This window comes from Acomys russatus, chromosome 15 (genome assembly GCF_903995435.1).
Source record: "Acomys russatus chromosome 15, mAcoRus1.1, whole genome shotgun sequence".
Lineage (NCBI taxonomy): Eukaryota > Metazoa > Chordata > Mammalia > Rodentia > Muridae > Acomys > Acomys russatus.
The window spans coordinates 28,630,462-28,701,859 of NC_067151.1; the positions used below are offsets into that span (position 1 = coordinate 28,630,462).

Below are 71,398 nucleotides of genomic sequence, written 5' to 3' on the forward strand. Positions count from 1 at the left end.
GTTTTTTTAATTTGCGGACATACAAGGAAGGGTCTAGACCACAGGTAAGCATCACCAACTCTCTTCATGAAGAGCAATTGACACGGGAGTTTTCTTAAGGATCCCTGTAAGGAGAGTCTGCAGAGTAGCTGTTTAGGTGGCTAGGAAGAGGCTAAAGTTGTTTCCATATTGGGTTGTCCTGTCAGTGAAAACAATTAGCTGTGGCTGGCATAGTCAAGGAGTTTTTAATATTTGGTCTCTTTAGTTCAATGTATCTGGTTATCATGGGGCACACACCGCACCTTATCATCATCTTTCTGTGGGAGCTTTTTGGGGCTCAGAGGTGCTGCTGGTGGGCAAAGGGTGTGGTTTCAGGATAGATGGGTAGAGGAGGTGACAATGAGCCGGTAGAATGGGACGCCATGTGTTTCAAGGTGAACAGACAGCAGCACATAGTAGAGACCCCCACTGGCAGTCAGAGAACTTTTTCCAGTGTTTGAAAGAGGATAACAAGAAACAGACGGGGTTGGGGATTTAGCTCAGAGGTAGAGTGCTTGCCTAGGCAAGCGCAAGGCCCTGGGTTCGGTCCTCAGCTCTGGAAAAAAACAAAACAAAACAAGAGAAACAGACAAACATGCATATTGGTGGCTGTTCATCACAAATGGACTGGATTTGAAGTCGCCTAGGAGAAGCACCTCTGAGTGTGTCTTTGAGGCTGTTTCCTGAGAGGGTCAACTGAGGAGGAAAGACCAATCCTGGATGTGGGTGGCACCACCCCATGGGGTGTGGCCAAGACTAAATTAAGGGTATAAAAGGAAGAAGCCAGCTAGGCAAGCTAAGCATCAGCAGCATCTCTCTCTCTCTCTCTCTGTAGAGGTGGTGGGAACACTTGCTCCCGTCCTGTCACCAGGCCTTCCCTGCTGGAGTGGACTGTCCCTCAGTGTGCTAGACAGAACAACTCCTTCCTTCGCTCACGTGCTGTTGTCAAGCATCTTGTCATGGGAGAGAAGTAAATGTACTGCGTCTCAGAGGGACCAAAGCTTGAGGCACAGTTTGCAAAGGGGGACAAGAGGTCGGCTGAGTCCAGGAGTGACTCCTGCTTATAATAGCACAAGGGACCTATTTCATGGGAGGATACAGATGAAGTAATACTGAGGACCCTGCCTTAGTACTCCAGGCTTTCCATGAGCATATGTGGCACTACAGTCGGTTCTTGCCAGTTGGTCTCTATCTAGCCCCTGTTTACCCTGCATCTAAGCACTAACAATTTCATCTTATCAATTACTTCTGGGAGACTGGGCATTCCTAGGGATACAGTCCCAGCTTCAAGCAGCTGAATGGTTGGCCTCACTGCCCATGGGATTCTCCTTGGGTTCTGGAGCATTGTTCATACCTAGGTGTTCTGGCTAGTTTTATGTCAGCTTGACACAAGCTAGAGTTATCTGGAGGGAGGGAGAAAATGCCTCCACAAGATCCAGCTATAGGGCGTTTTCTTAATTAGTGATTGGTGGGTGAGGGCTCAGGCCATTACAGCTGTCTCTGGGCTGTAGTCCCGAGTTGTATAAGAAAGCAGGCTGAACAAGCCACGGGGAGCAATCCAGTAAGCAGCATCCTTCCATGGCCTCTGCATCAGCTCCTGCCTCCAGGTTCCTGCCCTGTTTAAGTGCCTGTCCTGACTTCCTTCAGTAATGAACTATAATAAGCTGAATAAATCCTTTCCTCCCCAACTTGTTTTTTTTTTTTTTGTTTTTTGTTTTTTTTGTTTTTTTTGTTTTTGTCATGTTGTTTCATCACAGCACTAAGAGTGTGAGATCAAATCCTCAAATCCTGGGGCTTCTTTGGGAGCTTCAGTGGTGGGAGGTGAGGTTCAGGGTCTTCTCTCCAACAGAGCCTTTTTGCCTGAGGCTGGTACTGTCTAGTCTGGAGTCTGTAAGCCTTTGACGAAGGTGATCCATCCATGCTAGGCTGTTCTCCGTGGAGCAGCTCTCCAGCTTGAGGTGCAGGGAGAGACCCACACCAGCCCCTCCATTCTTATCCCTCTTCTTCCAAGAGGCTTTCTTCCTCTTTCAGGCAGGGGCACAAAAGCACATCAGTGTGTCAGCCTCTGTGGACAGACCCCCAAAGAGACCACAGGCTCCCAGAGTCTTCCTTGTAGCGAAACTGGGTGTGGCTAGGAGGCTCTGTGAAGTACCCCTTTGTTCCTCAAACGCAACACCAAGGTCTTTAATTCACTGCAAAGAAAGTCCTTCAAATATGCTTCTGAGGTGTTTAAAATGTCACAGCTAACTTTGAATAAGAAGATGTGGAGTAATTAAGGGTGTATCATGAAACCCAATGACGAATGGGACAGTTAGGTGACATTTCCAAAAGGGGCCAGGAAATTGCCCTGACTGTGGAAAGAGTTACAGCCATCCCGCGCTGTTCTTTTCTCCTGATCTCTGAAAGGGTCCCATGGGAAGGGGCTTGCTGAGAAGTGGGTTTTTAGTTTTAGCTAACCGTCGTAATTCTTCCTAACAAAAATGTATAAAGTGTCTTTTCAGTTAACCTATCACAGCTACTCACAAACTTACAAAACCACCAGAAGCAAAAACATGCCAGGGATGTAAAAAACAAAACAAATGCCGGGAGTGGTGGTACACATCTTAAATCCCAGCACTTGGGAGGCAGAGGCAGGTGGATCGCTGTGAGCTCGAGAGGCCAGCCTGATCAACAAAGCAAGTCCAAGACAGCCAAGGCTACACAGAGAGACCCTGTCTCGAAAAATGAAAAACAAAACAAAAACCATCTTGGTCACTTCTCTGAGTATTAGAGAGCAGTGTTTCTGCTTTGGCTCTGGAGGAGAGCTTCCTTGGGCTACTCAGGGCCCTAAGAGAGCAAAAGATCCTCACTGTTTTGGTGGTGAGGGTAGGACTTTTCATGTGTCGTCCAGGATTCAGCACCAGCCATGGGCTTTATGTGAGGATGGGGTTTGTCAGTTGTTCAGTTTTTCACTTCTATTGAGGAGTAGGAATTGAATTTAGAGCCTTGCACATGCTAGGAAAACATTTCAGCACTAAAATATGCCAGCTCTTAAAAAGATGATTTATTATTATTATTGTTGTTGTTGTTATTATAATAATATTTTTATTTTTGCATATGTGTGTGTCTGTGTGCGTGTGCACATGTGTGTGAGTACCAGCAGAGGCCAGAAGAGGGCACTGAGTGCCTGGATCTGGAGTGACAAGCCACTTATGGGTGCTGGGGACTGAACGCAGGTTCTCTACAAGCGCTGAACGGTCTTCTTCAGCCCCACCCCACCCCCACTTTTGTAGTTTTTGTTTTGAGGTAAGGTCTCACTAGGTAGCTCAGGCTGGTCTTGAACTCACTATAGTCTAGGTAGGGTGTGAATGTACAAATCTCCTGCCTCAGCCTCCCAAATAGCTGAGGTGGCAGGCATGGGTCACCAGGCTCAGAAATGACACATTATTCTTACTTGGCTTCAAGTGATATTCAGATGACCACTGAGAATGATGTCTTCTATGGTTGAGCTGTCTGCCAATAAGACAGAGCTAAGCAGATGACTATTGCATCTCCCCTTTCCCAGTGGCTCCCAGAGAACTATTCCCTTGTGCTTAAAATAGTATCAAAAATTTCCATCTGACTTTCCCGCAAATAGAGACAATGGGATGCTACTTCTACTAACGCTAAGTTTTACTTCCAGTCTATGATTGTTTTGCCTATATGTATAGCTGTCCAGTGCTTGTGTGCCTGGTGCCCACAGAGACCAGAAGAGGGTCTTGGACTTCCTGGAACTAGAGTTTCAGACAGTTGCCACATGAGTGCTTGGAATTGAACTCAGGTCCTCTGCAAGAGCTGTCAGTGCCCTTAAAAGCACATCAGTCAACTGGCTCTTGGGTCTTAACCTTCCCATTGCATAGGATAGGAATTAAATGTGTTCATTTTTTTACTTCAGAAGCTTTTGGGGGAATTATTTAAAGCCTCAAGTGGAAAGCTATGGGTTTGGGGAACTTTTAATAAGAAATCTTTTTGATGTGAATTGAGTAGCCTCTCGGGTTACTCAGAAGCACAGAATGATATTTAGGCTCCAGAGGCCCGACTCTTAGAAATGAGCCACGATGCGCTTCACCAGTGACGATTTGTGTGTAAGAGACTGATTCTTAGCCCAGTTCTGCTGCTTGAGCAACGTCTGACTCTCACCTTGAAAGACTCATTTTAAGTGGAAAGGTCCTTTAAATTCCTTACGTAAGTTCTTGTATTACTCTTCTTTGAATAGATTGAATGCTCACCTGCAGATGGAAAATCAATACATTAGTGCATGTTTCTTCATGAATTAAGGTTTATGTTTATTTTTTTTCTCTTGCAGCCAAAATTCCTTGGAGCTTTATTCCATATTCATCGTAATTCTGTGGATGGCTGGATGGTATTTCAATCAAGGTAATTATGAGAACATGTCAACTCATTTCAAAGATGACTGCGGTGTTTAAACACAATTAAGGGGCAGACAGGTGACCATATGGCTACTGACGCTGGGAATTACTTTAAATATAAGAAGCAGTGCCTGTGCACATCCAAGTTATAGGTGTGCTAACATGGCTTCAGTGTGAATTAAAAAACAAACCCAAACACCAGCAATTGGATGAATACTCAGGGATAAAAAAAAAAAATGACATGAACCTTATCTTCAAATCTAATATTTTAACTGGATGCTCAGAACACAGAAAGCAATTCCCTCTTGCAACAGCCATGTTTATGGAGCACCCACTCACTGTGTGCCAGGTTGTTTTCTGAAGCTCATAGATTTGTAGGATTTAAAACTTTCATATGATACAGAGTCAATAATTGGCTCCTCCTTTACATAGGAGGAAATTGAGGCACACAGATGTTAAGTAAGTTGTCTAACCTGATATTCGCCAATTTGGAGAAAATCTTCCATTTGAGGACATAGCAGGTCTGTTGATATTTGTCCCAACAGCCTACATCCCAAGGGTCCAGAAGGACATGGTGCTATACCTTGGATGCCACAAGTTTGCAGGTGTGCCCTTTCTATTTGGCTGAGGTGTCCTTGGTGAGCTGAGGGCTTTGTGTATCTATGTTTGGGGGCTGAGCCATCATGGATACCCTAGCTAGAGAAATAGGGTCCCCTTTGATTCCTGGTAACTGGATGTGTATATGGCTGCTAAGACTTAAATAAGCTAAAATCCAGGTGGTCCCAAGGCACCCTCATCAATCTCTTTCTTGCACTTTTGACTGTCAGCCAAGGAGCTCAGATGCAATGACCTTTATAGGATGACTTTTTAGCTCTACTCAGCCCGCACTTTTGTTCCTTAATGGCGCGAGGGAAAGTGGCTGCTCCTTTTCATCTTAGGACACATTAACAGCTAATAAGGGTAGTGCCTTTAGATAATGGGGCTCTGCCTCTGTCTCTTGACCCTCCAGATTTCCCCATGATGGGCTGAGTGAGGCTGACTGCCTAGCAGGAAGGGGTCCTTGGGTATCTTGTATCTCTTCTCTCCCAAAGTAAGTTGCCTCCTAAGGAGCCACTGCCTGCCCTCTGGCTTTGGGTGGAGCATTCAGGAGGCTGGATAGTAATTCTCAGCAGAGGGAGAGCCCAGACTCTTCACCATCCTCAGATGCCAGGCAGCTCTGCCACTACTCTGGGTCCCCTTGTTCTCATCATCTGGCGCCTTCTCCCTCGAACAGTATCATCAGAGCCCTTTCTAAGAAAACAGAACTCCCCCAGTTCCCCTCAGCCCCATGTTGCCCTTCAGCTTTCCCACAACACTTTCCATCCCACAGTTTTTTCCCCTCTCCATCTCTTGTCTTTCTTATTGATAGAATTAAGGTGCTGGGGAGATGGCTCAGTCCTTAGAGTGCCGGCCATAAAGACTTGGGTTCTGATCCCAGCATCCACACAGAAAGCCGGCACAGAGGCACATGTATCTGTAACCCAGCAATGAGAAGGGAGGAGGGAGACAGGTTCTGGCCAGTGAGCTACAAGTTCAATGAGAGACCTTGGCTAAAAATAAATAAATAAATAAATAAATAAATAAATAAATAAATAAATAAAGTGTGTGTGTGTGTGTGTGTGTGTGTGTGTGTGTGTGTGTGTGTGTGTGTGTATGATAGTGACTAAGAAACCTGACATTAATTTCTGGCTCCCATATGTACACACGTGCAAGCACACACACATGTACACGTACCCACATGGACATGTACATCATGCGATACACACACACACACACACACACACACACACACACACAACTCTATCATACAAAGGATCAGCTGTGGGTACACAAGAAGTTTTTTTTTTTTTCTTCATTTTACCTTCGTGGTGTGCTGAAGATCAAACCCAAAGAACTGGGCATGCTGGCCAAGCACTCTGCTGAGCTACAGCCCCACCTAGAATAATACATTCATAAAGTCACGTAACTGCTAACCAAATCCCTAGACAAACACCTGGCGTATACTGGGGGGAAAAATCTTAGTGACCAAGTAAAACAGTGAATTTACTTTTATCCAGTACATCACAGTCTCAGACAGAGGCTCTGTAACCGTGGCTCTCAACCTTCCTATTGCTGCGACCCTTTAACACAATTCCTCATGTTTTGGTGACCTCCAACTATAAGATTATTTTTGTTGCTTCTTCATAACTGTAATTTTGCTATTGTTATGGACTGCCATGTAAATAGTTGTGATTTCCGATGGTCTTTGGTGACCCCCATGAAACAGTCATTCAGCCCCAAAGGGGTCTCGACCCATAGGTTGAGAACCACTCGCTGCTCTAGACATTCAGCTTGCGTCTGTGAGGTGCCGAAGAAGAGGCCTCATTTAGAGAAGACATCAGTATTTGACTGGTCAGGATGCCGGCACATCACACTGTGCTTTGCGTACTTGCGGGGCTAAAACTGAAATGTGGGGAGATGTATATTGATCTTAGGTGTTCAGGGAAGTTTCACAGAAGAACATACTTGTGGGAATCAGTTCCCTATCAAGCTGTGCAGCGTGGCCAGCACTCAGGAAGTCAACTCTTGCCCCTGCGCCCGTCAGTCTCACTCCTTCCTCTCCACTCTGGGTGTTCCATAGTTTGGTTTTTCCCATTCTAGAGCTTCATGTGGTTGGAATAATACAACTCATTCTGGGGTGTAGTGCTTCATCCCACAGGAAAGTGCTACTGAGGTGCACCGTGTTGCTGGGAATACATTTCTTTTCATTCCCTGTGGAGTGGCAGTGCACTGAGCGATTATACCATCCATCAAGTCTCCTGATGGTGAACTTCCGGACTATTCCGCCTTTTGGTTACTATGAAAACATAATTCATAGTCATGATGACCAATCATAGTTCTCATAATGTTCTCCGATAGGTCTCTTTGCGGACATGCGCCTTTCTGTTTCTAGAGTAAATACGCAGGAATAGAATAATTGGGTTAAATGATACTTTAATTTTACAAGAAACATCCAAAACTTTCCCTAAAGGGGCTATGTGAACTTGCATCCTACCAGTGATGGGCATGGATTCCAGCCATTCTATACTTTTACCATTTTATATTGTTGGTCTTTAAAACTCTAGCCATGTTGGGTGGAGTGGCATATGCCTTTAATGCCAATACTCAGGAGGCAGAGGCAGATGGATTTCTGGGTTAAAGGCTGGCCTTGTCTACACAGTTCCAGGAAAGCCAGGACTGCACAGAGAAACTTTATCTCAAAACAACCAACGAACCAAACCAAAACAAACCAAAACAAAACCAACAATAAACAAATAGAAATAAAATCTAACTATTCTGCTGAGTGCTTGAAGACCACATCTCACTGTGGTTTAAACACATTTAAAAATGAGCCAGGCATGATGGCGCATGCCTTTAATCCCAGCACTTGTGAGGCAGAGGCAAGCAGATTGCTGTGAGTTCCAGGCTAGCCTGGTCTACAAAGCTCCAGGACAGCCAAAGTTAACACAGAGAGACCTGTCTTGAAAAAAAAAACAACAAAACAAACAAACAAACAAAACCCATTTAAAATTAGTTACTTTTTTCTTATTACTATTACTTGTGTGTGCCCCTGCTATGTGCATGTTGAAGTGTGTGTCACAGAGCCCACATGGAGATCATAGGACAATGTTGTGGACTGTGGTCTCTCCTTCCCCTTTTACTGGCTTCTGGAGATTGAACTCAGTAGCCATGCTTTTTGCTGGAAGCTGGCCTCTACCCACTGAGCCATCGCACTGGCTCTCAGTGCAGTTTTAACTAGAAGTTTGCTGACCTTGAACTGTGTTGAAACATTTTCCATGCGATTTCTGGCACACTTATTTATCGTCTAGTGTAATTGTGTACTGATGTAAGTAAGTAAACATATTTCTCTTATTTAGAGAGGTTGTTTTTCTTTTATTATCATAAGAATTCTATATATTTTCTGGGCACATATATTTTGTCAGGAAAAATGTTTTGATGATACTTTCTCAGTATCCACACTTTATTTTGAGAAACACTCATTCAATTCTATAAATTTTCTTTGTTTTATTTCTCTCGTAGTCTTTGCAACCTGTCTGGGTCTCATGTATCTGTATGCCCGTCACAAGTATTTCTGGGGCTATGCAGAAGCTGCTGACAAAAGGTAAGGAAAGCCTAACAGTGGCAGATGTGTGCAAGGTGTGGTAGGGTTAGTTTTCTGTTCCTGAGAGACACTAAGAACACATGAGTATTGGTGATCAAAATGACAGATTTTTGCCTGAGGCCAGTTTTGCCAAACCACACAAAGGCATGAGATGAGAAAATAAAAGTGTGAACCTCTTTATTGCCCATGGGCTCTTGTTTGTTTGTTTTTTTCCTAGACAGGGTTTCTCTATGCAACCCTGGCTTTACTTTGGAACTCGCTTTGTAGACTAGGCTGGCCTTGAACTCACAGAGATTGCTTGTCTCTGCCTCCTGGCAGCACATGGACTCTTAATCTGGCAAGAATTCTGCATTGTTTCTAGAGAGTGTTTAGGCAGGTAACTACCGTGTGCAGGGGCCAGCTGACCTTTGTGGCTTGGCAGCCCTTTTACTTTTCATGATGAGCTACATCTATCTTTCAAGCAGCCTAACATAGAAGTTCTGAGCGGTTCCGACAATGAACAGTCTTTGCGAGGACCACGCGGTCCTCATCATAGCCCAGTTTGCTACCTTTCTCCTTCATGTTCACTCTGCAGGATCGCTGGCTTCAAGCTGAGCCTGGGGATTTTGGCATTGATGACTGTCCTAGCTATCCTGGGGGTAGCAAGCGGATTCCTAGATGAATACCTGGACCTCCATGTTGCGAAGAAACTGAGGCAACCCTTCTAAAATGTTCTCTTCCCTTCTCGTGCTTGGAGAGGCTGCCACCAACCCTGAAAACAGTGTGACGTCATGTGTTAAATAAAACGTGGAAAACGTTTCTTCTGTTTTGCTGTGGCTTTGTGGAATCACTCCCTTTGCAGACTGAGGCCTTGCTTGAGATGAGTTCCCCTGTGTGGGCCTACCCCTACAATGGGTGAATCATTGCTGGGCCTTCACTTTAGAAATGTGTGTTGAGGGTGTGACTGTTTCAGTGAGGGCAATGCTGGACCCATGTGCTGGCATGTATGTGGGTCATCACTACAGCCTCTGACATGGCTTTGTCCTAATGAAGAGTCCCAGGCAGAAGTAGCTCAGGCAGTTGGACCCTCAGCGCTGGCTACAGCAGAGCAACGAAATAGCCAGAGAAGAGAGTCATCAACTAACAGCATGGGACAAACCCAGCAGTGAAGGTTTGCTACATAAAGAGTGGAGGAAAAAGCAAAACATCACATCGTTTTAAGGATTCCCCTAAGGGACCTGAGAATTCACGTCTCTCGGCAGAGGAAGCCGGGTCCTGCTGACTGGTAGACTCTGACCTGGTTTCTAAGGCACATGTGTGTCTTGTGGGGTTAGTGGCTGTCTTGTCTTGGTGTGCAGTCACCACCTGGCACTATTCATTTGATAGTTCGGTTTCTCTTCTGGCTTACAGCCTCAGAGACCTTAGGAAAAAGAATCTAGGCTCATCCGCGAGGCAAAGCCTTCTGTCAGCAGGCTCTGTGTAGGCGCCTTCCACATGCTCTTTAATGTTACTAGGCTATGAATAATAGAAAAGGATGTGAGAAATAACAGTGCCTCCCGAATAGCAAGAGGAGTTGACAGCCTCCTGGACAGCCTGGACACCACAAAGCTTATTGGTAAGGGGACATTTGGGCTGACGTCTAGTTCCACAATTGCTAGGTTCATGACTTTGGACAAGGTCCCCGCAAGGTATATGGCAGGAACTGAGCACTCCAGAGCCATAAGACTATTGTCTGTCCTGTCACGTGCTGAGTACAGCACAGGACCTCAGCATCTGCAGCTCTGACCTTCATTTTCTCTTAGTTAAAATAGCGCTAATCCTTACAAATGCCACACTGAGCATAGTTTTTTGTTTTTGTTTTTTTTATTTTTAAAAAGCCCCCCAGCTTATTTACTGCATCCACATGTGATTTGGAAGAAAAAAAACTTTTCAAAATTTTAAGACCTTAAAATAACTTCTATTTTGACTTAATTATGTGTATTCTCATACACACATGTATGCTCATGTACACATTCGCACACTCATACACACACATGTACACTCGTGCACATGCACAAAGGTGGTTAAATGCATGTGGAAACAGGCGGAGGGTGTGCCAGGCTTTCAAAACTTTGAATCTGTGGCTATGACGATGGAATTAGTTTTGTTCTAACCCATCGCCACCAGGGAACCTCTTTAGTATTTTAATTACTACCAAGTTGGCCCATAAGACCCTTGGTAGAGCTCATCCCCTCCACAACGGATTTCATTCTCTCTGGTCAAAGAGATGTTGTTTTTGAGACAGGTCTCAGGATGTCCTTGATTTCATGAACCTTCCCCCTCAACTTTCCCAGTGCCTGGCGAGCAGCCCCTGCTTAGTCTGACAGTTGTACAGTTATTTCTTTGTTAGTAAATTTGACAAACTTTATACCCAGAGGTCAGATTTATTATCTGGAAACAACGTCATGAGAGGACCGATGGACGGAGATCTTCCTTTAGTCTACTGGTGAGGCCTTAGAAGGCGTGCAGACCCAAGGGCAGCGATCCTCGATAAATCCCGAGTAGGGAGACGGCACAGCAATGGAAGTCCTTGGTGAGACTTGGCTGTGGAGTAAGAACTAGAAACTACGAGGGAAGGCATGCTGGGTGTGGTAGGTGTTTTAATGACACCGTGCTTAGGGCAGAGAATGCTCTGTGCTGTTCCATGCTGAAGTGCTGAGAGGGGAGTGGTCACAGGGGCCATGACTGGCTTTGAAATGAGACCCAAATTATGTATAACAAGTACTTATGGCAAAGTAGTGCCCCCGGCTAAACTGAGTTGATGGTTGGAGACACTCTTTCTGTTTCCCTGATGGCTTGGAAGTGATTGAAGTTTTAAATCTTTTTATTTTTATTTTATTTTTTATTTTTCAAGACAAGGTTTCTCTGTGTAGCCTTGGCTGTCCTGGACTCACTTTTGTAGACCAGGCTGGCCTCGAACTCACAGCGATCCTCCTGCCTCTGCTTCCCAAGTGCTGCAATTAAAGGCATGCACCACCACACCTGGCCAAAATTTTAAATCTTGAAGAGAGGCTGAAACCAACCAACCAACCAACCAACCGACTGACCAGGGTTTCCACAGCTCTAAAGTTTCTTTTGTTCTGTGTAAGAGATGTGATGGGGACGTAATGGCTTTGCCGGACACATTAGTGTTGGCCTATGCACGGGCTTGGAAGCTGCAGTAATTACTGCTTCTCATGGAGGTGAGATGGAGACCTGAGGCAGGTGGGCCGTAGAATCACAGAAGGCATCTCCTGCCCTCTGAACTGAATGAGAGAGGGGAGGATGGAAAGAAGCCAATCTAACAAAAAGAAACCGAGAAGACATGGGTCACATAGAGTCTGTTCCTTCCCAAAAGACTTTGTCCTGTTTTGTTTCCATGGTTGGACATCAAAATATGTCCAAAACATCACTAATAAAATAATCACATAATTTCTCCCCCCCCCCCCCCCATTCCCCTTTCTCAGGCACAGTGTTTGAGTCTGGGGATTTTCCTTAATCCATGAAGAAGTCACGCATGTCTCGTATGTCCAGTGACTTCCTAGGAATCTACAAGTTGTTGTCTCTTCCTCCCCCATCCCCACTGCACATTGGGACTGCTCAAGATGTCATAGCAACCAGAAGGTTGCACATCAGAAACGTTTTCGTTTTTTGAGACAGGATTTAAAAAAAAAGCAATCAATTAATTTATTATGTATGCAGTGTTCTGCTTGCATGTGCACCTCCCAGCCAGGAGAGGGCACCAGATCTCATTATAGATGGTTGTGGGCCACCATGTGGTTGCTGGGAATTGAACTCAGGGCCTCTGGAAGAGCAGACAGTTCTCTTAGCCTTTGAGCCATCTCTCCAGCCCCTTGTCACAGGGTTTTACTATGTTGACCAGGGTAGCCTCACACTCAGAGAAATCCACTCGCTTCTGCTGGGATTAAAGGTGTGTGCCACAGCGCTCAGCGAAAGAACAAAGAACTGGATCAGCGGGACAGTTTTGCCATGACTTGCATATGAGCCACACACAGGAAGGAGGAGGGTAGACTCTAAGTGCCAGTGCTGCAGTTGCCATGCCTGCGGAGCAGGTGCAGGTGGCAGAGGGGAGGGCATTTGTTATGCCCAGTGTTTTAGCAAGGGGTTGGATGGTAACCATGGCTTGGGTCCAATTATTTCAAAAATCCTGCACTCAGGAGATGACTAATGTTCATACTGGCTCTTGAAACCACATTTTTTCTTTTCTTCCTGAGACAGGGTTTCTCTGTGTAATAGCCCTGGCTGACCTGGACTCCATGGACCAGGCTGGCCTCACAGAGATCCTCCTGCCTCTGCCTCTAGAATGCTGGGAATAAAGGCGTGCACCACCACTGGCTGGTGAAACACAAAATCTTAAGAATTAGATGGTGCCCCAGGCCCACCCCAATACTGTCTTGACTCACAGGATTAATCAGTTCTTCGCATTTTCTAGACTGGCATCTACAATCGTCTTGTAGAATCCTCCTAGGCACATGGCAGATGCCTGGGAAATGTTTACACATGAGCTTCATACCACACGTTCAGTTTTATCTTAATAAAATTATAGATTTATTTGTTTTTAAGAAGAATTGTATTCCACTCCTCCAGTGCCCAACATATTTTAATATAAATTTAAAGTGAGGAGTCATCATTTTTCTTAGAGCTTCGCGTTTTCACCCTGTTGTCTGCTCCCTCTCTCAGTCTCCCTCCAGCCAAAACAGATTGAAATTTACCATCATGCTCTCTGCTAAGAGTCTGAGCTAGTACAGCTAAGTGTCAGGCTGCTTTCTCCACAGCACTGCCAGCCAGTCAGGAAGCATGGCCTTCTGTGGGTAGAGCTAGCCTCTTCTTCCACAGCCAATTTCCTTCTTTCTCTTGGCTTATGTATATTAAAACTCATCTATATTTCAGAACCGATTCTACTGATAGCTTTTCTGTGGTCTATATCCTTGCCTAGCCTGAGAGTTTTGAAACGTGTTATTTTTTACTGTGTTTTAAGTTTAATGGGTGTGTCTTAGGGCAGGTCTTCTCAAAGTGGAGAAAAGGATTCCCATGTATGGGTGTATTAAAGACGGGCTCGAAGGAGGGGGGGGGGGAAGGGCGGGGCAGCGGATGAAGAAGAGGAAGAAACCAAGCAAGGGGGCAAGTGTTAGGCAAGCGCTTGCCTCTTCTGCTCCTACAATGAGCTTGCAGCAGCATTCAACCTCAGAGTTTGCCCAGACAAGTTAACTGGCCTTTTATTATCCTGCAGCAGTGAGTTATTGGCTAGAATTGGCAGAGGAGTATAAACTTGTAGCATTTCAAGTTCGGGGTGGGCACGGGAAAAGCTGGGCCGGGCCCCCGCTTTGATGCGATGTGGGCTGGCAGAAAGAAGGGACACTGGGAAGGGGGTGGTGGTGCCAAAAATGCAACTGTAGGGCACAAGATTACTGAGTTGCTTCTCCCCAGTGTGGTCCTAAAATTTTTTTCCATCAAATTTTCACTATCCATTTTGTCTTCATTTTTTTTTTAACGTGTGTGTGTGTGTGTGTGTGTGTGTGTGTGTGCGCGCGCGCGCGCGCGCGTGTGCACGTGCACCTGTGTGCATATGAGCCATGGGGCTCACACAGAGGTCAAAGGACAACTTGTGGGGTAAGTCCCCTCCTTCTACCATGTTGGTTCAGCAGGCTTGGTGGCAAGTGCCTTTGCCCAGTGAGCCATCTTGCTGGCCCTGCCATTTTCCGACTGCTCAGGCTGAGCCAGTTTTCCAATTGTTCTGGTCCTGAATCTATAAACAGACATCTTCGTGTCCAACCTTTCCCCTTCCCATTTGCCATGTCCCCTCAGGGTGTTCTAGTAAGTTCAGAAAGTCTCTGTTGTGTGGTTGATTTTAAAAGGCTGAGAATGGTTGATTTCTACTGTCAAATAATTGTTTAAATCGCTGTACCACAATTCTGAGAAAAAGGAGCCAGCCATTCATCCACTAAAAAACCCAGGAAGGATTTCCACATCTGCCTAAGTTTCACTAGGACACAGAGAGGACCCTAAAGAGAGCCATGCTACGGGACTGGTTTGGATAGTGACATTTTATTTCCCTTGGTTTTTTTTTTTTTTTTTTAAAGCGTGTGTCAACATTGCTTCACTTCTACATATCAGAGCTGTGTACATTCCTTAAAGGAAATAAGCAATGCCTGATGCACAAAGTAAAAACAGAAAACTAGAAAAATCTGAATAAAATGGAGAAAGTTGCCTTAAGTCATACAGTATAAGTCAGTAATTAGATGCCATCTGAAGTGTAATATCACTTCCTCATTGATGAGTTAGGGAGGAAATAAAAATACTCTATTTTAAACAAACATTATATATATATATATATTTTATATGTATACTTTTTACATATAGTAGACCCAGTGATATCTGTAGCATTGTAAAAACTTATGTACAAATAACTTTTTTAGACATTACATATACATCAGCACCGTAGTAAAAACAAAACAAAACAACCTCATTAAAATCTACCACTCTATTAGTTGGTCCTCAGACGAGAACTTGCAGGAGGCTTTTTAAAAGACAATGAGCCCTGCCCCCATCTCCACCTCCAGTTTCTCACCATTGCTTATGCATTTCTTTCCTGTACCTGGCAGGAAAAGGTGATAAATTTGTATTCTATGTTTTCTCACGTTACAATTTTTTTTTTATTTTTTTATTTTTTGGTTTTTCACTTGTTTCCACTCAAGTTTCCCTAGTGGCAGTCTCTCCTCATTCTGGGAGTTCAGAGTCACCCTGCTACCCCATTTTTGGAGAGGCATAGGGCTCCTCGCCCTAGTGCCTCCGGCTTTACTTCCGGTCTGAGCAGGTCTGGAACTCCCGGGATACAGGATACGGGGAGCAAACCAAGGGCTACTCTCTCCCTGGCGCTCGAGCTCAGCTTTCTTCTGCAGTGAAGCCTCTCTGGACTTTCTTGGGTGTGGCCACTGAAGTCCCGGGACAGGTCTTCTGTAGTAACATGTATGTGAAGACATAGAAGGAAGCCAGTTTGTAGGGTGTGTGTGTGTGTGTATGGCATGGTTAGGAGAAGTAAACACCACGGACAAATGCCACACGACCTCCAAGATGGAGCTGTAGGAGGGGAGGCAACGACCAAGAGACGAGGCTGGCGACCATAATTCCTTCTTCGTTTTTCACTTCCGACAGGCATGTGTGAGTTACACAGAGAATGGCTGCACAGGTTCTGAACTGGATTGCCCTTAGGATAGGGACCAAACTTCCCTCTCTTTAGCATCCAATTTGGTAAGATGGAGTTATGGTCTTTTTCATCTTTTCCATCTGCAGCATTTGATATTTGTCTTTCTGATGATGTGATTGATAAGCTAGACAGATCCTGGGGTGTCGTCGTCGCTGGCACCATCTGAAAGAACTGGGGATCTTCAGGTCGTTCTTCCTGGGGTGGGGGGCGCGGGGATAGCAGATGTGTGTGGGTGTGGCTTTTATAAACCTGCAGCTTTCGTCAGTCAGTGCAGCCCACTCTGCTCCTGCGGAGACATTTGGCTTTCCACACGGTGGAAGAAGATTCCAGTATTGCCTCTGCATGCCGGGCGCTGTCCGTATTCTTCTTGTGTTTACTCTGACTCTGCCCCAGCGCTCCACTTCCTGGAGTCTGTAGGAGTAGCAAAGGCAGGCTGGCACAGAGGAGGAGGGGCGATGGTGAGGGTGGCAGGGGCCTGGCGGGCAGACACTGACTTCAGCAGGGGTCTCTCCATCCTATGGCCATAAGCAGATGAGAACCGGGTAGATGTGTCAAAGCGGACGAGGGCTCCAGGAGGCTCGGCTCAGCCTAGGGTGATGGCCACCACAGCCACTGGCAGAAGCTGACCGTCAGGGCCACAAACCGGGCCCTTCTCACGCATAGTTGGCTATCTTGGTGAGGCAGCTGGCAGCAACGCCTTACCATTCCTGAGGGTCATTGCTGGACAGGAGACGCACAGGCCTGAAGGATCCTTGCTTGCCTCCCTAGGGCCAGCTCAGGCGAGCTCACCGTTCCTGCCTCCAAATCCAGGCAAGGGTCTGGAAGTATACATCTCTTTCCAACCGGCATTCAGAGCACTCTGACCTCTGCACACGGCCTGTGTACATCCTCTGCTGGACTTTTTCTGGCCGAGGCTCTGTTTCCTGTTTCCAAAGCTGAGGTCTTGGGACCTGAGGCAGGAAGGCCTAAGGGAACCTCATCTTGGGCTCTAGTCCCTCTGGGCCTGGAACAGCTCTTTCTGGACCAGAAGATCCCAGGGGTGCTTAGCAGAGGAGCTTCTGTTGCCTCGACTTCCCCACCTGCTCTCCATATCCGTTCTGTGTGAGCAGAGGTCTGCACGGACCCTCCTCTTGATTGTTCTGCAGAAGTCAGATGTAAAGATGTCCCACGGAGCTGGGGATCGTCACCTGTACCTTCTGCTGTCAGCCGAGTGTTGTTGTCTTAGTTTACATGGGTCAAAAAAACCAAACAAACAAGAAAAAAAAAACAAGGATGGGTCACCATCCTGTTTCTTTTTCACTTGTGAGGCTTCCAGCAGTACAGCTCTTGGGCCCCTCCTGACTAGGGGCTACTGAACAGTTCATCCAGCTCTTGCATCCACTCATCCCCTGGACCACTTTTGATGATGGAGTCCACGAGGTCTGTACTGTCTGGGAGGCCAGGGAACGACGTCCCGGCACCCTCACCGCTATAATTGTACGACATATCCTGAGCTGGGTTCCGCTCATAGGCCTGGCCCTGGTTGCTCGCAGCAAAGTTGCCACCTGCTATCTGCTGCTGTGCTGGGGGCTGGCTGAATGGCGGCATGCCAGGGACACCCTGGCTCAGGCCAGACATGACCAATGGCCTCACCTGGCTGGTACCTTGCTGTCCTGCCAGCGGGGGCATCATCTGCCGTCCCATAGCCGCTGGATTGAGGGTTCTCACGGCGCCAGCATTAGCGTCCATGACTGACTGACTCAATCCCTGTGGGAAGTGTTGTTTGGTCAGTCTTGGCTGACCAGCTTGAAGTGGGTAGCTGGCGCCATTGTTGAACGGTCCCAGCTCTCCACTAGTCCTCCCAGGCACGCCCTGCAAGCTCCTCTGTTGCCAGCTTTGCGTACCTTGCTGGACAGTTCCCATGACACTTTGGAGCCTTGGTGGGCCTTGAGGCCTAGGCAAGGCCTGGCCCAGGGGTCCTTTCAGCTGCTGGTGCTGCTGGGAAAGAGCCGAGTTCACCAGCATGCTTTGACCGAAGCCACTCACCATGCCTACCCCTTGGCTAGAGGTTGGCTGCCTGGGTCCCTGGGCTTGGTTGTGGAGGATGCCCATGGCGCTTTGGTTGGGGTGCTGCAACATTTGGGTCATCCCTGTGTTCATGTTGTACATTCCGGGCTGGCTGGTCGGAGGGGCACTGTAAGGGGCCAGTCCTATCTCTGACTGGGATGCTGCCGTGCCCATTGTCCCTGGGTTCTGGGAAGGTCCCATTCCCAGCATGCCTGCATTCTGTGCCATCAGCCTTGACGTCCGCATGCTCTGGAGGGCTGCCTGGTTTCTCACGGCTGCTATGTCCTGGGGTGGACCTACAGAGAGAGAAAGGACAGCCATCATCCACTGGTCTCCATGTCGATGTGTGAGATGTTGCCAGAATCTTCCTCGGGAACAATGGTCCTGCATATGAAAGGGCCTACTACAATAATAAATCTTCAATTAAAAGGTCCCTTTAATGATTATAACACATGAGTTGTGAAGATTTTGCAAAGCACTGAAAAAGTATAAAGTGAAAAAATTAAAGTCACCCGGATCCCAGCATCCAGAGACGATCCCTGCCAACTCTTATTTATATTTAAATAGACACAGAAAATTGAGGTCATACCCTGGTGTTCTATTTCTTCACATTTGAGATGCAAGTTATTTCCTTCTCTGGGTATTATGCCATCAAGTCAGTGGGATAGCATCTCTTTGGGCTAAGCTGAGTGTGGTGGCACATGCCTGTAAGCCTATCAACTTGGGGACAAGGAGGCACAAAGACTGAAAGCTCAGGCTACACAGCGAGCTCCAGGCTGGCCTGACATATGTAGTGGGATTCTGTCTCAGAAAGGAGGAGGAGGGTGAAGAAGAAAAGAGAAGAAAGGAGGAAGAGGAAAAAGAGGAGGAGGAGGAATAAATCTATTGTCTTTGTTGAGTTCAGTTCAGTAGAGAATCCATTCAACAAATCCACATTCGACTGTTATTTTTCCTCTTAAGACTTGGGGAGGACTTGAGGTAAAAAGGTCATTTACCACTGTCTTCAAGCTATGGGACAGACGAGGCATATTTTATATTTACTCTGTAGCCTCTCCATGAGCCTCTGGAGTCTCTGTCAGTGTCTGCAGCTGGAAAAAGAAGCCACCGCGTCTCTCAGTGCTTGGCAGAGAACCTCATGTCTTTCTGTAGCAAAGCCCGCCTTTTTGGATCAGCAAGCACTCCGCACCTCCCCTTCTCTCCCCCTTCCCTTGATCTCCCTGCACCCACCTCCCCTTTTCTTTTTCTGTCCCCTCTGGACTAAGATGCCTGGCCATACAAATAAGACAGCTACTGGGGCGGCAAGCACTAGTCTGTCCTTATGGGTTGTTCAACTATTCAACTATCAAGTCTGAGTCTTTCTACTGCTAGACCTTCTCTGTGACCACCAAGGACCAGCAGGCACAATAGAGCTCTTCCAGAAATCCTTTGCTCTTGCTCCTTTTAGTTGGCCAGTTGTTCGGTTCATTTATTACTACCAGGATAGAAACAAACGGAAAACAAAGCACTGGCCACACAGACTTGCACACCCTTGAGCGTGGGGAGTCCGGGCTAGCAGGGACATGGTGACCTCACCTTGGAACTGATTGACCTGTTGCACTGGGTATGGATTCCGCTGCTGCTGGAGGTGCTGGCGAGGCAGGTGCGACTGCTGCAACTGCTGGAACGACAGGAGACAAGAGAAGTTGGAGGTGAGACCGGAAGAGCTCACAGTTGAGTTACCTGCCAGCTTTGGCAAAGGCAGTGTAGAATTTTTTCCCCTCAAAAACGAAATTTTGCACGGAAAAGCAACAGACAAATAGGCAACAGATTTTTACCAATTGGGAACACCTGGAGAACTTGTCCCACTCTCAGAGCTAGAGTCAGACACTGTCAGAAACCCCTCTTTCCAGCCATTCCTGTCCCTTGAGCCAGAGCGCCATTTACTTAATCTTGAGCCACACAGGCTGCTTTTGCTGCCACTGTGCTTCACCGAAAGGGATTGATAGAGTGTGTGTCCTGTGTCTGGTCTTTTTCATTTCCCATAAGACTGGTGAGGTTTCTTCATGCTGAGGCCTGTGCTTCATCTTCTCTACCGAGTAGTATTCTACCGCATGGACATACCACAGTTGTTGTACTAGAGACAGTCATTTAGGGTGTTTCTAGTCTGGACCTGTTGCAGACCCCACTGCTGTGACATGCCTTCTGCTGATATTTACTTGCATTTCTGCTGTTTGACTTGCTGATTAATGTACTAGGTAAAGCAATTTTAAAGATTTGTTCATTTACTATTCTATCCACGTTCTGCTTGCATGTACACCTACACGCCAGAAGAGGGCATCAGATCACATTATAGATGGTTGTGAGCCATCATGTGGTTGCTGGGAATTGAACTCAGGACCTCTGGAGGAGCAGTCAGTGCTCTTAACCTCTGAGCCATCTCTCCAGCCTATGTGAAGCAATTTTAAATTTGATTTTCCAACATTAGCCTAACCGTTTTTCTTGGCACTATGCGGATCTGATTCAAACAGGCAAGCAACTGCTTTTTTTTAATGACCTAAGTAGATGCTGTGGGTACAGAAAGATAGACTCCTTAGGGAATACATGTATATATTTATGTATATGTATATATGTATATACATATGTGTATGTATATATGTGTATATATTATATATAATATGTATATGTATATAACATATGCTAATCTTATTCCCATGAAGTCACACTGCCTGTACAGTACATGTCTACAAGTAAAATACTTTGAATTTGCTGTTCTGAAGCGATCATGGGGCGGGGGGCGTTCCTCCTATTCTGGGAGTCGAAGGCTAGTCTTTTAGTCTTTCTTCTTTGACTCCTGGGGATCCTGTGCCTCGAGCATCATTACTAACCTGCTGGGCAGGCTGTTCTGATCCTTATAATGTACAAAGGAGAGAGACACGAGGGCAAGGGAAAGAGCGGGGAACCAGGATTTGAGGTCTCGGTTGGCCATCAAGTAGCCATGTGACCTTCAATGCCACTTAACCTCTTTCTTGCAGCTACTGAATATTCATTAAGTGCTTTTCATCTGTAAGGGCCAGAAAGAGCATGCAACCAGATCCTTGCTCTTTACAGTCTTCATTATAAAAATAACACCCACTGGCTACTTCTTTCCACATGTGTTTACTTCTATTTTCTCTCTCATGTTTGTCCCAGGGCAGGTCTGTAATTTTCCGTTTTTCTTTCATTTCCTCTAAAAGGCCAGCCAGCATTCTGGCATCCAAAGGAAAGAAACAAAAACACAAAACAAAACACAGCCTCTGCCCTGTTGACCCAGCCTGTGTGTCTACCGTGGGATTCTACAGAAAAAGAGACTGATCAAGGCACAGACCATTATGAGTGTAGGCCAGAAACCATGCAAACCTTCGGGCAATAGTGCAAGGATGATATTGAGAGTAGGAGGAGCTTTTGAAAGTTTCTCCTGGCCTGGGGAGATAGCTGAGTCAGTAAAGTAAGTAACTGCCTTAGAAGCATGAGGCCCTGAGTTTGAGTCCTACAGCCTAGGTAATAAATAAATAAATAAATAAATAAATAAATAAATAAATAAAATAAGTCAGAGTCAGGCATGGGGAAGCAGAAGCTGGTGGCTCTCTGGCCAAGCAGTCCAGCTTACATCAAAGGCTCCAGGGCCAGTGAGGCACCCTGTCTTAATAAGCAAGGTGGACAGTGCCAGAAGCAAAGCACACTATCTGTGGTGGATCTATGCCCTCCATATTCGCATGAACGCTCCCACACGCACACACGCATGCCAAGTTTCTCCTAGCCAAACTTCCGATACAGTATACAATTCTAAGGGCCGTATTTACAGGGAGGAATAAGTCTTCAGTGGGCTGGGGGTATGGCCTGCGGTCAGGATTCTCTACTTGCCTTCTCAGTCTACCTTTTCCTAAGTTTCTGGTCTCAAGCCACAGATGGTCCCCCTGGCTTCAGTCTTCCCACGGGTGAGTGATGGGACTTGACAGTCTTGACTGTTTAACTGAAAGCTCTCGTCAACCTTTGTGAATGGATGAGGGGGGACATGCTATGGGCTTGTTGAGAACAAGGCACTAGCTCCAGTCCCTACCTGCTTTTAACCTTCTTGGCTCTGACTGCCAGGTCAACTGAGTTCCCTAAGAAAAGGCAAGATCTCAAATCTTTCTGTTTTACCTCATGTGGCCTTTCAGAAAATACAAGTGCTTCCAATATATTGTTTCCAGAACTGAAAGTGCTGGGGCATGGTCAATGCTGCAGAGACTGGGAAAAATCACAGAGTCAGCGTGGTGCTGATGTGACAATCAATATTCACTCTCAGGGCTTGGCGTGGCCCAGGAGCAGAGAGAGCACTTTCTTTGTGTGTGTGTGTTTGTGTGTGTGTGTGTGTGTGTGTGTGTGTGTGTGTGGCCCTGGGTTCCATCTGCGGCATTGCCAATAACACACAGAGAGCTCAGCAGGAAGCTAGGAGCGTCCCACTGTGGAGACCCCAAGTTACCCTGTAAACAGCACACGGGGTACAGGCAGGGGAGACATTCCACTGACATGGACGACACATGGTGTGTAGCTTTTCTACAATAATCCCTAATATTGTCCTGTGTCCTGTGAGCTGTTTCCATACATTTGTGCAAAGCATAGTTTCCCTAGGACTTTGCATACTTTAATCTCAAGCAATCTTTAAGATGGGTAAATCACGCAAAACTAATCTGCTAGATAAAGACAGGTGTGTGTGTGTGTGTGTGTGTGTGTGGGGTTTGTACCAAGGGTACAGGCAACCTCTGGTATTTGTCATCATCTTCTATCTCGTTTGGGATGGGGTCTCTTGCTTGCCTCTGTATATGCCAGCTTGCTGGCCTGGTAGCTTCGGAGGATGCCCTCCCATCTCATTGTGGCAGAGCTGTGATTACAGATGGGCACCGCTGCACCTGGGCTTCAAAGCTGGTTTTCTCGCTTATGTAGCAAGCATTTTACCCATCTCTTCAGCCTTACATGATTTACTTATTTGCCCAAAATCACATCAATAGTCAAAGGACAGATAAGTCCTAACCCTGAGACAGGTGACTGATTTCAACTTGGTCCCTCATAATCTGTACCTACAGTTGGTAAGGCAACTCAGACTGTTTCCTGTTTCCTCCATTCTTTCCAAGCAGTCCCATCTTGGCATGATTCTGGGGAGGGGGGTTCCTTGTCCTGTCTCCTTGTCCAAAGGCATGGTTTTGATGCACCTCCTTCCTGCATTCTTCCACTTTCCTTTTTGTCCCTCAGGGCTTGGCTGGCCAGGCTGTGGTATGTATGGCGCGAGAGCACACCCCTGAATAGGCACCCATGAGTTCTGCCTGGCTACTCGGACTCCTTCTGTGCCTTGGTGGCAGCCCCATGTATCAGAAATAATTTCTCAGGGCACCAGGCATACCTGGAAGTGTCCAGGGCTTGGTGGAGGAGAGATTTACAAAGCCCAGAGCCCCTTAGCAGTTCCATTTGTCACTGCCGGCAGGATATTAGCACGGCTCCCTGTCACACACCTTATGCAGGGTGAGAGGGATAGAGGTTTGTTTGTACAATAGCTGCCAGGTGGCTGACTGACCTTGGTAAGAAGGGAGATAATTACATGGCTGTTCAGGAACAAAAGCAAAAAACCGAGGAAGACAAGCAAGCTGTGCGCAACAGTACACCTTTTCTCTTTGGAGGGTGACTGGTGTTATTTGTAACTGCTGTTTTTGGTGGGTAGGGGCCTTGATGTGCCTGTAGCCTACTTGGTACCCGGAAGAGGAAATTCCAAAACTCGAATTCTATTGGAATTAGAACAAGTATGAATAAGAGTCAAAGATTTGCTGGGCTTTTGAGGACAGCCTTCCACTGGTCATACGGGGCTGCCTGCTGTGGAAGAGGCCCACGGGTGATACGGGGCCTGCCTGCTGTGGGAGAGGCCCACGGGTGATACGGGGCCTTGCCTGCTGTGGAAGAGGCCCACGGGTGATACGGGGCCTTGCCTGCTGTGGGAGAGGCCCACGGGTGATACGGGGCCTGCCTGCTGTGGGAGAGGCCCACGGGTCATACGAGGCCTGCCTGCTGTGGGAGAGGCCCACGGGTGATACGGGGCCTGCCTGCTGTGGGAGAGGCCCACGGGTGATACAGGGCTGCCTGCTGTGGGAGAGGCCCACGGGTGATACAGGGCTGCCTGCTGTGGGAGAGACCCACGGGTGATACGGGGCCTTGCCTGCTGTGGGAGAGGCCCACGGGTGATACGGGGCCTGCCTGCTGTGGGAGAGGCCCACGGGTGATATGGGGCTTTGCCTGCTGTGGGAGAGGCCCACGGGTGATACGGGGCTTTGCCTGCTGTGGGAGAGGCCCACGGGTGATACGGGGCCTTGCCTGCTGTGGGAGGTACCCATACCCTACACTGCCTCCACAGGGGCCATCAGGGGATCTCTTGTGGACAGACTTAGGCCGTTCCTTGAGATAACACTAAATCAGGCGCCAGCTTCTAAAAACAAAACAAATCAAAGGCTACAGGGGCAGTCTGTAGGGAAGGCTTTCTTCCAGAGCCGCGGAGATTAGATGGCTGTGCAGACAAGGATGCCTAGGGTAAAGGTGTGTTTGTGCTAGGCCTTCCTTTAACTCACAGATTTCCTGAGCTGTAGGAAAAGGTGTCAGGGGCTTTTTCCAATTGCACCCTCTTTATGACCCCTGTTCAAATTCCCTGATGGTTGGGTGTCTTATTGTACTGTTCCCTGCTGGCTTAGTTAGGGCTCTATTGCTGTGAAGAGACACCATGACCACACCAACTCTTATAAAGGAAAGCATTTAACTGGGGCTGGCGTACAGTTTCAGAGGCTTAGTCCATTATTATTATGGCAGGAAGCATGGCAGTGTGCAGGCAGACACGGTGCTGGAGAGGGAGCTGAGAGTTCTACCTCTTGATCTACAGGCAGCAGCAGGAGATACTGTGTCACAGTGGGCATAGCTTGAGAATCAGAGACCTCAAAGTGCGCCCCCACCTTCCGAGAGTGACACCCTTCCTCCAACAAAGCCACACTCACTTCAACAAGGCCACATGCCCTGGTAGTGTCAGTACCTATGGCCAAACATTTAAACACATCAAATTATAGGAGCTTTTCCTATCCAAATCACCCCACCAGTCTACTGGGTACAACCAACTCAGTAGAGTTCTTTGGTCTTTCCTTTTGAATTCTCTCTGTCTCTCTCTGTCTCTCTGTCTCTGTCTGTCTGTCTGTCTGTCTGTCTGTCTCTCTCTCTCTCTCTCTGTGTATGTGTGTGTGTGTGTGTGAGAGAGAGAGAGAGAGAGAGAGAGAGAGAGAGAGAGATATCAACCTTAGTTTCATCCCTCACTCCACATACCCCTTGTTTTATGAGCTAGGCCCTCACTGGCTTGGAAGTTGCTGGTCTGTAATGCTCAGTAGCTGGCTAGCAAACCCCGGGGATCCATCTCTGGGGTGGAAGGGTGATGGAACACTGACACTTCTGGCTTTTGACACAGGTTCTGCAGGTGAAATAAGGTCCTCGTGTTTTGCACAACAAGCACTTGACCAACTTCCTAGCCCATGACTTATTTGTGTTATTACTATTTTGCTTAACGTGAGCAATATCAGGGCCTGTGATAAATGTGCGCTAGTCCCTACCACATGCTGGTTATAAAGACCCTGTTCCGGCAATCAGGAGAAGAGGAGACAGGTATGAATTGAAGAACTGTCTTTGGGAAATGGGCCTGCACATTGATGGCTGACACCTGTCTTTAAAGAATAAACCAATTCATTATGGGAGAAAAGCCTAGCTAACTGAAAAGGTGTAAATCCCACAGGTTCTTCTTTGGTCCTGTGAAGGGCTGGTCTATGAGCATCTTGAAGGAGGATGTTTTGGTGACTTCCTCACCAACAGCAGGTGCCAAATAAGTGCTTGCCAAATGGATAGCTCATGCCTTGGGGCATATTGCCTACCTGCTCAGCCATGATCTGTTGCTGCTGCTGTTGTTGCTGCTGCTGCTGTTGCTGCTGCTGCTGCTGCTGCCTCTGCTCCCGAAGGAACTGTTGCTTCTGATGCTCCATCAGCTGGGCTCGCTGATCCATTAGCATCTGCTTCATGATGGCTGCCTGTGGCTGGCTGCCTAGAAAGCCAAGACTCCCAGGACTGGCTCCGGAGACCATGCTGCCCGACCCTGGGGGCACCGAGTTCTGCATGGGGCCTCCTGTAGTCCGGGGAAGACCAACTGTGTGCTGCTCCTAGAGGGACCAGAAGAAAGCAATTTAGAAATTGTACTGGGTCACCGTACTGCCATTTCATGGGAAACTCCTGGGGAGGGGCATGAGGCAGAGGCTATAACTTGAGAGATTCCAGGGGTCCTGGTTGGAACCCACTACACCTCCATGAAAACCAGAATCGGAGAGACTACGGGGGCAGGGCATAGTAAAAGGATCTGGGAAGTGGGCAGCCAATTCATCTGTTTTTGATGGGATGGCAATAGTGGCTGTGCACTGGGATTTCTTTTTCTTAAAAAAAAAAAAAAAAAAAAAACTATTTATCATGTATATATATATATATATATACAGTGTTCTGTCTGCATGCCAGAAGAAGGCACCAGATCGCATTATAGATGGTTGTGAGCCACCAATGTGGTTGCTGGGAACTGAACTCAGGACCTTTGGAAGAGCAGGCAGTGCTTTTAACCCTTGAGCCATCTCTCCAGGACCCTGCACTGGGATTTCAACCCTCTGTTTCTCTAAAGAAAGGAAGTAACCTCAAGCTGGGCTCACCATAAGTCTCCAAGGCAGCATCCACCCATGCCTTTCTTCATGATCCTACCACTCACTGTCTACTTTGCCAAAACGGGCGTCTTAGTAGACAGGAGAGACATACACGGAAGACACAGTCTGCTTCAGAGTGGTAACAAACAGAGCTGATTCTGGATGTTAGTCTACCTAACCAAAACACTTGCTTTTGTATGTGTGTGTGTGCACAGTGTGTGTTTTCATTTATCTTGTGTGTGCACTTCGACAGAGGTTTGATGGTAGGAACTGAGAATGTTTTGTTTTGATCAAAGGTATATAATCTCAAGAGAGAGAGAGACTTCTTGGGAAAGAAAGGGGTTCAGTGGGCGGGGACATGAGAAATATATATATAAAATGAGAAATAATACATTTTTAAAAAGCAATGTAATATCCTAATCTCTTCAAAAATAGAATTGTGTCTCCTGTGTCTGGGATAAATTTCAGCACCAGGAACTGGATTGGGACCGTTGAGTCTGTAGTTACTTGTCGGAAGGTTGACAGCAACTTTTAAGCACTGACCCCCCAGGGACTAGAGGTAGTGTGGTCAATGGCTGCTCCCACAGAGCCCAGGGGACATCTGGGAGAACACCCTCAGAACAGAGGTCTATGCCGCTGGACCGTGGAGGCTACCAGGGGAAAAAGCTAACGGGCACAGGTGTGTAGATGCAAAACTCAGTTTCTAGACCATTCTATCAACAAAACCAGTGATGGCAAGTGCTGTTGAATGCTCTGTGCGAACGCTCCTTCCTTCCCACTCACTGGTGTCCAAGGACTAATGTGAGCACCGAGGCACTCACTGAAATGGCGCCCGCCTGAGGGCAGGGACAGCAGCACTGTGAGGCACTCTCATGAGGCCTAAGAAGAATCAATAAAATTAAACACCTACTGTTATATTTTAAAGTATAATCCAGGCTGGATTTTAAAAAATATATCATCCCCCCTTTGAGTTGCTACTGTTTTGATATAGCTGTGATTGGCTGTGCTGGCAGTTTTCTCTCAAAATGCAGAAATAAGATGTCTGCTTCTCCAGGACTAGCGTGAGGTTGGTTCGCCATAACCCCGGGCTTGTTGGGCCCTCTGCTTCCCTCTTTGCCTGGTGTTGATCCAGACAGGTAGGGGGTCCTTTCTCTGCCTCCCTGCACCCAAACAAAATGGGAGAAGCAAAAGAAAGCAAAAGCAAATCGCTTCTCTTGCCCTAGAAAGGATAGTATGGTTCGTCTGTGTAGCTGTTCAGGCTACACAGTAACAGGATGGTCCCTAAAAGAACCAGGGTGCTGACCCCAAGTCTACTTTGGTATTCTTTGCCCTGACTCTGGCCTTCCCTGAACTCCCGAGTCCACAGTGCCAAGCACACGTATCCAAACAGCCTGCAGACCAAACACGTACTTTTTGGTGTACATGTGCTGGACAAATTATGCGTAGGTATGTGCTCCTTAGTGCAGGCCCCCACAGAGGTTTGCAGAGGGTGCCTGGAGCTGGAGTTCCAGGCAGTTGTGAGCCTCTTGGTGTGGGTGCTGGAAACAAAACGGGCCTGAGAGGAGCAGTTGGCGTTTTTCACTGCTCAGCCGTCTCTATAGTCCCCGGTAAGTGATCTCATTTATGCACATTCTCTGCAGGCAGGTAGAGAGCTAGGAAATATTTCTAATGTTAATAAAGGACCTAATACTAAAAGATGAACGCTCTGCAAGGCTGCCGGGGATCTAGGTACATGAGAGACTTCCCTTATCTTCCAGCTCTGCTGGCTGCCTGTTTTCTAAGCCCCTCCTTCCAGAGGATCAAGCTGTTTCTTGCCTCCTTGGGAGGCAAATGGCTGATCAACTTAACACTTCCGCAAAGGAGTTATCACTTGAGCAGAGCTGGCCGACCAGCAAAAGGACAGATAATGGTTTTTCTCCCATGCATTTTCAGTCTGTTTAATATCTCCCAGGTTTTGATGAAGAGAGATTTGGAGGAAAAAATGAGATCCAAGGAAAGATAACAGTCCCTTTAGCTTGGTTTTGACAGGGCTGTTCTTTCCTTTCTGGCCTTGTTTCTCTTAATGCACTTTGAGATTTTATTGCCCACGTGACCCCCTGCAGAGTTGAGGAATGTAGCCAGCAGTGGAGGACTGTTTGCCCAGCCTCCTCTCCTCTGGGAAAATAAGAGAGGCAAATGAGATGATGATATTCATATACGCAGCCATGTTCTGTCCCTGTGGACACAGTCAGGGTATTATTACTTCTGGGGTTGCTTTCACTCCTGACATGGTCTTGTCCCCAAACTTGTTAGGGTTCTTAATGTAGAGACTGCAGGACCCAATGCCTAGAATGTTTCCTTCCAAATGCAACATCTTTAGGGGTGTCCCAGAAAGCACACAGGTGTGTGTCCCAAAGTGTGAAAGCACACCCTGGCTGGCTTTACAAACAAATGAGGCTTGTGCAGGCGGCTGTTTGTGTTACATGGCTCCTTTTAACCTCGAATGTAAGAGGGCTTAATGAGAAATAGTCTGTCAAATTCTAGGATTCCAAGTCCCTGCTCTTGTTTCTAAGGAGGATGCACACTGGATTGTGCAATTAGAGAAAACCAGAGTGAGCTTTCGTCATGCAACATGTAATGCCTCGGAGCCAAACGATGCAGTATTTTTAGTTTTAATTACTGGTTTGTTCTCCACTCCCAGCCCAGCGACCTCCCTTGCTTTTCACCCAGAATCTTAATACGTTTTCTTCCCTCTTGAATCCAATTTGCTACCATAGGTCTTCGTGGCTCTCCAAACACTCTTGCTTTTCAGTAAAATAAGAGGAGGAAAAAGAGATCAAAACGAAAGAATTCGTCTTATGCATTTACCTTCCGCTCCAGGGACATGAGCTTAAACAATTTTCTAAGGGCTGGAGTGAGGTAGGAGGGTGTTAGAAAAAAAAAAAAACAAAAAAACACTCTAGTCTCCCCCAAAGAAGCAGTTTCCGACTTCAAAAATCAGAGGCGATAAAAATATCTTCCAAGAACAGCCAGATGTTTATTTATAAACCCACTAGTGGGGAAACTTGCTTTCTCTGAAGGGATTTTTTTTTTTTTTTTTTTTAACCCCCAGGAACATGCAGCATTAGTGTGATAGCGGTCAGACACGCGGCCGGTATGGAAGATTCTTGGCTCTTGGGGGGGAAGCTGGGGCGGGGCGGGGGGGAGACAGGGAACAGGACAGAATGTGACATCCTGGGTACCTGGATCCAGCAGACCCTGGGCTTCATCCTTTTCTAGGTGGCCCCAGGGGACTCTTTTTAAGCAGCTGCTGTTCCGCCACTAGCCCAGCAGAGGGTGGTGTGAGCCCGGGACCGCACTCCAGGCCTCGCTCTGAGCGCCCCCCTTCCCGCCCCCGCCCATCGCAGATGGCTTAATCAGGGCTGGGTCCCCCGCCCCGCCCGGGCCGCCGCTGCGGACGTGGAGCCAGGCAGTCAAGTGTTCCTGCGTACAGCAGGTAGCCTGGCAACTGCGAGCATAATACGGAGCAGATGGTGTTCGCACGGCGTGATGGACATCACACACGACAGCCTGAGACAATCCAGGAATTCCCTGGTGGCTCGAGGCCCTCTTTGCACAAAATGAGTTCTCTCACCATAGCCAGGCATCTGGGGGGTGGGGGGCGGCGGCGGAGGTCCATACTGGTTTCTTATTACCGACTTTTCTCCAGCCAGAGGGAAGAGGGACTTTGGGGAGGGGACAGGAAGAGGATGTGGAAGGAAACCGAAGGACTGAGGAGATGCTAGGGGACAGTGGCGGCCAAACCGAGGGGCATCTCGCTGTTGGAGGGGCCAGGGTTTCTCTGGCCAGGGCTGTACAAAGCCTGTGCCGGGAGAAGGGCCCTCGGCTCACTCTACAACCGCGTGGCCTACCAGTTGCCCAAATGAAATTTAGGGTTTTCGATAAAAAGTCTCTCGGGGCGTAATTTAGCCTCTTCAGCTCCAGCCTATGTACTTACAAGTCCTCAGGGGGCTCGGGCTAAGCGCGCATGAGTGGGGCCCGGAGCTCCAGGCTGGCTCGAGTGCGCCTCACTGGTGATCCTAACAAAGACCAGGAGCTCGCGGGTAGGGCGGGTGCCCTGAGGGCCCTGAGAAACTCAGCCTTGAGCTCTGGTGCGGGCACACTGCTCAGTGCCACCAGTCCCGTATCCTGGAAAACACCAAGATAGGAGGACCCGGACAAAGGTAGAGCTGTTGTGGGTAAGAAAGAGTTGGAATAAATCAATAACCAAACAGAAAGAACACACACACACTTAACTGGGTCAAGTAATAGGGAGAAAAAAAAAATCAATTTTGGGGCCACTGAATTGTTGACCAAATTCTATATATCCAAATATTCATATCCAGTATTTAGAGGCTGTCTAAAAGGCAAGTTTTAAGTTTCAGGGGGTCTGTGGAAGGTGACAGCTAAGGTCACACCTGCCCAGCAAGAGTTTAGTGCTTTCATGTCAGTGAGCAGCAGTCAGGGATGAATCTATCACCCAAAAGACCTTGGCTGTGATTCCCAGAGGCACAGACAGGCCATGGCATCTCCACCCAGAGTCCTTTGAAATGAAAAAAATCACATTTAAAAGTGGTCACTGAAGACAATGAAAACTTCAGAGATGAAAAAAGCTACGAAGACTTAAAAATCTCCTCTTTATTTCATCGGAGCAATCTGCATACAGCAATGGGCAAAAGTGCACACAACTCCTCAAAGTGTGCTCCAGGCTCACCAACGTTAGCACTCCCTGGGAGCGTGGCAGAAATGCAGGTTCCCTGGCCCCTCCAGGCCTACCGAATCAGGCCAAGTTCTCCAGGTGATGGGATACCTACCCCTGTAGTAGTTTGAGAATTACTGGAGCAAGTAATCCTGGCTGATTGCAGCCCGCCCGGGCCTGATTTGATTGCAAACTTGCATTTTCAAAATCAAGCCCGAGTGCAGGCTTGCTCTGGTTTTAGTGCAAAGTCTTCTGCATTTGGAATGGCAGGCCCCCTCCCCGGCTCAGGGCTGCTTGGGGTCAGAGATAGCCGTCATGAAGACCCGAGGATTCTCAAGGGAACCAGGGACCGTAAGTCTTCCTTAGAAGCATGGCATTCTAGTTGCAGCTGTGCTCTGGCAGCCAAAGGGTAGCCAAGGCCAAGGGATGGGGGGGGGGGGGGGGGGGGGGGGGGGGGTGGGAGTAGGTTTCCTTTCTAAGGGAGAACATCAAGAAAGCCTCGAATTTCCCCAGGGTAACATGATAGAAAGCTGTGGTTTGACAAATACCCCCTCTGGTTGGAAAGGGTTCTTAACAATAGAGCAGCTGCGCTGGAAGACGACAGTGAACTTGTGTGAGGAACACAGGGTAGGCACAGGATCTGAGAGGTGCATTTCCCTGTGCAATCAGACTCATTCGGTTGATTAGGAACACAAGTCTCCGAGAGGTTATGGAGGAGCCTGTCTGATTGTCCCACAGCTGGTGGCGGCGTCTTAGGGATTTGAACTTTTCTACGAGCATCAGCACCACATACACCTGGTCTTAGCTGAGCAGACTGCCCAATTCCTCCAGAGAAGACTCGGGAATAAAAGCGACGGTAAGGGCAAATGATGGAAAGATAGAAACTATCAGAATCAAAGGAATCGAAGAATGAAACTAAACGTGAACACCAAAGACATTTTTTTTTTATTCTTTCCTGAGACTCCAGTTGCTCGAGACTCCAAATCAGGCTGTCTTTGTGTTATCAACTTCGACATTAAAAACAAAACAAAACAAAACAAAAAGGGTAGAGGACTAGGCTGTTCAATCATAAGTGCGAAGATGAAACAAAGTAAATTAAAATCTAAGTTCCCTCTGAAGTCTACCAAGTGTCAGGGCAAAAACATGGCTTGAGGACGGTGGCAATCTTGTACACATTTCCTTTTTCAAGGACAAGTCCTTTTCAGTGTCAGGTTGGAAAGTAGCTTACCACAAACTCCCACCAGTGCCCAAGCGGTCACCCAGAACACCTCTGTTTTGTAACATGACTTAAGAAGTTTGCATTGAAAAGTGTGTTTCTCACCTGGGTGCGCTGGCACATGAATGTAATAGTAGTACTTCCGGAGGCAGGAGGATTATAAAGCTGAAGACTAGCCTGGACTATGAAGTCAGACCCCCGCCCCTAGTGTTTGGATATTGTGTGGTGGTTGTATGCCCCCAAACAGCTGAGTTTTAAAACTGTGCTCACCAATTTAGGAAGTGTTTTACTCAAACAGTAGTAATTAAGGGCTGGTTCTAGTACCAAGGAGCTGTTTTCTTTGAGGGGTAGGGGCAGGGGTAGGGGATGTATGGGCCCCATAGATCTGACTAGGAATCTAGCTCTTCTAAGGGGACCATGATTGACACACTGAAGACACAAAGCACATCTGGTTATTACTGCTATTGCTGGGTCTCTCTCTCTCTCTCTCTCTCTCTCTCTCTCTCTCTCTCTCTCTCTCTCTCTCTCACTCTCCCCCTCTTTGAAACACACACAGAGAGGGAGAGAAACAGAGAGAGAGAAAAATGAGACACACACACACACACACACACACACACACACACAGACCGGGGGGGGGGGGGCTGGTGTAGGCTCTTTTACTCTGTCGCTCTCTACATTACTCTTTTACTCTTTGAGCAGGGTCTCTCACTGAGGCTGGAACTCATGGGTTTGGCAGACCAGCTGTCCAGCAAGGCTCTCCTAATCCTTGCCTCTCCAAACCTATGATTACAAGTTTTTTGGAACCTGGATGCTGGAGATGGACCCTGGGCTCTCAGGCTTGCTTGGCAAGAACTTTAGCCATGGAGCAGTCTCCTCAGCTCCTGCCAGAGCCTCCTGATCATGTGGGACACCTCTAGGACAGAGCTGAGAATTGTGCGTCCAGCTTAGTAGTACGGAAAAGAAAGCAGGGCTTTAATTTTAGTTTCCTTTCTTGAATTTCCATAAGCAGAAGGACGTCTATTTAGACAACGACAGCAAAAGCTTGTAGCCACAAGTTTTTCATCCACACGTTGAAAATATCTAAAACAAACTGTATCCATGTGCTACACATCCAGGTGTTTTCTTGTCATTCCCTCAACAATACAATATTAACAACTATATACACAGTATTTATGTTTTTGAGGTGTTACAAGTGATCTAGAGATGATTAACAGTTTCTGGGAGGTTTGTGTAGGTCACACGTAGAGCTCATGATAGTTTAGATAAAGGACTTGAGCATCCACAGACTTTGGTGTGTTGGGGTGTTTGTCCTAGACCCGATCCTCCCCAGATTCTGAAGGATGACTGTATTGAAAACACGCATGCTGGGCCAGAGAGATGGCTCAGTTCTGAAGAAAAAGCCACATTAACGTCTCACACCCGTACCAGGCTGCTCACAACCACCAGTAACTCCAACTATATGATCCAACGCCCTCTTCTGGCTGCCACAGGTACGTGCACACACGTGCGCGCGCGCGCGCACGCACACACACACACACACACACACACACACACAAACACACTCGATCAAAAACAAAAATGTTTAAAACAGACATGTCGCTGGCTCTCCCGCTCTCACCCATCCAATCACAGAAGTTTTAAAAATAATGTAAGAAAGTAGAAAAAAAAAAAAAAAAAAAAAAAAAAAAGAAAAAAAAGAAAAAAAGAAAGAAACCAAGCCTTGTTTATTAGCACTCCAAGGTAACTGCCAATCATCTTTCATTTGCCTCACATTCTCCTCTTCCTTTCCTTAGCATGCAAAAATATATTTTCATGTTTCTGATTATGGCATATGTGTGGCAGTACATCCTATCAAGTCTGTAAAATGGGAAAACAAAGTTCCAACTTTCCAAACGCTTACAAGTCACAATTACTGGCAGGAAGATGTATTGTTGTCTCATCCCTGGAAAGGTGTTTTGTTCCTTGAGGATAGAGGCTTGTGTGTGTTTCACCCGCCCTCCCCTCCCCCCAATACCCCACATAGTTAGAGGAACAAGAAGCTCAGTGTTTGCAGGATTCAGCTCCCTGGGCACGATGAATTCTAGCCGAAGCTAATGGGAGGTATGGGGAACGCTGTCCTCATGAGCAGAATGCTTCCTTGAGCATCCAGTGGGGCCTCTGCTGCATAGTAAGGAGAGGGCTAAAGTTGGCAGTGCTCTGTGAAGACGTGAGAGCACCGCCAAGGGAAAGGGGTTTCAAGGACTTTCTTAAGCATAAACAAACAAACAAAACAACAAAATACCAGTTTTTCTTATCAGTGCTTTGACTAAAGTTGCAATCCCTCCCTGTAGTAGAAACACAACTTTGAGAGTTATGCTTTTCCTCTGCCTTTGATGTAAATTATAGAGTCTCTTTGATCCTTTTGTTGCATTTAATTCCACCGCCAAAGCAACTCTAAATTGGTTAAAAGTCCATTAGTGCGCAACAATAGTGGCTTGATTAAATAAATTATGGCACATCCATACCACGAATGTGAGGCAGTCAATAAAAAAAAACAAAAACAAAAACAAAAAACCAAAACCATGCCTTCTTGGACTGACTAATCACACAGAGGAATGCTTACAACATGCAGCTGACAAGGAAGAAATGAAACATTTCTGAAACACTAGCCACAGACAGTACTGCCAGATAGGGGCTAGAAGCAACATACAGGAGACAGGTTTCACTGGGTGGCCCTGGTTGGCCTGGAACTCCATACGTAGACCAGGCTGGCTCTGAGCTCACAGAGGTCTTCCTGTCTCTGCCTCCTGAGCACTGGGATTAAAGGTGAGCTTCACAAGTCCCAGCTCCAATTTTTATACTCTTAATTCTTTAATAGTATGAATATAGGATACTTTTAACTTTTAAGTTACTTTATTTAAATAAATAATTGTTTGTTTGTTTATTGTGTGTAGGTAGGGGGTGGTATTTGTGAGCCAAGGGGTGCAAACGGAGCCCAAAAATAATTTCCAGGAGTGAGCTCTCTCTTTCCACCACAAGGATCCTGGGTAATAAACTCAAGTTGTTAGGGTTGGCAGCATCGGCCTGCAGAGCACTAATGTACTGGATTTTAAAATAAATGTTAACTTTTTTCATTTGTTTTGTTTTGGGACAAGGTCCTATGACCCTAGAGCTCGCTCACACGCTCGCATGCTCTGCGCACGCGCAAGGTTGAGGATCTCTAAGAGCTCCAGGCTGGGATCAGTTTCCTTTTCTCTTGCTATGACAAAAGATCTGCCAAAAACAGCTTAAGGAGGGAAGGAAGGAAGGAAGGAAAGAAGGAAAGAGGGAAGGAAAGAAGGAAGGAAGGAAGGAAGGAGTCCTAGTTACTAGCCACTTGTCATGAGGAGACACCACGATCAAGGCAACTAACTTAGAAGAGGAGCATTGAACTTGGGGCTTGTTTCCGGTTTAAGATCCTCATGGCAGGAAGCAGTCAGACTGTGGGCGGAGCTGGAGCAGTAGCTGAGAGTTTTTTCATCCTGAACCACAGGCAGCAGGCAAAGGGGAGGAGCTCGGTATGGGCTTTTGAAACTTCAAAGCCTCTTCCTACAAAGCCACACCTCCTAATCCTTCCCAAACGGTTCTGCTCCCTGGTAACTGAGGATTCAGATACATGAGCCTATGGGGGTCATCCTCTTTCAAACTAGCACGGAGTGGCGAGGGTACCATCCATCATGGTGGGCCACCATATCCGTAGTGGATGGGCAGAGAGATAAACACTGATGCTCATTTTGTTGTGTTACTCCTCCCTCCTCCCCCGCCAATTATTTTGGTTTTTGTTTTTTAAAATAAAGTCTGGAATCCCAGCCCAAATTCACAGTCGGTTTTCCCACCTCGACTACCCCAATCTAAGAACTCCCTCTCAGGTGTGCTGGGAAGTTTGTCCCCTTAGTAACCCTGATGCCGGCCACACTGACACTCAATATTAACTATCGCAGAGGCCAACCTGGGGTACACAGTTCAAGGTCAGGAGCTTACACAGAAGGGCTCAGTCTCAACAAAACTACACCAAACTACAAACCTTGACAGGCTCAGGGAGGCTACCACGTGCACAAGTCTGTCCATGGGCTGTAAGAAGACGTGGGCCACCAAGGGCTTAGGACAATGCAGCAAAGGAAGGAGGCCAGCACAGCTTTTGTCCTCATCTAAGAGGCTGCCCTCCGACATCGGGATATACAGATTTAAATGGCTTGTCACCTGCTGCTAGGGTTTCTACTCATCCAATCTCTGCTTTTATTCTTTGACTTACACACAGGGAGGGAATGGTTTCAGCTCTTGTACACAGCTAGATGGAATTTTTTACCCTTGAGCTCTCTCCCCAAGTCCAGACCCAGTCCCTATGGCAGCCTCCAGCCTTCTGAGGAAGCTCTCAAAGCCAAGGTTGCATAACGGCTACACAGGCCTATCTTGCGTGATACTGGGAGACTGGCCAATGTTTCCACTTATAGACAAGGGCGCTGCTGTGCTGCCAAATGGAGCGCTGTGCTGCCGTGGCTACAAGACGGGAGAAAGGGAAGAGCTGGAGCTCGGGGGCTTAACAGGGAAGCCTTGAACCACCTCTGCCAGCCTGTGGACAGTGGCTGAAGAGACTCAGCTCTAACCATCTGGGAGGAGCTTCTTCCAAATAGCTACCCTTCCCCCTCCCCCAAACACTACCACAGGAGGGTCAGGGGCAGCCTGCTCTGCTGGCCTCATGACAGCTGGGCCCATCTGTAAGCAAACCATGTGAGCACATGAGGCAGGGCTGGTGTAGACGCTGGCTTTGGGTAAGACCTGGTAGTTGCCCCCTTGAACTCAGCTGCTGTGACTACCAGAAGGAAACAAGGCTGAGACTGGACCTGTTAGCATTCCATCATGCAAGGGGTGGGACTGACAAGGCTCCACCCTTCCTTGAGGATATACATACAATGTTACTGGGAAATGGAAAGACATTTTCTTCAGTGGTGTAACTGCTCGTAAGTTGCCTATGTTCCTTAAAACACACACACACACACACACACACACACACACACACACACACACACACACACACACACACACACCCTCTAACCCCTGCTCCTCTAAGTAAATTAAACTCATTGGCTCACCAAAAAAAAAAGCCTTTGTGGTTGGTGCCCTGTCAAGGAGCAAATAGATACTTTTTTGTCACCCCTGGAAAAATTCGTGCCACAGGCACCTTCCTAGCACCCATCAGAGCAGCAGGGTGGAGCTTGAGGAGGGTAGAGCCTGAAATCTGGATTTGGTCTTTTACACAAATACACCTTGGCCTAGAACAAGCTTCTCAGAGGACACTATGTGTCAGGGAGGGCCTAGGGCCAGGTGGAGCTGAGAACAGGCACAGAAGGCTAGTTGACCCTTACACATGGGCCTTACACATGCAAAACCCTTTGACTATTTATTTTTACACATATTCTGCACATGTGGAAGCAGGCTAAGGGCAACCTTGGGTGTTGTTCCTTAGGAGCTGTCCACCTTGCTGTTTTGAAATAGGGAGTCTCCTAGAACTTTAGCTTGCCGGTTTAGGCTGGCCATCTAACCCAGGAGTCTGCTGTCTCTGTCTCCACAGTGCTGGGACTATAAGTACATCCCACAATGCCTGACCTATTTATTTGTTTATTTATTATTGTGTGTAGGATATGGGCCTCTATGTGCACATACACAACTGTTCGTGTACCTGCACACATGGTGTGTGTGTGTGTGTGTGTGTGTGTGTGTGTGTGTGCGCGGAGGTTGGAAGACAATTCTGTGGGGTTGGCGATCTACTTCCAGTTTTTTTTTTACCCAGGTTCTAGGCATCAAACACAGGTTGGTCAGTCTTGTGTGGCCAGTCAGCTGCTCTCCCATCCCAGCATTGTTTACATGGCTTCTGGTGTGCACCACTAGCCCAGCTTTTTAAGAATAATAGTTAAACTTAGGTCCTTGTGCAGGCAAGGCAAGCACTTTGCCCACTGGGCCATCTCTCCAGCTCTCAACTAGTATTCTTTCTATATGCCTTGCACTTCAGAGGGAAAGATGGTGTTTTCTCACACATTCTTAGCCCTAATAGCAGTTTTATTCATTATATATACACACTCATATGTACACACACACACACACACACACACACACACACACACACACATTTATGGTAGATCTAAAGAATAAAAGTGGCCTAGGTATTTTCTTAACCTTGGGATAAAACAGTTTGAGAGGAAATGTGGACCTCAATGAAAGTTTCCCAGTCAGCCCATGCATGCTGAGGTAGAAACAGCCCGGATGGAGTTTCAGGACACTGGACTCAAAGGCTAGCTAGTTTGGTGCAAGACTGAAAACTCTCTGCTTCTACTTGACAGCGGGTCCAAGGGTAAAAGATGATTTGCCTGGAAATCTCGATGGAGGAGAAGAGAAGGGACGCCCATTGGAAGGCAAGGGTAAGGTGCTTGCCTGGGCGTGCGGGAAACCAACCTTGTCAATGTGGTGGAGGCAGTGACTAGCCACAGACGGGCCTGGCCACGGGCAAGAAGACATCTGATGTGACTAAGGTCCAACAGGAGCTGGAGTAGGCTCTCAGAGGATGAAATGATAAATGCATCACTCTAGGATTGGCAGGTGCCAGGTAGAGCAGAGCCTGGACTGGAGCTGGATGAGGAAGAAAATGGGCAAGAAGGATGGAGAGGTAGCCGTTGGGGCCAGCGAAGTGAATCTGGTTGCTTACTGTGGAAACCGAGAAGAATAAGGTCAAGTCACTTGCAAGGTGTTACCAGGGAAGGCTTTGCAGCCTCTTTATCATGCACAGAGGCCACTTTCTGGTCCTCCGAGTCTCATCTCCTCATCCCCACTCCTGATTTGTTGTTTTCCCTTGGCTTGAGCCCATGTGATCACTCAAGATCTGGCAGAAATGGTAAACTCTACCTAGAGATCAAGTGTAGGCCTAGGTGTGGTGGTGCATGCCTGTAATGCCAGCACTCGGGAAGCTGAGGCAGGAGGATCGTCAGTTTGAGGCTAGTCTGTGTTACATACTGAGGCCCTGCCTCAAAATTACACAAATAAAACAAAAAGGTGGAGGAAATGATGTCAGTGTGCTACTTCTTCCTGTTCTTAAAAAAACGCAGTACACGGGCTGGGAATATACAGCTCAAGGGCTAAAGTGAGTTAAGAGTCCTTAGCACCCACATAGACGCGGGGTAGGTGTGGTGGCCCACCTACAGTTCCATCCATGGGAAAGGGAAGATGAGATCCTAGAGCAAGCTGGCCAGCTAGTTTGCTGACTAGTTGACTAGTTGTGTTGCCAAGCTACAGGCTATAGGTTCACCTGAGAGACCCTGCCTCAACGAACAATGTGGAAAGTTATCAGCATAGTGTTAACAGGGTCTCCACTGTGGATCCATCCACAATCTTCATGGGTTTGGCCCTCTGTCCTCAGAGCTTCTCAGAGACACTAAAACATTGCAGCTCTTGGCTCTGACGGGGTCGCCATAATGAACCGAAGCACACCATAGCAAGTCCTTCGCACAGCAAGCCCTCCTAGGAGTTTGTAACGTAGAAGATGAAATCTCGCCCACCACTCCCATCTCAGAACGAAAAGGTGGGAAGCCAGAGCCACCTGCTACACCCCGGCCAGTGCCTACGGCACGAGAGGGTCTTGGCAGATGCATGTGGAGGCTGGATGTGGGTCTGTAAAGATGTTTAACAAAACCTTGTACAAAGCCATAAAAAAAAAAAAAATGAGAAAAGTAAGCCAGGTGTGGTGGCGCACGCCTTTAATCCCAGCACTCAGTGAGGCAGAGGCAGGCCGAGTGATGTGAGTTCAAGGCCAGCCTGGTCTACAAAGCGAATCCAGGCCAGCCAGGGCCACACAAGAGAAACCCTGTCTCAAAAAAACAAATGAGGAAAGTGATCAAGGAAGACCCTTCCTGTGGGCCTCCTTATGCACATGCACTAGTGCATGTGGACTTACACACACACACACATACACACCTGTGCACACCACACATGCATGCACCATCATACACACATACATGTGAGGTAAAACAATTTAAGATGTAGAAACACTAACTTAATACCATGTTTAAAATGTATGTTGGTGGCTTTTAGTTTTTGTTCGGTTTTGGTGTTTTTGAGACAGGGTTTCTCTGTGTAGCCTTGGCTGTCCTGGACTCACTTTGTAGACCAGGCTGGCCTGGAACTCACAGCGATCTGCCTGCCTCTGCCTCCCGAGTGCTGGGATTAAAGGCGTGTGCCACCAAGCCTAGCTGTGTTGGTGGCTTTTAAAGGGTGCTAAAAAGTATATAGCACAAGCAGTTATGTGTCTTGATATTTTCAAAGTCCCAACAATATTTTCTGGGGATGAAGGGAAGCCAGAAACAACAGGAAATAAGATAAAAACTACTTTGAGAGAGGAGTACTTTTTTTTTCTCATCAATTTATTTATGTATTCACTTTAAAGCCTGTTTGCAACCCCCTCCCTCAAGAAGAGGACAACTTTAAATTCTGTGCTTCTTTTACTTGACTCTCCTACTTTCTCCTTCCTGCTAAATGCTTCAGTTAATGTCTTTGAAAGCCTGGCAAGGCATAGTGAAAGTGTGGGGCCTGCCCAATTTGGGTTTTAACAAGTGGTCTTCATAACTAACAGAGTAGCTAATTATTTCCTAGGCTTAAGCTCACTCTTGGAAAGAAACAGCCAGAAAAGCACTTGGATCTTATTGCTACAACTTGTTTGCAACAGAAATATTGTGTTAAATATTTTTTATTTTAAAAATAATGTTTTAAGTTAGCACATGGTATGCTATATATATATATATTTTTTTTTATGGACTAGTGTTGCCCTTTTCCACTAATTTTAAAAACTAAACTAGGAGATGGTGGTTAAAAGATGTTCCAACAAAATAGTAAATTAGCACAAGGCCACTCAGGTCATTGGAAATTCCTAATTGAAGTTAAAAATCTGCAGGTGGTTCTAGGTAAAAGCTTGTTTTGTATTTTACCTTGGAGGCCTGGTGCCTTCCGTTGAACACATGAAATACGTTCCCTTTGAAAAATCTTCCCTTTCTTCACATGACAGTGAGATGAAACAAAAACTCCCATTCATAATACTGAAATTTCCTCGGCCTGAGAGATGAATCATAGCACCTGCCTGGACTGCCTCCCACTCTGAGAGAAGGAGCTAGAAATCTCTCTCAGGCTCCCAGGGCCCCTGCTACCACCGTCTTTCCCACACTGGCCTCAGTAGGAACAAAATTCCTAAGATGGTTGACACCAGCCAATTTGTTTTCCTTTTCCCCCTGCCCCTCTCCCCTCCCATTCTAATAATGCATATGCTGTTTCTACCTCTCAAAGTAGCCAGGGGCCAGCAGCCACAGCCTCTCCTTGCCTCAGTGAGCCGCCTCGTCTGTGTTCTGAAGGAGGAAGGGATGAGGTTTGCTCTTAAAATGCACAGGGAACTCAAACTTTGATTTTCTTTCTTTCCATTCTCTGACGCATGATCTTGCATCTCCACCCTGTGATGCTTTGGGAATTACAGCATGTGGTGCCACAGTGCTTAGTTTAAACATTATTTCTGTATTATAGAATATTTTTCAAGGTTCCTGAGGAGCTGAAGGAAGGAAGCCAGTGGGAAGGTCAAACCCCAAGGGACTAGTAAGCCCACGCCACATGTACGGCTGTGGAAACACCTCCAGGTGGGAGGGAGGGACAGAAGAAGGGCACAGGGCATAAGGCGACGGCTTCCCCCTTTAGCAAGACTTTTCCTCTCCAAGTATCCGTACTTTAGAGATGGATACACTTGAAAATCTCGTATGCGGGCTGGGCATATAGGTTTAGATATACAGTGATAACCCACCAAGGGCCTGGATTCTATTTTCAAAACACACACACACACACACACACACACCAAGAACACCCCCCGCCCCAAATTGTCCTGTCTACATTATCAGTCTTATGCCTGATGTTAAAAAAAAAAATTGTGTGGAAGTATGGGTGGGTGCCTGTGACAGTCAGGGTTGGGTGTCTTCCTGTATTATTCCCCACCTTAATTTTTACAACATTGCCCCCTCCCCACTGAACCTGGAGCCCATTGATTGGTGAGACAGGATGGCTGGCAAGCCCTCTGTCCATCTCTGCCATTCCCAGCTTACCAGTGAGCACTTTACTCGCTGGGTAGCCTCCAGCCACTATGCCTGATACGGCTTAAGAGCAATGGAAGCATCAAGAGCTCTATTGGCCTTTGCAGAGCTGATGGCAAAGACACCCTCGTCCCTGCTGCAGAGCACCTTAAGCTTCCATATACCCATGGGCTCTCCACGAGTCACTTCTATCCCTTTGAACTGTCTGGAGGGCAACGGGGGTGGCACTTGGGAATTGAGGGTCAACAACTGGGGGTCAACAGAGAAGACGCAACCTGTGCCCCAAAACAGAATATATTTCTGATTATAACAAAATGGCAATGTCTGGATCTGACCTTATGTTTTTAATTTAACGTTTAACTTAATTTTATTTTAACATACATTTTTTTTTTTTTTATGGGAAGGAGTGTTTTGCCTGCATGTATGTCTGTGCATCACATGTGTTCCTGGTGCCTATGGCGGTCAGAGGATTCCCTTCAAATTGGAGTTACAGACGGTTGTGAGTTGTTGTGCGGAGGCTGGCAACTGAACTCAGGTTCTCGGGAAGAGCAACAAGTGCTCTTAATTGCTGAACCATCTCTCCGGCCCTGATGCATTAACTTTTGAGGTTGCTTTGCAATTATACAGATTTTTTTTTCCCTAAATGAAGCATACAGTAATGCTAAAATGTTGAAAAGTTCTCATTAATTGACACCTCAGGTCTACGACATGGGACTGGCAGCATGAACAGGGACGGCACTCAGCCCCTTCCTTACCTGTTTTCTCACAGACCCAAGTGGGATGCCAACTGCTCTAGGCCTGGGCCCCACAGACACTGTGCTGAAGGCAACTGAATCTATTTTCCTTGGCTCCTGGTCTCTGACTACTCTCTATGGGATAGAAAGGTGCCCGTGAGAGGAATTTGAAAGACAGCAGTCTTCGAGACAAATGAGAGGACATGTTCCTGTCCCACAATTGGCACAAGCCCCTCTGAACAAATGCCGTCTTCACATCGAATCCTCAGTGGTGTGAACTGGTGAGGTTCCCACTCAATCTGTGGTGCCAAACAGGAGCTCTTGCTCCTTGCATGTGAATAATAAGAGCCATGAGCCACTCGGTTATTATTTTACAGCTAATCTGCATTTCTGTAATTCCGTTATCTCTTTGGGTGCCCCCACAGTGGCGCAGAATGAGACTTGCATGCCCCTACCCTCCAGAGTAGAATTCATGCCACTTTTAAAAAGTTAAGAAATGGCAAAGAAACAATAACACCAGAGTGACGGTGAATTTGATTGTACCCCAAAGTGCTAATAGGACGCCAAACATGGCTTCAAAAGGCCCAGGGAACATAGAATACTCTGGAATTCACCTGCAAGAATTCTTCTCCCTCAAGATAAGGTAGCCCGGGGCTCTGTAGCTCTGGGAAGAAAGGGGGGGCAATCCTTCAGCCTTTTCCTAGATGACATTAGAAGCTCTGTAAACAAAGTGGGTGTCCCTTGTAGGTGACCCCCATGCCCCGCCCCCACCAAGCCTCAATAAAAATCAGTAATGGGACGGAAGGAGAGGCCTTCTAGGCCGTGTGTGTGTGTGTGTGTGTGTGTGTGTGTGTCTGTGTGTGCGCGCTCACGTGTGTGTGATTAGCTTTCCCAAGGACATGCCAGCATTTGCTGCCTCTAAAATAAAACTGAATTAAAGCCAGGCCTACTCTAGACATGGCCTCTGGGACGGATTGGGCTCTTTTCTCTCTGTTGCTTTATGATAGTGAGCCTTAAATCCGAGTTGAACCTCAGACTTAGCAACTGAGTTTCTTCTAACCCTTTCTGGACCATGTGATGTAACACGGCCCTCTGGAACCCCCGCCCCCTTCTGTCCACTCTATGTGACCCCAGCGCCCACATCTGTGGAGCTCATAAGAAAATAAACTCAAAGAGGGGGTCGGGTCCCCTTCAGGCTCCATCCACTTCCTTGTGTATGTCACTTAGGAAAAAAAGTTTCAATTTCTGGAGTTAGCAATGTGCCTCAAAACCAGCATTTCTCATGTCCTGGCCTCAGCAACCCATGCTCTACTCCCCGCCCCCACCTCCCGTAAAACGTTATTGTAGTATTCATTTATTTCAAGATGAGGACTCACTTAGCACAGGCTGGCTCCAAACTGCTAGGTAGCAGAGGGCGACATTTAACTTCTGAGCCTTCTTGTCTCTACTCCCAGTGTATTGAGATGACAGGCCTGGGCTTCTATGCTGGCTTCGTCTGTTCTAACATAGAATAAGGGGAGCCCCCAGAACCGGGGAGTGTTTTGCTTCCAGTCTCAGCCTTAGACTGAAATGAACAGTGTTTATGGGCAGGAGGAGGTACCTGCTTCAGTTTAGGACACCCCCCTCCCCAATGATTAAACCGCCTCTTTCCCAACACAGCAATCTCCCAAAGTCGGTGGGGGGGGTGGTGCAGTCCTCACACATAGTAGGTTCTTACTCTGGGTTGCTTAGAGTTCAGGCTAAGGGTGAGTATTTGAGGGATGGCAGTGGAATGTAGTTCAGGCTGGCCTTGCTCCTCTGTGCTCCCTGCCTCTGCCTCCTGAGTGCTGGGGTTACGATTAGCATGCTATCATGCTAGGCTGAGGGTGAAGTCTAGTATGATTTGTCAGGTAACAAAACCGCTTCTTTCTTTGTTTGCTTGCTTGTTGTGCTTTCTGAGACAGGGTCTCTGTATAGCCCTGGTTGTCCCAGAACTTGCTATGTAGACCAGACTGTCCCAGAACTCACAGAGATCCTCTGGCCTCTGTCTCCTGAGTGATGAGTTAAAGGCATGCACTACCATGCCTGACTAACAAAAAAAACGCTTCTTAAACTCCTCTCCTACATCTTTGTCCAAATATAATATCCGCCCCCCCGCCCCAATGAATTTAGATCCTTTCGAAGCAAGATAAGGTGGTAATGGGCGGAGTGGGTGGTGGCGGGGTAGACGCTGACATAAACCCCACCCAGGCCGCCATTTCACTCTCAAGGTACCCAGTTTTGATTTCCGTGTGTAAGGCTAGCTCTTTTCGATAAAGAAGGCACCCTGAAGGTGGAGAGCTCCAACGAGCTTGATGCCAAAGGAGCTCTCTGTTGCCTTTATTACCACTGTGGTCTGGGCCCAGAGCAGAAGCTCATCATCTCCTGCCTGATCCTGAAAGAAGAAGCCATCCCCCTGGCTGGAGACTGGGAGGTTCACATCGCCCTGGCCTGTGACTTGGAGGTTCACATCGCTCTGGCCTGCGACTCGGGAGGTTCGCATCCCCCTGGCCGGTGACTTGGAGGTTCAAATTCAAACTTCCTCTACAGCTAGATATTCAACAGTTTCTTCAAAACACTACAGATGGCCGTATTTGTGCGCCGCCCCCATATATCATATTCCATACGAAGGCTTATAACATAAGGCTACCCCTAACTATGGCGTCTCTTCCACTGTAAGACGCTGACTAAAAAGAGTGATGGAGAGAGTATTCTAGGATCATTTAGAGATGGCCCTTAGGCATCACAGTCCCCTGAGGCCCTTTAGGGGCTTGAACTCCCAACCAACAAGTAGCCCGGAGTGGCAGTGGTCACTTGGATCAGCTGGCTTTTTTCCTGCTCATGGCCACCTCTGAAAACAGCGAGTGCTGATAGCATTTCCTCCCTTCTCCGAGGAGAAAAAGGGGGCAGCTGTGGAAAGTGGCCAAGGGTCCCCAAGGAAGCTGTAAGGGCACCCCTCATGGTGTCTTCAGAGCAGGGCTTGGCACAAACGCCTTCTGTGTTTTCTCTTCCCTCCCTCCCCCTTTCTTCTTCCTTCTTCCTTCTTCCTTTTTTTCTCAGAAGTGTTGAGGATCAAAGCCAGGACCTTCAGCATTCTGGGCAGATTTTCTGCAACTGCAATTTTCTGAATGATAGTGAAACCAAACAAAACGAAAGCCTCCATATGACGTTGCACGCATTTCTTCCAAGACAATGTGTGTACAGATAAGAAGCAGGAAAAACAATGTGGTGTTCTTACTTAGGAGAACACAGGACCAGCCCCTAAACGATACTAGCTTGAATCTAGAAGACAAAGATGCTAGAGGCAGCCAATAGCTTCAAGCTGGGACAATGTCTCTACACATTTCTAATCATCTTTCTCAGGCTAACTCGTGTTAGCTGCTTCCGTGTGGTGCACGCTAAGGGATCCAGGAAGGAAAGAAAATAGAATAGCTGTGTAGGCTAGGACAATTTCTTTTCTTTTTTCTTTTTTTTTTTTTCTTTTTGCACCTATCTGCTAGGTCAAGATAACAGGCTAACTACAAACCCCAGGAACTTATTCCTTCTATCTTCACAAAGACATAGTAGTCTGAGTCTAATTCAGAAAATGTTTGACCAGTGAAAACCAGATGTATGGGAGCACTGGGTGTCATATGATTTAACTTCTATTCTCCTTCCCTTTTCACTGGGTTAAATACATATATAACATAAAAGTATCGTGTTAACTGCCTTTGAGTGTTTAATTTCATAGCACTAAGTGGCTTCACAATACTTTGTAACCATTTCTACTAACTTCAGGACTTTCTCATCTTCCAAACAGAAATTCTGTACTATTAAGCAGCTTCTATTTTTTTTCTAGAATGATCTTAGCTGCTATTATGAGTATTGATATAAAATTGGAAAGGAATGTGGGAAATGCATGATGGGAAAAACTCAGAATGAGAGGTGAAGATGTTTTCAGATTTTTCTAAGTGAACTGTCATCAACAGCTTTTCCAACAGAACCTAAAACTTACTGTGAATATAAAATATAATTTTACAAAGTGACTGAGGGAGAATTGGGCAACTGCAGGCCTCTTATAGTCTTTCCTTACACATGTCTGTGACACTGAGGTCAGAAGTAACGCGTTCACGATGATGCTTATGGCAAAGAGATCCGGCCATTGAGCTCTGACTCTTCAGTTCTTTTCTTCACCCATCCACTGGTCCCCTCTCCCCTCTACCACGCACTCACCCTGACAGAGCAAGTGTCAGTACATGCCAGTACAATGGGTACCAAGAAACATGGCCATTGTGTGTGAGGACCAAATCCCAGGCGAAGGAGCGGCTAATTCTGTCTGGGAACTGCACTGGGGTACGGAAGGAGTTGCTGAAAATCCTCTTCGTTCAGCGAAGAGTTAAGAATCAAGACCATCTACTCTCTCAGGGTTTATTTAGTATATTATGAGTTATAAATATGATCATTATAGAGTGTGTGTGACAATGACAGTTGATAAGTGAACTATAAGCCAGGTACAGTGCACAGGCCCTGTAATCCCAGTGCTTGGGTTGTGTAGGCAGGAGGACCAAGAGTTCAAGGCTAACCTAGGTAACATGAGAACTTGTCTCAAAAAGGGAAAACTTGTCACAAAAAAGGAAGGGAAAGTCCACTATAAGCTGGTGTACGCTTTGTGACTACAACCGTGTAAAACTGAAAGGAGTGCTGATACAAAGCAAACCAGGTGGGTGGCAGGGTGTGTGCCAATTATAGGCGCTTAATTAAGAATTTTAACATATGCCCTTATATTTATTTTTCTGATTACAATTTTTTCCACTATGGAAAATCTGAACAACACTGAAAAGCCTAAAATGGAAAAGGTGAAGGGGGACCAATGATTACCACAAAATAGTGACGACTTGATCCCTACTGATTGCTCCCCTACCGAAATACTCACCTGAATGAAACAAAAGATGGTGGCTGTACTATTCCATTAGATGGGGCTGTTATCGTTTACTTAACCAGTGGTCTAGTACTGGACATTTAGGACATTTTCAATTGTTCACCATTTATTTTAAAACTGTATTTTTGTATGTACATGTGTATGTACATCTTTGCATGCGTACACATGCATATGGAGGGCAGATGCCAAGTCTCTTCCCCCATTGTTCTCCACTCCATTTTTTGAGACAGGGTCTCTCACTAAACGTGGAGCCCACAGCTTTGGCTAGACTAGATAGACAGAGGGTCCCAGGGACTCCAGCTTTTTTGCTTCTCCATTGGAATGACAGGTGTGTGTTGCCATGTGGGTGTTGGGGATCCAAACTCACATCTTCATGACTGTGTGGCACCATCTCCCCAGCTCCTTCACCATTTATTTTAATGTGAGGAAAAAAAAAACCCTGCTCTTATATAAAATAAACCTATTGTACATATTGGTGATTTCTTTCTAATCAGTTCCATTAAGTAAAATTTCTGCATCAAAGCCTGTGAAAATTTTTGTTGTGCTACATAATTATCTAAGAAATATTTTTAGTGTGTAAAATAATGGGATCTATGACATTTCCACACACACATATCATTGTTCTTTCTTTTAAAAAAAAGATATTTATTATATTTATTTATTATGTATACAACATTCTGCCTGCATGTGGGTCTGCCCGCCAGAAGAAGGTACCAGATGGCGATGAGCCACCAGGTGGTTGCTGGGAATTGAACTCAGGTCCTTCAGAAGAGCAGCCAGTGCTCTTAACCTCTGGGCCATCTCTCCAGCCCCACTGTTCTTTCTCATATATGCTTTCACCCTTCCCCCTCATCCATTTCCCTCCCTCCTCCAAATAGTCCCTCTTGAAGCACTAATATTTTGAAGGTTCTGTTTTGGGTCTCTTCCTAAATTGTTCCCCTCAAAGTTCTTCATTGCCTACTTGCAATCCCATAAGGATCGGAGAAGGCCTCTGAATCACACGCCTTTGACCCCAAGAAGTCTTTGAATGGCCAACTGTTTAAGCTTAATTGTGCTTCAGTGCTTCCTTCTTAGTGAACAGAATGGAAGACACTGCAAACAGGATCACGGTTGAACACATGGTCGCCAACCTTTCCCCTTAGCCCCTCCTCTCCTGCCCATTGCCCTGGGTGCAGGCACAGTCCACTTCTGCCATCATCACCCAGCAGCCAGGCCTCGTGCCTCCTTCCCTGTCTCCCTGGCAGTCAATGACCAAATGCCACAAATACCACAAATCCCCTAGCTGTAAGCCAGAATTCCTCTGCTGTCTGCACTACAACTGGCCTCCCTCTGTGTGACAATATGGAAGGCATCCTTCACCATTTCTCAGGAATGACAGCTGGTTTGTCCTTCCACTCCTAGGCGTGACCCACAGCAACATTTGCAGGCTCTGGGGATGAGAAACACTGGGATAAGCCTGGAAAAAACATACCTAACTTCAGCTATTTGCTTGGAACCTTCCACACTACCTTAGCATCTTGGACCAGAAGGAACCATGGCAGCAGTATGATGGTGAAACAGAGGAAAACCCATTCCTCTGTTACAATGGCAACTGTGTCGATTCAGGATTTCAAATTATTTTTTTCTTTTTCTCCGTGGAAATCATCGTAACAGCGCGTGCCCCACAGCCCACCACCAACTAAAAGAAAAACAAAGGCTGGGCATGAACTGTTGCATCTCGGCATTAGAGGAACAATAACAGACACCTATGAAGCTGCTGACAGAACTACCAGGGCCTGAGAAATTCCACAAAAAGTTTTAGCCATGTGAATTCTAATCAGTGGGTTAGGATATGGCAAGAGGTAAAGTTGAAAAAACACAAACAAATGAAGGCAAGCAGCTGGAGAGATGGCTCAGTAGTCATGAGCACTTGCTGCTCCTGCAGAGGACCTGGGTTTGGTTCTTGGCACCCACACAGTGGCTCACAGCCGTCTCTACCTGCAGTTTCCTGGGATGCAACCCCCTCGTCTAACCTCCTTGGGTACCAGGCACACATGTGGTGCACAGACACATGTGCTGGCAAAACGCTCACACACATAGTATTTAAAAAAAAAAAAAAAATATATATATATATATTTTAAAACCCACAACAAACCGCACATTGTGAAAATTATCATTAAAAGTTTTAAAAGCAGATTGTTATTTCGGTTGGGTGTAAACACATGTGTGTCTAGGAGTGGGTAGGTGTATGCGGGTGCAGTACCTCAGAGGACAGGAGAGCGTGTCAGATCCCCTGGAGCAGGAGTTACAGGTCATTGTTAGCCTAGAAGAAAAGACTTGAGGAGTCACTGTACTATCCAGTCAATCGTTTCAAAGTCTTTTATTATTTTGTTAAAATTAGAAGATGTGGTTATCTATCTGCAGGCTTAGAGACTGGAAGAGGGGACCCACATGTGCTCAGCTGTTCCTTTATCAACACACACACTTGGACCTGTGACTTGGACCTCTCTGCATGACCCTTTCAGAACAAGTTCTGGCCATGGTGGCCAGTGCACGTCCTTCATCTATTCAGGCTGCAGAATGGGTGTCCTCAGTGTCACCCACACTCTGGCTCCCTCTGCTGCTTCCCTGCACTTCCCATCAACCGCCTTCCCAGAACAAGCCTTTTCTCATTCTCGCCTGTGTTATCTACTGACTTGCTTCCCTTGGTTCTGCTGTGTGGTTCACATCTTCCTCCAGGCTCTTGCTGGACAAAGCAAAAACTCTCATGGAGACTGTCACAAGCTGACAGATCTGCCAAGTGATACCCCGGCTTCCAAACTATCAATCATGCATCCAAAGGATGACTGAGCTGAAAGAGACCTCTGGGCAGCGCGGCACCTGAACTTCTCTTGATGAGAGCCGACAGGAGATTTTGTTAGATGTTTGTCCATCCATCCATCTGTGAAAAATCACCATGATGGGTTGAGAGACTGGTTTTAAACTGAGCATAATGTATTTGGAGACAGATGTCCAGCATATCACAGTCACCCAGGGAGCACCTTCTCGCTCATATGATTCCTCTCTAATCCCTGATGTTTAAACTGACATGCAAGGGATGAGAGAAATGTGCCCAGACAAAACTCAGGCAGAGAGTTGTGGAGCCCGATGGGGATGACAGAGAAAGAAAACCCACGACAGCAGAGTGGTCCAGTCCTGTCCCTAGGGAAACACTATCAAGACGGTTGGGGTGCAACCATGTACTGCCTTGAATATCAACACACTCAAGTATGCAAAATCAACAGAACAAACCCACTGAAGCACAGAGATGCTCTTGGAGGCTCAGATGACAGGGACATTCTTACGTCCCACCCTTTATATCCACTCTGTCCTTCCCCTGGGGCTCAGCCTTCCTTCTTACCTTGAGCCAGCATTGCTCTTTCATAAACATAGCTGATATTGGGCTATTGTCTCTGTAGAAGACAAAGCCTAGGTCTTGGCCCTAAGTGATTTAGGCACCTAGGCAAATGGCTTTATAGTTACCAAAATGAATGACAGAAACCAGGGCTGTAATTCTAGGGCCCCGGGACAATTGCGTTTTGTGTTTTCTTTACTCCCTTTTCCTACTTCCCATAAGAAGTGTGCATCATCTTAAAATTTAGGGTGGGGGAAGAAAGTGACCCTAAGACTTAACAATCTACATCTGTGGCTACAGAAGCACAGTTAATGTGGAAAATACATGAATAACAGGAGATCAGAGTGAACCTCAAAAGTAGAGCCAAGGTAACAAACAATCCAAGTTCAAATAAGGAGCAAAGGAGGAGAGCATATAGGTTTCTAGAAATTTTTAGGACGAAAGATTAAACACAGGATCTGTGAAAACACAAGAGAAGGAAGAGGCCACTTAGGGGCTATTCTCTGGCACCGTCAGCTCAGACACTCTAGGAACTATGTCCATGTTAGTCCTCAGAGTGATGTTGACTTGACGATCTCTGATGGGTAGGCTGGGGCTGTGAGGGATGCGGAGCTGGATGGAGGCAGCAGATATGATGAGAAGATGAAGCTAAGAGCTGTCCGTAGAGTTTGAGAGACACCCGACAGTCAAGAAGAACCTCAGCAAACGTAGCAAAGAGAATTCCAGAACTTAAGCGAAAAAAAGAAATGAGGCATGTAAGTTTGGGATGAGAAGCCAAGGAGCACTACACCGAATATGGGTTCTTGGATAATAAAAAGCTACATGGAAATCCCAGCATTTTGGGTAAATCTAGGCTCAGAGTAAGTAGAACTAAGGAAAGCCGGCAGTGAAATGCTTAGCCCCTGGACTGTGGGCACAGGGTGTTCTCAGTAGCGAGCGGACATTATTATCATCATTGTTATTAGAGATGGGGGTCTCACCACGTGGCGCAGGCTGGCCTGGGACTTGTCGTCCACTTGCCTCAGCTTCTTGAGTGCTAGGATGACAAGTGTGTGCTACTATGCTCAATTCAGGCGACTATTATAGTGATTAAAATTGGTATGATGCAGGTTTGCGGTATGCAGACTGCTAAGGACTTTCATGGCACAAAGGCAGTAAGAATGGAAGCAGCGACAAGGCTGTAATGCCAATGAAACTGAACCTAGGCTGCAGACTCAGAGGGAAAAGGAACTGCCTACCCTGATCAGAATCCATGTGGCGTATGACTCGGCTCACGACGCTAATGTTTTAAGATGTGTCAAGAGGCCTCGGGGCACCCAGAGCTGTGCGACACGACAGAAGCTGGGCACATCTGGTGAGGGAAAAATGAGTGTAACATGGGCCTTCACTTTCTTGAGAGCCTCAGCAAGCTATTACATAGAAGAGAGAATAGAATTATTCCGTTGCTCCAGAAGACAAAATTTTAAAAACCTTTCAGTCAAGTTTGCTTAACAAAAAGGTTAGGGTTTTTCTGTAGAATGGACAGAGGAACAGGCTGTTGGATCCCACTACTGCACATGCTGAGAGAGCCTGCGTGAGAGCCACTTAGGAGAACTGAAGAGGGTGATCTGCTATTCCCTGCTTAATTGCAAAGAAAGCGCCATCACGCCTCAGCCTCACAGGACTCTCTCTCGTCGGGAAGAACCAAGAGTTTTCAGATCTTTCCCACCAGGCAGTCAAGTCACATCTCATGCACAGGTCCACGTTCACCCAACAGGTAGGTGTTCCCTCCTGGGAAGTCCACTGTCAGCATCTGGGCTAAGTGACAGATCTACAAAAAACGCTGTACTAGGTCTCAGGTGGCACCGGGTGAACGAGCGGACCCCTTCTTTCTTAGATCCCATGGAGAGGCAAGTGCTGAGGTAAAGAGTGGCACAAGGGGTTCTGGAAACACACAGGTCAGCTTCACTAGTGTGACGGGATCCATCATGGTCATGGTGGGAGTCTGGGCGAACAGGGGCTGAGTAAGCAGTACGTTAGTGGCACTGGGGTCACTTTGAGCAAAGAACCAGAAGGAGAGAGCAGCCCTGTGACCAAGCAGTCAGGTGCGACCTGGCCGAAAGGAATGGCTTCATTGGAAATCAGGCTGGTGGGTGTGGCGGGGGGGGGGGTGAGGCAGGAGCCCTGAGCGCTCAGGGCATATTTCCATGTCACGCACAAACACAAAGGACTTTTGTTTAAACTTCAGGATGCCAACTAGTCTCTGGCCTCTAGAAAAGATTTGTTCCACTGTTTGTCTAGTGGCTCTGAGTCAGTGGCCCATGGTCGTGACCAATAGAGGAGCAACGCAATCTATCCAATCTATCCAGAGAATAGGCTTATTCTGGTTTGTGGTTTTTGAGGGCTTTGGTCCATGGTTGCTTCCAGTCTTGGAAGGCAGTACATTTACGATGGGAGCACATGGCAGATAAAGCTGCTCACTGCTCGAGATGCCTAAAGCAGAGAGGAAGAAGAGGGGCCAAGGACCTTTCGAAAGCACACCCCTAATGACCAAGTCCTAGGCCTAGAGGATTCACTTAAACCACAGGTCAGGGACCAAGCCTTTCTCTCTCTCTCTCCCTCTCCCTCCCTCTCTCTCTCTCTCTCCCTCTCTCTCTCTCACACACACACACCTCTGAAAGAGACTTACCCAAATCACAAGTCACCCTTTGCGGTGGCCTTCGCAAGCACACGAACTCTATCTAACTCACTAGTATACGGCTATTTCTATTCAACTGTGAAGGAACAGAAAGGATCCAATCTCACAGGGTTCCTGAAATTATATAGAGAGTGCTCTGCGCAAGACCTGTGCCTGGCAAGCTTGGGTAGGTGAAAGCCATTGTCATTCTTTCTTTGTTAACGTTTGCTTTTTGTACCTGTACTTGCTTAATAGATTGGGGGCGGGGGCATTGGTGCTGGGACTCAAACACAGAGCCTTATGCACGCTAGGCACGCACTGTCTCACAGAGCTATCGCCTCATCACCAGTCCCTTTCTTTTTTATTTTAGGACAAGATAGGCCAGGCAGTGGTGGCACACACCTTTAATCCCAGCACTCAGGAGGTAGAGGCAGGTGGATCTCTGCGGGTTCGAGGGCAGCCTGGTCTACAAAACAAGTTCCAGGACAGCAGGGTCACACAGAGAAACCCTGTCATGAAAATAAATAAATAAATAAATAAATAAATAAAGAAAGAAAGAAAGAAAGAAGAAAACCAAAACAAAAGAAAACAAAAGACAGTGGAATTTGGCATATGTTCCTCATTCTGAAGATTCAGGTGTGACGGATCTTTCTTTGAGAATCCAAGGTCTTTATCAGGGATGACTCTAACCTGGGAGAACTTTCCCCTACCATACGGTAAGGCCTACAAAGACCTTGAATATTTTTCTCCTAGTTCAAGCCCCAGAAAGTGAGGGTGACCTTGGGGGTGTCTCCCTGTGATTCAGGCCCCAGGAACAGGAGAAGAACAGTTTAGAATGAATGAGGTGGCTGCTCTGAGCTGGTGACTGCCTGGCCCTCTGTTTAACAGAACAGTCCAAAATGTATATGGCGTTAAAACGTGCTGGGCACACACTAGGGCTTTTGGTCAGTTCTTGAGTCAGAAGAGAAAATGAAGGCCAGGCATTAAAAGCTTGGGGGTAACAGAAATGCATTAGATAAAAGCAAAACCAAAAGCAAGCCGTGTTGATGTCTCTGTTTCTGCGTCTGGGTGCTGGACCGAGAGGGTATGTTTACTGTCATATGCTGTGGGGCTGTGTCTTGGAGCCCAACCGGAAGTATCTAGAGTCACAGCTAAAGATATCTCCGCACGTTCGGAAATTTATGAGCAGCTGTAAAGTGGCTCTATGGTGGGCAGAGGGCTGGAACAGGCTTCCTTTCCAATGAGAGAGGCCGCTGAATTAAACACTCAAACACACCAGGTTCGTGGCAGGCAGAGCACACCTGACACTCTAAAAATAGCCGCGATAGAAGCTTCTGCTGCTAAAATAACACTGAGCTGCTATGAGCCTTTCCCTCCCCTAACCTAACAAGGACGGATGGAGGAGTGGAAGATGGGCTCCAAGATTCCACAGAGGGTGCTAGAAACCCGGCCAAAGCAAAGGGAGTAATTTCCTAGATTTGGCACTTTCCAAATATGAGTGGCTTTCTTAAATCATCCAAAGTTGCAGTAATCAATATATTATTATTTTTTTTTAATAACACAAGACAGAAATGGTTGCATCGAACAGGACTTGCATGCTAGTCTCACAGATGAGCCGTGCTGCAGGCAGACAAGCCTGCTCCATCCTGGTTAGGGACTGGTTATTTTTAAACATCCTTTTGCTGGCTTCCCTTATCAGCAGCCCCACATCCTGCTCGCTAAGGCAAAGGCCTCCTACCTCGTCCGTGCACACAAACTGCTTGCTCAACGGTATGGAAAAGGGTGAGGACGTGCAATAGCGTGTGGCCGGAGAGCAGGCCACCACCCTTTACAGGACAATTTGTAGACCCAGGGGGCAACTTAACTTTGAAACTTTCAATCTGTGATTGAAGACACTGTTTCATTGTTTTCTCTCCTGGTGGTGATTTCTGGGGCAGGGGATATAGTGCCTAATGCTTAAGAATGAACACCTCCCCGTTCAACCCTCAGAGTCCATATTAAAAAAAAAAAAACTGAAAATAGTGATATGTGTTTATAATCCCAGTGATAGGGAGGCAGGGAGTGGCGGATCCCTAAGGTGTGATGGCTAGCTTGCCTAGCCTAAATGGGTAGCCCAAGACCAGTGAAGAGACTCTGTTTCAAATAAATGAACGACAGTAACAACAAGGCCAGGAAGACTGTGTCTGAGAAAGAATGACACTTGAGGTTGCCCTATGGCTTCTACACACACACACACATGAAGATATACACGCACACACACACACACACACACACACACACACACACACATATATACACACTCGTCACTTTGGGGTGTGTGTGTGTGTGTGTGTGTGTGTGTGTGTGTGTGTTTATGTACACTGGAGCTGATAAAGAACATCCTGGTGGCCTCAAACTTTCTTGTGGTGATGGAAGGACCAGTGCATGCAGAAGCACCATGCTGGCCTGAGGGATGCTGCTGTTGCCATAGTTACTGGGCATCTTAGCCAAAGGTGGGGTAGGGGAAAAGCAGAGTGCACCGAGCACACCAGCCTGCATGTCTCTGTGGGCAGTGGAGGCTGCAGGAAACTGTTTGCTTTTCACCTCGGCTTGATCCTTTACCATCATTGCTGGGCTGTACCCCTGCATTCCTAACGTGTCTCCCAGGGCAGCAGCTCATATCAGGGCTGGGCCACCTCACACTGGCACTGGCCTTGGAGGCTGGCTAATTCTCTGAGCTGGGAAGGGAGGTGTCCACGTTCTCTGAAGCATGCCCCTTTAACAGCCTCTGCTTGGTGAGCATCTGGCTAAGGAGATCATCATTTGGTTTATTTGCGCCCCCTCACAACATGTTCCACTGAAACCAGGTTAAGAATAGGAACTTCACCATGTCGGGGCCCCGTGACACACAGGGCACGTATCATGCAGATTGCCCCGACTGGGATTTAATATGAAAAAATGAAATTACTTACTGTGTTGGATGACAGGATCATGAAGGTTTCTTTCCTTTGCTCCCCTTCTGCATGATCTAAGGTGGTTAACTAGCCTTTAAATGATTTTGTTTATTTTTATTTGTATCTTTGTTTGCCTGACTGTATGTCTGTGCGCTGTGCGGATACAGTGCCTGTGAAGGGCAGAAGAGAGCATCGGGTCCTGTGGGGTCAGAGTCATGGTTCCTAGTTGCCACGGGGGTGGGAGAAATCAAACCTGGGCCTTCTTCAGTCACAGTCATCTTTCTGCCTCCTTAAATAGTCTTTTAAAATAATTTTAAGAAGGAAGTGTGCCTGGAGTTCTGACATTTTATAACATGGCACCAATTATCCTTCACTAAGTGGCCTCACTAGGTGTCAAAGTGCCGAGTTAAAGAGGTTCCACTATTTCAATGATAGAATTGTATTTTCAGAGTCTAAAGTACTTCAGGGGTAGCCCACCTCAACACAAGTTTTCTGTTTGTTTGTTTTTGAGAATGTAGTAAGAGGCAAAGGATGCACGTTGTTTAAACATTGTAGGTCAAACAATAGTTTTTTTTCTACTTTAAAGTTGCACTGTTTAAGTCTTTTATTGTCCTTCAAAGGCCCATATGTTAAAAGGTTGGTCTTTAGCCTATGTTGGTGCTGGAAGGAGGTGAAAGGCCGAGCAGTCACTGGGGGCCTGGGCTTGGAAGGGACAAGAAGACCCCAGGGGCTCCTCTTCCTCTTCCTTTAATTCCTGGCTACCATAAGGTGAGTGGCTTGGTCAAACCTCCCACCAGATGTAGTATTGTCTCCCCTCCCGCCCCCCCAGGCAACAGTTCAACAGACCATGGACCCAAACTCCAAAACAGTAAGCCAGAATAAGATTTTTACTTTTTGAGTTGTTTTATCTCAGGCATTTGCTATAGCCATAGGATGGTTGCTAGCACACAAGTCTACAATCTTTTCTTTCTTTCTTTCTTTCTTTCTTTCTTTCTTTCTTTCTTTCTTTCTTTCTTTCTTTCTTTCTTTCTTGTTTCTTCTTCTCCTTCTTCTTCTTCTTCCGGTTTCTCGAGACAGGGTTTCTCTGTGTAGCCTTGGCTGTCCTGGACTCGTTTTGTAGACCAGGGTGGCCTCGAACTGACAGTGATCTGCCTGTCTCTGCCTCCTGAGTGCTGGGATTAAAGGCGTGCGCCGCCGCCGCCGCCGCCGCCGCCGCCACCACCACCACCCAGCTCTATAATCTTTCAATCAATGAAGAACCAAGCATTTGCTAAGCACCTGTTATGATGTGCCGAATGTCAGACAAGGTGTGGCCTATTTCGCCATAGTTTGCCTTCTCCCCACTCCTCCCACAGAGCACCAGTACCAGCTGTTTTGTCAGGCATCAGGAGACGAGCTCCTGTCAAAGCTCTAGATGCCAAGATGATGTTAGTGGTGAGAACTTGCAAAAAAAAAAAAAAATGTGGCTCTTCAAAGAAATAAGCAGCCATCGAGGACTACAAAGTAAAGCTTGTCACGCCTGGATGGCAGCTAGCCACTCCCACTGCTTCAAGGGTCTAACAGACTCAGTAACTGCCCAGAAATTCTTTCTCTTCAGCTGGCTCTGAGGCAACCGTTTCCTCTAGCTTGAGTTTTAAAGAAAAGTCCTTGAGTCTATTTGACAAAGAAGTAGGTGCGTTGGGTGAGGTAACGACACCAGGCATCTGGGCACTGAACAGAGAGGAGAAAAGGAAACTGACGCTGGCTGTTATGTGGCTCTGACTGTCAGCCTGCAACCCTGGCTGTGCGCTGTGAGGCGAAGTGTGCTAGTGTGAAGTGTGCTAGTGACTCTTCATACTGTAGTGTCCAGCCATGAAAAGCTGGGGATCATGAAGTGTGTTCCTCCCAACCTCCCCAAAACTGCCTGTGATCATCACTACTGTGCATTTCCTTATTACAGCTAGTTGGTCAGTCCATTCGCCTCCTCTTTGCCTCTACAGGAAATATGCCAGATAAAATATTCATGCCACAGTAACTCCCCAGTCGGTACTGGTGATCGATTTTAACCAGGAATACCTTCCAAACTGGGTCAACACTTAAACTTTTTCTGTGGCACCAAGGGACATGTTAGGAAAGTGAAGTTATCTATGTCCGTACCAACCACAAATGGCTGATCCTCCACATCAGACCACCAAGCTTTCTCCGACATAACACCATGTACTGGGCTTGAGTCCTTTGGAAAACTATTCATAGCTCTGTTCTTACCACTTGCAAGGCAGGGAAGCCCAGCCAGCTTATGAAAACAGTGATGTTACTTGTGATCTTTTATTCTTTTCCCTTTGAATTTACCTTTTCCAGGCACGGCCCTCCTGATTTCATTTTATCATACCAGAATTTGGTGAACGTGGCCATAGCTCTGACATTTGGTGGTGAAAGACTCCAACAAATACCTCAAGTCTTTACAGATCAAGACAAAAGAATCCAAACTTTTAAATCTACCCTATTAAAGAAATCTATTATTTAAGTAACTGGTCTCAACTGCCCAAATTGGCTTTGGATTTGCATGAAAATCAATGCAAATGATTTGCATGAAAATCAGTGCAAATGTGTGTGTGTGTGTGTACACACACATTTCCCTGGAGCTCATCTCTCTATAAAGGTTGGAAACTATGACCCTTCAACCTTCAGCTCCTTCTAGAAGCTTCTTTAAGTTCTGATTTGTTATTTATCGAGAAGGAATAACCAGGATGAGATCCCCTTCTCCACATGAAGATTTTCTCTGTGAGCCTTCAGAGGGTGCTTGTTAGTTGTGGGATTTGGAGTTGGAGCAGCTGCCACTGGACCCAGGTCCTTGGGGAATGGTATGTAATGACCCTCATGTCCATCTTCCAAGTGGAATATTATTATCCCATTAGTACAACCTAATTTGGGTTCCTTTCCCTAGATGCACGGCCTTGTATTTTTCCACACGGAGCTTCAGCTGCTGCCCGTCTACCTCTCCGCTGCCCTCCTGTCAGATCTTCAGGAATTTACATAATATGGACTTGGCTTTATGTTGTGACATTGCCCTCTGCAGACTTTCGGGGCTCCCATTACTCCCTCAACAATGTTTAAATAAGGAACTGTCCATATGGCAGAGACCCACTCCCCACCCCCCAAGCTCTATGCCCCTGTGCCCACAGTAAGGCCCACTGGGTAGGGCCTACCTGGCAGAGACCACTGTGCCCAAACCCTACTAAGTCTGTCCGGATGGGGCCAAATGACCAGTCCTTGCCAGAGACGTAACAGAAGCAAGAGGTGTGTGTGGATGTACGTGCATACACGTGTGTTAAAAGCAGACAGCACACACGTTGGCCACCATCTGAAATAGTTTGCTTCACAGAAAGTTCCCACTTCCTCCAATCTTGGTTCAACTATGTCTACACTCTTCTTGTCCGGAAGAAAAAACTCCTCCTGTTAAATCTGAAGCACCTCAATTCCTTTCATAGAGGGTTTTGTCAAAGACATTTTTGATATCTTATGCCACCGTTTAAGCTATTTACCTAAATGGCAGGGTCTAGTAAAAGCATTTTGATTTACAAAAACAAGTTGTTTCATGAACCCCATGTGCTTGTATTTATTAGGTAGCTTAGACTAAGTTAGCCTTAGCCGTAAAGCACACAGGTCCTGCTAATCAACCACACACCCATATTTTAACTGGGAGTTGCCTCCGCAGGAACCAACAACGTGGAAAAGCCATACCAGACCCTCCAAGTGTTCTCAGAGTGCTTAGAGATGATGCAACATCACTGAGATTCCTGGTACCATAACAGTGGTGCTGTGCTGTCCTGCGTGGTACTGATCGATGCATGGGCTCTGGGTAGACAGACACGAGGTTCTGAGAGCTGTGGTCATTCTCTGAGACCAACAAGAATGCCTGGCATTTTCCTCTACATCAACCCGCTTCTTCCCTCCTCCATTCTTTCTCAGACAGGATAAGAGGTTAAATGCCTTGCTCTGGTCAGCTAAGATGGGTAGAAGCTCTTGGGAGCCCAACTGCTACTTCCACAGATAGGAAAGAAGTCTCTGCCTTAATTCTTGGCTCACCACTATTCTGTTTCTGTTGCCAGGAAGAAGCACCTCCCAGGCTCCTCTGGGGCAGCAGGAAAGAGGCCGGTGGTTGGGTTGAAGCGGGACAGAATCGGATATTGATGTCAGGGGACCAGCAGTCGCTTGGTTGGAAAACTGCTCTTTGTTTCTAAAAATAAATCTGACCTTGTTTTTTTCGGGGGGGGGGTATGGGCAGGAGGGGAGGCTTCTCTGGGATGAAGCCAGCCAACTGCTGGCCTCTTTTTTAGAAGTATCTAAGTCTTCCTCAGTCCACAGGTGAACACCACGGACTCTCCAGAATCCCTAGTCTCTTAGGAAATTGAGTGAATGACCAGGAGGCAGTTTTTTTTTTCCTTGACAGGATATGGCTGGCAAGCACACTGTCAAGTAAAATAGGATGTGAAGAAAGAAAGAGTGGACTCAGGCATGGAGGGGGCTATTGAGGACGGAGAGGGAAGGCCTTAGAAATGGAACGCTGAGCAATCAGATATGGCAGCTGCACTGTAGGAAAGAACCCAAGGCCGGGTCGGAGATGCCTGAGTCAGGGTGCCTACTACCAACTTCATTAAAAGGGAGGATGGGAGAGAGGCTGACTTGGCTGTCAGTTTAAGAAGGGGTATAGGCCGTGTTCCTGGGGAAGGCATGGCAGTAGAAGTGTGTGGAGGCTCGTCTCACTGTGTCTGAAGTCAGGAAGCAGAGAGCAGAAAAGAAATGGACCTGATTCCTTAAGGTTCCACAACCTTCCCAATGGGATCACCATCTGTGGCCCAAGTATTCAACGGTTACCCGAGCCCGTGGGGGCCACTTCGCCTTCCGTGAAGGTCCACACGACGTCCGCCTCTACCGCACACTAAGTCCTTTTTAGCTTTCTCCACTGGGTTCCTTCAACTGAAATTGCAGCCACAATTAACTACGGCATGCAGAATGCAAAAGAATATGGGAGCCAGAGTCTCCTTCTCCTTGAAAGGCTGCTTGGAACGCACTATGGGGCAGCCCTGCATAGACTGACCACATATTAGTCTAGGTCCAAGAGTCAGCACTCCTTCGTCAGGACTGAGCCTTGTCTACGAACGGAAAGCCTCAAACTTAAAGAGCTTCTTACAAAATGCACCCCCTCCCCATTTTTTGTGTCATTTAAAAAGGGTCTCACATAGCTGAGGCTATCCTTGAACTAGCTCTGTATTGGGATAATATTGAATTCCTGATCATCCTGTCTCCATTTTCCAAGTGCAGGGTGTTACATGCGTGTCACACCACACTTGGCTCTCTAAAGGGACCCTGACATTGTTTTGAGAAAGTAGTTTAATTTTGAATTTCATTTATTTTGCACATATACAACGAGGGCAAGGGTTGTTCACACGCTGTGGCGTGCTGTGTGTGGAGATCAGAGGACCACTAGTAGGGGTTCAGTTCCCTTCTTCCATCATGGGGGTCCTGGGGGGATTGTAAGCGGGGCACCTGCTAAGTCATCTCCTGGCTCCAAAGAGACCCTCCCTAACTATCTCCCTCACTTGAAATGACTGTATGCATAAGGCGCCTCCCCCGCTAGGAGGGGAGGCGGTGTATGCGCCTTACTGACATGCGTCAGCGTGCTTCCCCAGAGCTTGGAAGAATTGCTAGGATTAGATACTTGGGGCTACACGGTGTAAGACACTGGACGAAATGCTTCACCAGTTCATCTCCACGCCACGTCTGAGGCATGACTTGGGGGGAAGAACAGTCTTCCACAGCCGCAGCTAGCTCAGCGGCTCATTCGTGCACACACCGAGCCATACGAATTATTAGGGCTTTGTTGTTGCTGCATTGGAAATTATGAGGCAGCGTTTGTACTCTGTAGCCCAAGTTAGGCCTGAACTTTGGGCAGTTCTGTCTCAACCTCTCAAGTGTTGGGATCACAGGCTGAGTCACCACACTTGGTCATTTCTGTATCTTGAAAGATTCCGGCCTCTTTTTTTATTTTCAACCAAGAAACGATAACCAGGTATCAATGCATTCCTTTGGAGCAGTTCTTGCTCACCCTTCACATTCTTCCTTTTGGTTTTTTGAGACAGGGTTTCTCTGTGTAGCCTTGGCTGTCTTCGACTCGCTTTGTAGACCAGGCTGGTCTCGAACTCACAGAGAGCAGCTTGCTTCTGCCTCCCGAGTGCTGTACCTTTATATTCTTAAGAAGTTATTTCAACACTCCTGTCCTCCATGTCTAACTTCTGCATGTATTATAGCAAGATCTAAAAGGATGAATTCTCCCAAAATGGGAGGGCCCAGTGGTGTCTCCATCATAGAAGCTGTAGAGGCTGAGGCTGGAAAACCAATTAACAGCAATACTGGCGTGAGAACTCAAGTGCCAGAGGAGAGTCCCAACTTTGAGCTAATGTATCATGTTTTCTATCTCTAAGAACCTATAATAACATTGTAACAAAATCAGCTTCTGTATGTCAAGAACTACATATTTTAAAAGTCTCCACATATACTCAGGAATTGGTAGCTTTTACAAGAAGCAAGAAAACTAGCCTGTAAAACAGAAGAGCCACAACTTGAAGACAGAGCAGTCAGTGGACTTGGGGGTTCTTAAGCTTAAAATTCTAACCTTGAAACTGATTAGCTAACCACGAACACAAGCAGATAAAAGGTAAAAGAGAGCCAGGTGAGGTGGCAGGATCCTGTAATGCTAGCAGTCAGGAATAGGTGGAGGCAGGAGGATGGGACACATAGTGAGACTTCATCTCCATGACAACCACCACCCAAGCAAAGCAGACAAAAGACAAGACTCTACCGTCCACACCCTGGTCTTTGCCACCCTCAGCATCCTGTTTGATACTAGGTGCATGCAAACGGCCACCAAGCCTTTTCGCTCTGCAGCACGTCACCCATCGTGGATCTTGAATTGGTTTCAGGTTCTTCAACAGCAGAAGGAAAATATCAAAACTGTGCAGCGAGGCACAGCTCCCAGGAGGGGAAATGCCAGTGGGCTGCACCTGTTTCCTATCACTCCCAGCATTTCCTCTCCACTGGTCAAGAATGTCACAGGCAGAGAAAGGAATCCTGACCCACAGTGGTGAGGCACATTACCAAAGACTCCTCGGTGCTGATAGAGAGGAACAGAGATGGGCTTGGGTCAAACAAAATAAAAGGGAAGTCCTGTAACCCTCGTGAGCTCAGTGGATACTTCAGAGTCATGGAGTGGGTGCATTTATAATCCATTGCCATGGATGGAGATGGAGATGATCAGTTGGCCTTGGGCTCTCTCTCTCTCTCTCTCTCTCTCTCACACACACACACACACACACACACACACACACACGGTACACATTGTGCGCACGCGGTACACATTGTGTGGACTGTGCACAAGCACCCTGATAGCTCTTGGGCCTCAGAATGGAACTGAGGAGGGAAATACTCCATAGGATAAGAAACCACACCCAACAGGCCTGCCTCCTGTGACATCACATTTACGGAGTTTTGTGAATTGGGCAGGACATTGCTGAAGCAGTTTTCAAGCGAGAACCCAAAGCAAATGGCTATGATCTGACACAAGACCCACCAGCAGGCCAGGGGGCCTTCACTTCCCTGAAAAATTATGCATGGCTTCAGAGAAGTGCCAGCATCACAGAATGGCATGGAAGCAGCCCTGGGCACGGCTCTTCAGAGCTGAGCTTTTGCCTCACTACAGCTCTCACATTCAGAATCAGCAACAAGCGGGAGAGCTCCCTGCCTGCCCAAGTCCACTCGAGTAGCCACACACTGGGCAAGCAGTTATTTATTTAACTGGACTAGGCTGTACTACAATCTCTGGCTAGTCTACAGGCATGAGGGAAAAGGCCATGTCTGCTTTGCTCACTGATTTTCCTCTGGGGCTGGTACACAGAGGGTGTGCATCACATGGGCCCTGCTACTCTCAAGTAAAAACCAAAGGTCCCCAAGAAACCGTTGCATTTCTCATCAGCGTATTCGTCCATCTGACATATCACGCCAATTTCTCAGGTGCTGATCAAGTCTTGGGGTTGCCACTGTCATCAGCTAGACACCGCTCTCTGTCTCAGAGTGACTCCTCAGAGGCCAGAGGATGAGAGACACCAGACAAGTGGCGGGCTAAGACAAGAGCATCCCAGGCTGAGGGAGCAGCTGGCATGAAGATGGAAAAGCCGACTCACTTCTGGAGCCCCAAGCATCACTAAGGATGAGATGAGGGCTCAGCAGAGAACAGGAGCTGGAGGACAGCAGGCCTTGGAGGAGGCAAATGGGAAGGAGCTCATATCTGCTCTGGAACGCAGCAGCTGTCCTGAGAATGGGTTGACGGACGGCTGAACATCCTCAATGCTTATATTCCAAACAAGTGATGATGACAGCCACGATGTGGAATAATGAATGAATGAATGAATGAATGAATGAATAGACAACAGAAATAATTAGGGTTCAGTCCTGAGGCTCATCTTAAGAGTGATTGCATTTAGATGATTTCATATTTTAGCTTCAGAGAGTGGGCAGGATAATTCTGTGAATTATGAAAAGAATTTAAATTCCGTGTTGCTCCATTAACGATCAAGACAAGGCATGTTTTAATAAGAGAATCAGCAGCAGGGGAAAAAAAAAAAACCCTGGGAGGAGAGACTGTTGGGGGAGGATCATGTTTGGGAACTAATTGAAGATTTACGATAGTAATTTTTAAATCATAGACACGAATTAGTCTGAACCATGATGGCTGAATTCACTACACACAGCGGTTGTAGGATGACACGAATGGTTACACGATGTTATATTGAACCTCCACATTACAAAACTGTTGGAAATTAAGCTGTTTGTAACTTCCTTTGGAGGCAAGAGAAATATGTGTGTAAATGTTAATCAGGCCCCCGACCTGTCTTTTGGTGCAGTTTGATAGCCATATCTGGGATAGGAGCCAAACTCTCTTTTGGGGGAGAGCTAGCAGTCCCCAGAGCCACAGTGATGAATTACAGGGGCCTGAGAACCAGAGACGAAGTCTCTAGGACTAGAACAAAGGAGGGCTGGTGCTGGCTGCATGTGGTATATGACTCTCTGGTTTTTATACTACTCCGTTCTCAGCCCTCAGAATTCTTAATCCTATTTTCATTGCCCTAGGTAAACCGGGAAATATTTCCTTCTTGACTGCCGTTACTCACACAATAAACAGGCAATAAACATTTTACTGCCCAGAGCAACCTCCTGCCGGGCAGGCAGGCCAGAGAGAAAAAAGGCTGCAGAGGGTGACCCCCTACTGGAGAAACTGCAGGCGACAGAGGTGGCTAGTAACCCTTTAACAGTGCTCACCTGGGTGGTTCCAGGAGAATGACCCTGAACTGCTGGCATGAATTAGCTGGTCCCAGAGCTCTGGAGTCCTCTCTGCTTGAGGCTGGCAGGGAAGATTCGATTTCACCAAAAGGTAATTTAGTTGCCATTTCAAAGCTCTGTCTGGCTAAATTAAGGATGAGGATGAAACTGAGCTCACAATCTCCCAGATTAAACCACAAGCAGGGAGCCCTGAAGGCAGGAAGAACAGGGCACCAGAGAAGTGGTTCTGGACCGATTGATTCGCTCTCCAGTTTGCACCTTGCTTTCAAACACATCTTTATTTCCTTATTCTTGCTTATATTCTCTCTGTATATCAGACTGGATATTTTTTTTAATCATCCTTTAACTTGTGCAAAATAGAGCACCCTCTCTCCTGCCCTCCCTCCCTCCCTTTCTCCCTCCTTCCCTCTGTCTTCTTGGTTTGCTGGGCATCAAACCCAGGGCTTTGTGTACTCCATGCTCTACTACTGAGTTACATGCCAACCCAACCTCCTATTCTTTAAAAATTTCATCTTACATTTATTTATTTTATTATTTGGGGGCACTGTGGAGGCCAGAGGACAACTTGCAGGAGCCAGCTCTCTCCTTCAACCTTGAAGATTCTGAGGACAAAACTCAGGTCAGCAAGCTTGGTGGAAAGGTGCTTTTACCAGCTGAGCCATCTGGCTGTCCCCAGCATCCTATTTTTCAGTTTGGAGTTCCCTCAAAAGCCTGCTACCAGGCTGGGGGAGATGGCTCAGTGGATAAGGCTCTTGCCAGGCAAGCCTGAGGATCAGAGTTCAAATCCCCAGACCCACAAAAAGGCAGATGTGTTAGTGGGTACTTGTGACCTTGGTTCTCTTATGGTGAGATGGAAGGCAGAAACAGGAGAAGACCCCCAGCTAGCCTGCCATCTACAGTGGCGGTCAACAAGAGAGCCTGCCTCAAAGCAAGGTGAGAGGCAAGGGCTAACACCCAAGACTGCCCTCCAGTCTTCACATGTATGAGCTAGCATGTACACCAGTTCACACACACACACCCGCCCACCATTCTTCACATGTATGAGCTGGCATGTACACCAGTTCACCCCCCACCCCACTCCCCCTCCCCCCTGCTACTGTTCCCTAAATGCCTGTTACCTTTAGCTCAGTTAAAACTTTTCATGATTTTCAACTGCCTGGAAAATATTTTTGTTTTCCTCCACTGAAAGTATAACTCACAACCCTGAGGAGACACTGTTCCTTCCCCCACTGAAGGAAGAAGGCACAGCCAGACAGAATAGGATAAACTCTACTCCCATCACAGCCATTCCACTTATTTATGGGAAATTAAAATCTTACTTAAATATTTCCCAACCAAATAGCATGCCAAATCTGAATGAATTAGCCCAGGGCAAATGATAAATACATAGATAATTTTCCAATTCACATAGGATGGAAAAAAAAAAAGATTATTTATTTATTTATTTATTTTTACAAATCAATATTCTATAATGCCAGTTGCAGTTAATTTATGGTATCTGGTTCTAATCTTATTTCAGAATGTTAATTTCTATTCTATTTTTGTTACAGAATTGTTAGGACTGGCTGGCAGGTACCGTGACATTGTCCGGTGGAAAGAGGTATTTTTGCTTGAGACCTGATTGGGCATTTGTGAAGTAGCTACTGTTCAGACACGAGGCTTTACACAGTCCTACACATCCTTTCTGCTTTGGGTTTTCTTTTGATCTCTTCCTGGAAGGAGTAAGGGAGTAACTGCAGAGTGAAGGGCTGCTTGCCCACAAAGTATTCAAAGAGCAAAGCGGAGAATACCAAAGCTGTAGCCTGCAGCGGGGCTCCTGGGCCATTTTGGACGTTTGGCAGAAGCGTTCAGGTATACTGGGGTTTTCCCTCCACTGTCTATGGATGTCCCCTACAAAGGATGGAGGTAACACTCAGAGTAGACACTCAAAAAGTGATGGGTACACACAGCAGCAAGGGGAAGAGATCGCAGGAGGACAGAGCTCAGACAGGCAGGGGTGGATGAAGAGGGGGCAGCATCTATAGATAGCCTGAAAGGAGCCAAAGGCAGGATGCAACCCCTTTGATTTACTGGCATTGGGCATCTGTCCTGATGAACTTTAACTGTCCACTTGATACAGCCTAGAGTCAGCTGAGAGCCACAACTGAGACATGTGTCAGAGTATGTGTGTGCGGTTGTCTTGATCACTCATTGCTACAGAAAGCCTGGCGCCCTGTGGGAGGCACCATCTCTACATAAGCCATCCTGCTAGCAAGCAGCAGCATCCTCTATGGCTCCTGAGTAGGTGTGTCTTGGTTGTGAAGAGAGTTCCTCGGTGGATATGATGCTGTGTGGAGCAGCAAGCAGGCCTGCCTGCGAGTTCCTGCTCGGTACCTCCCACAGGGATGGACTGTGATTCTGGAATTGTAGGCTGACATAAACCCTTTCCTTTCCTAAGTGGCTTTGGCCAGTATATTTTTTCACAGCAACAGCAGTGAAGTGAGAGTAGTCTCTTTGACTAACTGTGAAAATGTCACACAGAACCAGGCATGGTGACACAGTGGAAGGCAGTGGCAGGCAGATCTCTGTGAGTTCAAGGCCAGCCTGATCTACATAATGAGTTATAGAACAGCGAAGGCCACATAAGAGAGACCTGGTCTCAAAAAAGCCAAAATGATGATGATGATGATGATGATGATGATAAATGTCACACAGAAAATGACAGAGCACCCAGAGACCAATGGCAATGGCTACAGAGTTGCAAAAGGTTCTTGAAATAAGATGAAAGGGGTCAGATGGCTTATTTTGGAGAGGGGAAAGGTTAAGGATAATGTGTTTGAATGTAGGAAGGGTTTTAGAGGGGCACCCCTCAACTCTATGGTGTATTGGACGTGTGCTACTGACAAAGATAACAGGTTTCCGTAAAGCTGAGAAACTTCAGTGGGGTAGAAGCAAGAATTTGTGGAGTGGCAGGGTATTAAAATCCACAGGCAGACTGATCGAGATCATGGCTTAGTATATCCAGCATTAAACTTTTGGTTCTTGCTTGATCACTCCTGAGAGACAAGACCAAAATCTATCTTGTTCACCAGGTAAAAGATCCTGGGACAGCAGTTCTCAGCCTGCGGGTCGAAACCCGTTGGGGGATGTCAAATGGCGCTTTCACAGGGATTGTCTAGGACCACCAGGAAACACAGATTTACAGTATGATTCATCACAGTAGCAAAACTACAGTTATAGTAGAAACAAACTTAATTTTAAGGTTAGGCGTCACCACAGCATGAGGAACTGTATTAAAGAGCCGCAGCATTAGGAAGGTTGACAGCCCCTGCCCTGGACACTGTCCCTCCTTCCTTTCCCTTTCCTAAGCACCCGACTCCAGCCCTTCAGCCAACATTGTAGGAACAAGGTGAAGATGACTGTGTTCAGTACCCACCATCACTCTAAGAGTTCTAGCCCCAACACCAATATACAAAGCTGGGCATAACGGCACATGCTTGAGATCCCAGGATGGGGAGGCAAAGACAGGTGGGTTCCTGGAGACTGTTGGACAGCCAGTCAGGTGAGATGGCTGATCTCCAGGCCCTAGTTAGAAATCCTGTGAAAAAATATAATGAGTGGCACCTGCAGATTGATACTTGAGGTTGACCTCTGGCCTGTACACACATGGGCACACATGTGCACCTGTACACATACACACATACACTCTGCCAGGGGTAGAGAAAGAGATTCACAGGCCTATCCATCTTTGAGGTGAGCGTCTCATTGCCTCCATCGTAGTACCAGAAGTTGTACTGTATCCAAGGCTCAAGGAACATTGTGGATGATGGGGCAGAAAGATGCTCAGAGCCTGAGGATGAGGGAGTTTTCTGTGAGATTGGTCTCCTAGTGATGTTGGAATCAACACTCATAAGGTCTGGCGAATATGACTGCCCAAACATGCGCTGAACAAGGATGACACCAATGGACATGCCGAACTCCATGGGGAAACACCCAGGAGGCCTCAACCCTGCACAAAGAACTATAAAGGCAACCGAGGAAAACTAAGAGTGGCAGAGGTGCCCCTCCCAAAGGAAGAGCAGACCAATCGCAGTGCCAAAATGTCAGCCCTGAAAGCATACACACAGACAGCATTATACAGACCGAACATGTTACATTTTGTAAAATTACATATACCCATGTATGCATGCAGTAACAACTAGTGAAAAAGAGGCCATGGATTTGGAGGAGAAAGCAGAGGGGATGATGGGCAGGTTTGGAGGGAGGAAATGGTAGAGAGAAATGTAATTAAATTATAACTCCCCACCCCACCCCTTAAAAAGGAAGAAACTTGCGGCCTGCCCAGCAGCACAGTCTTCTAAGGCTCCAGCTATGCAGAAATCAAATGCGTTAGGAGCCCAGTTCAATTTCACATTGCCTATACAGTCCACACAGGTCACGTGACCTCATGCAACCTTGTTTTCTTCGCGTTACACAATAAAAGACAAAACAACACAAACTGCATTACTTTGTAGACTTAAGAGTCGTAACGTGAGCCGGGCGTGGTGGTGCACGCCTTTATTCCCAGCACTTGGGAGGCAGAGGCACGCGGATCGCTGTGAGCTCGAGGCCAGCCTGGTTTACAGAGTGAGTCCAGGATAGCCAAGGATACACAGAGAAACCTTGTCTCGGGGAAAAAAAAAAAAAAAAAGAGTCGTAACGTGGAAAGTACATGTCTGGCCACCAGCTCGTGGTGACCTGAACGAGAAGTGTTCCCCGTTATATAT

General features: G+C 46.9%; 2 protein-coding genes across 3 annotated transcripts in view; one reads left to right on the top strand and one right to left on the bottom strand.

The window, feature by feature from the left end:
* Mgst2 (microsomal glutathione S-transferase 2) overlaps positions 1-9,460 on the top strand; it is a 20,862-nt gene extending 11,402 nt beyond the window's left edge. Inside the window, exons 3-5 of the mRNA XM_051156826.1 lie at positions 4,343-4,413; positions 8,505-8,586; positions 9,161-9,460. Coding sequence (XP_051012783.1) covers positions 4,343-4,413; positions 8,505-8,586; positions 9,161-9,293 — 286 coding nt within the window. The 3' untranslated portion in view covers positions 9,294-9,460. The remainder of the gene's footprint in view (positions 1-4,342; positions 4,414-8,504; positions 8,587-9,160) is intronic.
* Positions 9,461-15,837: 6,377 nt separating this feature from the next.
* On the bottom strand, positions 15,838-26,069 carry LOC127199218 (mastermind-like protein 3). Of its 2 annotated transcripts, none has more exons than XM_051157128.1 (3): positions 25,792-26,069; positions 19,427-19,508; positions 15,838-18,150 (listed from the first exon to the last, which is right to left on the bottom strand). In XM_051157128.1, exons 1-3 carry the CDS (start codon positions 26,029-26,031, stop codon positions 17,150-17,152), a joined length of 1,323 nt encoding a protein of 440 aa, XP_051013085.1. In that variant the 5' UTR covers positions 26,032-26,069; the 3' UTR covers positions 15,838-17,149. The 2 variants fall into 2 exon arrangements, with proteins under 2 accessions (XP_051013085.1, XP_051013084.1); XM_051157127.1 differs by having other exon boundaries at positions 15,839-18,150; positions 19,427-19,511.
* Positions 26,070-71,398: the final 45,329 nt, after the last annotated feature.

Coding starts and splice junctions, on each gene's coding strand:
- LOC127199218 (XM_051157127.1), bottom strand. CDS start 26,031: ATGCAGAACTCGGTGCCCCCAGGGTCGGGCAGCATGGTCTCCGGAGCC. Junction 19,512..25,791: donor AACAGATCATGGCTGAGCAG/GTAGGCAATATG, acceptor CTGTCGTTCCAG/CAGTTGCAGCAGTCGCACCT. Junction 18,151..19,426: donor ACAGGTCAATCAGTTCCAAG/GTGAGGTCACCA, acceptor CTCTCTCTGTAG/GTCCACCCCAGGACATAGCA.